Below are 60,948 nucleotides of genomic sequence, written 5' to 3' on the forward strand. Positions count from 1 at the left end.
CAACATATGTGTGGATACCATGGCCTGAGATCATTGATGCATGTGCTTCCAAAGATGACATTGTATGTCATTGGGCAATTAACTACCAGGAAGATAGTGGTAATGGTAGCTGTGTAAGGGCCTATACCAATGGTGAAAGGTAAGTGTATGCTCCCTATAGGTTGCACGATATCACCGGAGAAGCTTATCAGAGGAGAAATCGAGCAATCGAGCAAGTGTTCAGCTACATTAAGTGCCCTGAAAGCTTCAACAAACATGATATTGACTGAAGCCAGGATTCGTCTTACTTCAAAGTTGGCTATGTGAGCCTTCACGATCAGTGGGTCGTTGTGAGGGTAAATGATACCTCTTTCTTCCTCAGGGTAGAAACATATTGGATCCCAGTTAGGCTTTTGATAATTGCCTCCCCTGATGTCTTCCACGTGAAACACTTGATGGCCAGGCCTTAAAGCTCGTTCGCTGTTTTTCATGGCCCTATTGGAAGATTCAGATATGGGTGTGCCGCCGCTTATGGAATATATCACATTCACTTGGCGTTAGTTACGGTTATCCCTTGAAGGGTGAATGAGGAATCGATCAATTTTTCCTTCACCTGCCAAAGCTTCAATATGATCACGAAAGGTGATACACTTCTCGCCATCATTACCGTTATGTTCGTGGTAGTAGCAAAACGTGCCCGTGTTCTTCGTGGGCTTGTAACCCGACTGCCTCAGCATTGGCTTCGGTATCAGGTGTGCTATGCTGGGGTAAATGGCCACGCATGTAGCGTTCAAATACATGTATGTCTTATACCTCGGGGTTGACACGTGCTTGGCCCACTATGTTGACTGCCTGATGGTGGGCATTATCGTGGCGATACCCTTGGTTATCGCGATAGTGTTCCTTACTCCTTTTACTAAAATGGAACTGATGAGGATGGAAATCTTTCCTTTTGCCCTGAGATTGATATGTATGTTGACTTGGCGAAGTATTAAGTAAGGCAGGAGGAGGCACCCCTACCGTTTGGAAGGTTGAGGTCTTCTCATTTGGGTGGGTCTGACTTCCACTTCCCACTTGTTGTTGAGGGTTTCTCTTGGTATGTCCTTGCCTCAGCAGAGGCATGGTTATAAGCATGCGTCATCACCTCAGAGTAAGTCTTCCAAGTGTTAGCATTGATCATGTACTTAAAGAAACAGTCACGTAGGCCTGCCGTGAAAGCTTTGAGGGCAGTTTTGTCATCTGCCTCGGCACAATGAGAATACTCATGGCTGAAGCGGTACATACGTAATGACTCGTCTGGCTTCTGGTGAATAGTGTACAAGTCATCCGCAGAGTGCAAGCGATCGGTCTGAAAAATATGTTGAGAAACAAACAGTTTCCTCAATTCCTCAAATGAGTCTACCGTCTCAGGTGGAAGACGGCAATACCAATTTAGAGCTCCGCCAGAAAGGGTGGAAGGGAAGAGAAAACATCGCTCTTCGTCGGTGTGCATCCGGTATGCCATGGTGGACTCAAAGAGGTTAAGGTGTTCAATCGGGTTCTCATTTCCAGTATAGAGCTGCAAGCCAAGCTTCTGCTTTGTCTTTGCTTGGAGAGGGTGTTGAGGACCCTCCTTGTATGAGGACCAGGCTTAGGTTGGTTCCAATCAGGTATCTCAGCTTATCGTTGGGCCTTCAACTTGTTTACTTCCTTAAGGAGCTGTAGGACAAGAGGGTCCTGAGTAGAGTCATGTACCACTGGAGCTTTCTTTCGTAAATCTCCATCTCCTCTTGGAAGTAGGAAGGTTTCATCAAGAGCATGTGATTTTTCCCTAGACTCGCCGTACTGACTTCCAAGGTATGTCTGTCGGAACATTTATGAGTCCCCTATACCTTCGTGTTTCTTTAAGACTTATTGCCCCTTCCCCAAATTGGTAGCCAACCTGGGACATGAGAGGGGACCGAGTCTTTCAAAGACCCTTGGGTCATTGATCTTCGAGCTTACATGGATGGGATTGTCTCGACGTTCCTTTAGGAAGTCTCAACAGTCGCGAAAGACGACTTTCGATCCTTCTACTCCTTCTATAAGGAGATGCATTCATCCACTCCTCCGGCTTCGGGTTGAAGCAGCTGGGTTGAAAGAAGTCTCATGTTGGTCGCCATTTCGATGAGTAGCTCGCTCCTCAACAGGAATACCCATGTCGAGGGCAAATAACCTTCCGTGTTGGGGGGCACCCAGTTGATGGTTGACTTCCACAGGGGTGATGAGCTCGTGTGTTTTAGTATATCTAGCCTCGTGGAGCATCTCAAAGACCTTCTCATACTACTCTTAGAGGATCTCATTCTTCATCGCTATCTGTTGTTCTGAGCCTACAGCTCATCGACTTTAGCCTAAAAATCAAACTTATTTTGTTCCTTCTTTCGTTGCTTCGCACCAGGTGCAAGAGGGGTGTCATTCTGTGTGCTGTGACTTCTTTCACTCCCCATGTTGGAAAGGGATGTCTGGTCAAAAGAGAGTGTATGAATGGTGGAAACCAGCTTAACAAAGTTGAAGAAAGTGAGAATAAGTGTCGTTCCCACAGACGGCGCCAAATGTTGATGCACAAAATCAGTGAGGACTTTGGTACAACAAAAAGTGTCAAGTTTGTGACCTTCGCTAGATTGCTCCGGTCACTAGTGTGGATAAGTATGTAAATGGATAGAGACAGGGAAGCAAACACAAGATGTACGTTGTTCACCCAGATTGGCTACGTCCACGGAGCAGAGGAGTTCTCATTAATTGTGAAGGGTTTACACAAGTACATAGGTTCAAGCTCTCCTTTAGTGAGTACTAGTGAATTTTAGTACAAATGACATTAAGAAATATTGTGGGAGAATGATCTCTTTTTATAGAAAAGTTTCTAGCTTTGTTCTGACATTGACACATGTCGTGTTGTGATTGGCTTCTGATGTTGACACGTGTTGCGCTGTGATTGGCTTCTGATGTCGACACGTGTCGCACTGTGATTGGCCTCCTAGTTTGAGGGAAACTCTTCTAGGTCCTTGACGGTATAACGTTGACCAGTGCTCAGTAGTTTCGGGATTGGTCAAGTATGGTACAAACATAATTATTAATAAATTCTCTACGTGATTGCCATGATTTAAATTCACGTTTATAAGAAATGCCTTATTGTTCGGAAATGATGAATCAATTCCATGAGATGCACAGGTAAGTTTATTATTAAGGGGATGCCTTAATTATATTTATGGTCATGAATAGTATTATAATGACTAGACTTGTTGAATTGCTATGGCATGATTATATTTAAGTTATTTGCTCATCATTGTTGCACTAGTGTTAGTACTCGCTCGGGCTAGGGCCAGGCTTCATGTGTATGTTCACATCGCACCGCACGCTCATCTTGGATCCATTGTAGGTGCCAGTCCTGCCATACAGGTTGCACCACACGCTTACCTTCGCCCTTCCAGGTTTTAGTAGCTAAGCTTTCGTATCGACGAGGATTCTTGGCAAATCTCAATATAGGTGGCTACCTTTAAGGGTATAATATTTATCCTATCTTACTATACTTTACTTATGCTCTAACATCACATGTGAAATGGGTTCATTCTCACTCACCAGCGCACTTTTATATTTAAGCACTTTTAGGTTTAAATTTACTTTCATTTTCCACATCATTACACTTTATGGCTTCGTCACCTTCTAGGTGTTAGCCAGCACAACTCGATTCGAAGTCCAAGTGGACATTCTGGGTTAAGGTATGTCACCGTCCCCCCACAAGAAATCCCAAAAAGTTGCCTGATCTAACTCTAAAAGCACATTTCTTATGATTCATTTTCAACTTATGCATCCTCATTCTGGTCAAGGCTTTTCTGAGGTCTTCTAAGTGTTGCTCTTCAGTTTTAGATTTCACCACAATGTCATCAATGTACACTTCCATGCTATGGTCGATTAAGTCATGAAAAATGCCATTCATTGCTTTTTGATAGGTTGCACCAACATTTTTTAGCCTGAATGGCATGACTACATATTCATATGCTCCTATATGTCCTGGGCACCTAAAATTTGTCTTATGTATATCTTCTTTAGCCATTTTTATCTGATTATAACTAGCATTCCCATATATAAAAGATAGAACTTTGTGTTTTGCAACTACATCTATGGACAAGTTAGTCATTGGCATGGGATATTCATCTTCAGGTGTGGCTTCATTAATGTTTCTATAGTCAACACAACATTGAACTACATTAGTTACAACTTTTAATACGAGTACAATGTTGGCCAACCACCCGATGTACTTAGCAGGCCTAATAAACCCAGCTTTTACCAGCCTCTTGATTTCTTCTTTGACCTTTTCTTCTATCTCCTTTGACATTCTTTTGGGAGCTTGCTTCACAGGTTTATAATCCTCCTTAATAGGCATTTTGTGTTCTACTAAGGTGGAATCTAAACCTAGTATCTCACTGTAATGCCAAGCAAAATAATCTTTAAACTCATGCAAAAGGCTCACTATCTTTGCCCGATCACCAGCTTCTAACAAGCCACTAAGTTGTATGGACCTCAGATCCTAGGCTCTGATACCACTTGAAGGAAATATTTGTGAAAACAAGTTCATTTGAGCAACATCTACAACATGCAATTAACAATTAAAGGTGGAATCATGCTTGTATGCACTCAAAAACAAAATTTTACCTATGAAATTCAAGGCCTAGTGAGTGTGGTGAACCAAGACTCAACTCAAAACCAAAGTGAGTTGAGAAATCTTGTACCTTTGTTGATTCCTATTTGCATAAGCAAAGGCTAATCACCCTTTCATTCCTTACTTCTTAGCTCCATGGATTTCTTGGATGAGGATGGTAGAATGGATTCTCCAAGTTCCCAAAATAGAGAACCTCTAAGTTTCCACACCAAGGAGAGCATTAATGAAGAGATGAGTGACCTAGGAAGATTTAGATGCTAGTAAAACCTTCCTAGGGTGGCCAGCCTCTTAGAGAGAAAAGGGAGCTTGTGTTCTCATGTTTTCTCCAAAAGCAACGCTAATGATGAAATGGCTATAAAGTTGCCTTTATACCACCTCACAATGGAGTGGCAAACTTGCAATTAAGGCAAGTTCACTACCCTTCTCTATATGGCCGGCCTTAAGGGTTTATTGGGCTTTCAAGCCCTTTGTGTTTTCAAGTTGTCATACAACTTGAGTTAATGGGCTTGACGTTCAAATCCCATTGGGCCTTGCGGCCCAAAACTAACCTAAGACCTATAATGAACATATTTGTTTGATTAATTAACATATTTAATTAATCATAGGCTTAAATAATTAAACCATTTAATTATTCTTACTCATTTCTGTTGTTTCTTTAATCTATACCTTACACAGTGTATGATCCATTAGGTTCCTTTTAGAGAGGCAGTGGGCGATTAGAACTCTTTAAATCGATTGTGAATTAAAACTTAATTTCAATTCTCCTTTTAGTGATTACTCACCTTTAGGGCTTCCACAAACCATGAGTGACACCTAGCAGTATATCATGGCTACCCAAGCTAATCAGAAGAGGTGGAGAACCTATTCAGTTTAGGATTACAATACAATACGGTATTTCTCTAATACAATACTCTTGATCACTTTGTTTGGTATGATAGTTTATTCATGTCTACTATCCAATGTGATTCTCTAACTTATATGATTACCTTGAATGTGACTTGGAACGACTTCCTAAATCTCATTCATACTCTGGCCAGAGATTCTTAATCATATCATAGAGTATTCTCCCTCAAACGATTTGAAGGTTAGAGATCCCTTGTTGCACATTCACTTGCCTCCATAGCTAAGTGGCTTAACCCCAACTACGTTGTGGACACCCTCTGATGAAGTAACTTTGACATGGTCAAAGATCAATGACCTAAACATAAGACAACTATAGTGCCTCAGGTCAAATGACTACTTTGCATTATCCCAACCTTAAGTTCTCATGTGATATGAGTATGAGAACTCCTCGTTGATCGTATTTAGTGGACTCATTCTCTATTGAGCACCTACATGCTTGTCTTGGTGTCAGTCACACCAATGACTCGAGACTAGTCACTCCCTAAAAAAGACATAGCACATATTGATCTTAATGGACTGTCAATGCCTAATTGGTAATCCTATGATTAGCAACGTTTAGGATATGTATACGAAAGAGAATGGTCTCATGAATCTAACTTCTTTATATCATATTCTCCAGATTGCATATTCCTTGGACTTATTGTTTAAGCATATAACATTTATATGAGATAGCTTAAAACAATAATCTTTGCCCTTTATATTAAACTGGATTAGTTTAACATGTGAAATGTCTGTAAAGTATCATCATATGATTGGTTTTAGGGCACATTTCCAACATGGATCAGATAAGTATCCTACATCGGCATAACCAATAAGGCGAGAATCGACTCGAGATAAGGGGGTGCGGCATCACTCGAGGATCCGTAGGGATAAAACAAGCCCAAATCTGTAATACCCTTAAGGTAACAGAAGATGTCTATAACACTAGTCCAGTGTATGCGTGTTGGTGCATTATTGTATCTTGCCAAAAGATTAACAGCGAATGAGATATTGGGTCTAGTTCATTGAGCTAAGTACAATAAAGTTAAGGAACTTCAAGCTTCAAAATCTCTTCATCATCCTTCTTTGACGGAAGGGATCTCGTTTTGCATTTAGCAATTGAACGACCATAGGAGTACTCGAAGGCTTTGCTTTATCCTCATTAAAGCAGTGCAACACATTCTGGGTGTAATTTGATTAATGTACTAAGATTCCATCTGAACAGTGCTCTATCTTAAGGCTGAGACAATATCGAGTATTTCCTAGATCTTTCATCTCAAATTCTGACTTAAGGTGCGCAGCATTTCTCTTGAGCTCTTAAAGAGTTTCGCTGAGGTTTATGTCGTTGACATAAACTACAACAATCGCAAAACCAGAATATGACTTCTTAATGAACACACAAGGGCATAGTTCGTTGTTCACATATCATTGACTAGTCAAATACTCACTCAGATGGTTATACCACATTCTTCCAGATTGCTTCAAACCATAGAGTGAATGCCTCAGCCAGATTGAAAGCGTGTTCCGAGGTTTAGAAATATTTGATCCAATCAATGTAAGTTCTTCGGGAACTTTCATACTGTATCAATATCCCCATAAAGATACACAATTACTATGTCCATCAACTGCGTACTCAGTTTTTCAAAAACTACCAAACTAATAAAGTAGCAAAAAGTAATCACATCCATAACGGGTGAATAAGTTTCGTCATAGTCAATCCAGGTGCGTTGTGAGAATCCTTGTGCAACAAGACGATCTTTGTAACACATAATTTCATTCTTCTCATTACGCTTCCAAAAAAAAAACCCAATTGTTGCCAACGGGCTTCACATGTGGAGGACTAGGAGTTATAGGTCCAAACACCTTACGTTTCACAAGCGAATCAAGTTCGACTTGGATTGCTTGTTTCTAGTTTGACCAATCAATTCTACATTAACATTCATCAACGGAATGGGGTTCATCGCTCAACATGACTTCAGTAGCTACTACATATGCTAATGCATCATTGATGATCATCTCATTTCTACACCAAACATCATCCAAGCTAGCATAATGGACCAAAATCTCTTGATTCTCGGGAGGTGGATTCCTCTCTTCAAGGACGCTTCAGTAATCTAGAATTTCCTCATGAGTTGGACAAAATGAGTAGGCAATAGTCGGACTCATGGTAGGCTTAAAAAGAGCCTGTGCCGTGGATTTCCTCTTCCGGGGTGTGAATCCTTTAAACTAAGTGGTCTGTCATGCAATCGTGTAGAGGCAGATGATTAGCTAGCCGCTAATGTACGTGGATCGGCCAAAGTGGCATCTCGAGCTTCCAAGAGCGAAATCCTTCGTACATTTAGTACATCCATCTTTGTAGGCACATTCGCAACTAGAATATGTGATATTGTCACTCACACTAGATCAGTAAAAGCATCTGACATGCTTTGAGCTACGCTCTGAAGATCTAATATGCGTTGTACTTCAATTTCATTTTGAGCGGTACGGGGATATAAATGAGAAAAAGTGGGAACTGTCCACGATAATTCGCATCGTTCTTCAAGAACGGTGACATTCTTATCTCCTTCTAACGACGGAAAGATTGTCTCATAGAAGTGATAATTCACGAAACAAGCGATAAACAGATCACCTATCAAAGGTTCTAAGTAACGAATGATCGAAGGAGAATCATATCCAACATAAATTCTCATCCTTTGCTGAGGCCCTATTTCTGTATGTAAGGGCGACGAAATCGACAAATAGACAGCACAATCAAAAACATGCATATGCGATATGTCGGGTTTGTATCTGGTAACCAACTAAAGGCCATTATATGGTTGGGTCACAACAGGCCTTAGGCAGACCAACATGGCTACATGCAATATTACATGGCCCCAAGCAGTGATCGAGAGCTTGGTACGTATGACCAACGATCGAGCAATCATTTATAAGTGCTTAATGAATACCTCTGCCAGGCTGTTCTGGGTGTCAACATGAGGTACTAGATGTTCAACTTCAACTGCAACTAACATGTAATAGTCATCAAAAGCTTTAGATGTGAATTCTCTAACATTATCCAATCGAATAGATTTGATCGGATAATCAAGGTAGTGAAATCTGAGCTTGATAACCTGAGCCAACAATTTGGAGAATGCAGCGTTCCTTATGGACAACAAGAACACGTGTGACCAACGTGTGGAAGCATCAACCAAAACCATAAAATATCTAAATGGTCCGCATGAAGGGTGAATTGGTCCACAAATGTCCCCCTAAATCCTTTGTAGAAAAATAGGAGAATTTGAACAAATCTTTTCATAAGAAGGCTTAATAATAAGTTTTCCCATTGAGCAGGTTTGGCATGTGATTCCTTGAATCGAACATAAACTTCAAGTTAGTGGATGCCTGTGTGATGATTTAAGATACGGTGCATCGCTTCATCCAGGGTGTCCTAAACAATCATGCCAAAGTGTAATTTCGTGTGCGGTCCTACTAGTAGGGTTGGTCATTTAGTGGCATTCTATAAGGCGTATGGTTGTAGTATACAAACCAATCGAGGTACGCTCGATCTTCTCTAGAATGCACTTATGGCCATATTCGTAAGAAGTTATGCACATAAATTCAACTTCATTTTTTACATAGGTTTCAGCGTGGTAATTATTATCTCTAATGTCCTTGAAACTCAATAACGTTTTTCTAGAATGTGGAGAATAAAGTGCCTCATCAATGGTCAATATTGTACTATTGGACAACATTATACGTGCTTTATCGTATCTTTCGATCAAGTTGGATAGGTCTGGGAGGGTTGTCAGAGGTGCATTCTTAAGTATGAAGCTAGTGAAACAAATGTGTTCATGCAAAATGGTGTGCGTGGTTGCACGATCTGCTAGATAACTAACTTTCCCACTAGTCATACCTAGAAATAAAAATTAATTTGAATTGGTCACATGCATAAAAGTTCTAAAAACAAATATCCATTCAAAATAATTTAAGTATTCAAGGATGGTAATTAAAAAAACACTTAATATCCAAAAAAAAAAATTCACCAACAAATAATCCAAATATAAAGGAAAATTGTGTAAAATTAAACAAAAAACACGTTCATCCACTAGGTGGAATTCGGCCCCATTGTTCCAAATTTCAACTAAAAATAGTTTATGTCTAAAATTCTAATCTTCCATAAGGGTGGTATCCTTCTCAAAGTCAAAAACCTCCATCTTGGTACTCTCCGGTTCATCCACTTGCATAAAGTATGATTCAAACTTCTTACGACGAGAATGATATTCAACTACAACCTTCTGGGGAGCATGGCAAACAAGAGACCAATGGTCCTTTGAATCACAACGATAGCACATGTCCACATCCATGGTTTTAGGTGCTTTACCTTTATTCTTGAAGTTTGGGGCCTTGGGAGTGAGGTTAGGGCACTTCTGGGCTCGGTTTCCTCCCTTAGATGGCCTTGACTCTGTTGACCTTGACGGGGTGGCTTCTAGCCGCCCTGTTGGTTTATGCTATAATGTGCTTCAAGCAAAATTTACATTCAAAGAAGCAAGAATAAAGCTTGTAACAATTACAACATTCAAATCATAGACTATGAATTACAAAACCTAAAAGGATTCACCAACTACTAAACCTAGGCTCTAATACCACTTGAAGGAAATATTTGTAAAAACTAGTTTATTTGAGCAACATATATGCATGAAATTAACAATTAAAAGGTAGAATCATGCTTGTATGCACTCAAAACAAAACTTTACCCAAGAAATTCAAAGCCTAGTAGTTATGGTGAACCAAGTCTCAACTCAAAAACAAAGTGAGTTGATAAATCTTATACCTTTGTTGAATCCTCTTTGCATAAGCAAAGGCTAATCACCCAAGAAAGAGGGTCTTCATTGCTTTCTTCTTAGCTCTATGGATTTCTTGGAGGAGGATGGATGAATGGATTCTCCAAGTTCCCAAAATAGAGAACCTCTAAGTCTCCACACCAAAGAAAGCATTGATGAAGAAATGAGTGACCTAGGAAGAGATAGATGCTAGTAATCTCTTCCAAGAGTCAAGAGAGCTTTGTGTTCTCATATTTTCTCTAAAGAAAACCCTAAGGATGAAATGTCTATAAAGTTGCCTTTATACCACCTCACAATGGAGTGGCAAACTTGCAATTAAGCCAAATTCACTACCCCTCACTCTTATGGCCGGCCATATTGGGTTCTTTGGGCTTTGAGGCCCTTTGTGTTTAAAGTTGTCATACAACTTGAGTTATTGGACTTGACATTCAAATCCCATTGGGCCTTGCGGCCCAAAACTAACCCGAGGTCTATAACAAACTTATTCATTTGATTAATTAACACTAGCATATGGGCAAATACAAAGTGTGTGAGAAAAAATTTTATTTTTGTTTTTGAAATAGAAGGAGAGAGGAAGAGAGTGATAGAGAATGTCGGAGTAGGAAGTTTTTTTTTTTTTAATTAGAGATATCTTAGGATTACATGTAGGTGAGGCTTTGAAAAAACAAAATTTGGTTGTGTGAAATTACATTTCTACCCTATATTTCTTATTCATGTTCTGTTTTAATTAGAGGGTTAAACTGGTAATTTCATAAGATTTTGGTTGACAATGAGTGTTTTATTAATTAGTAGAGATATTAATTAATCCTAGCCATAAATAATCAAACCATTTACTTATCCTTACTCATCTCCGTTGTTTCTTCAATCTCTACCTCACATGGTGTACAATCTATTAGGTTCTTTTTTAGAGAGGCAATGGGCAATTAGAACTCTTCAAATCGATTGTGAATTGAAACATACTTTCAATTCTCCCTTTTGTGATTATACACCTTTAGGGCTTCCACAAACCATGAGTGACACCTGGCAGTATGTCATGGCTACCCAAGCTAATCAAAAGAGGTGGAGAACCTATTCAGTTTAGGATTACAATGCAATACAGTCTTTCTCTAATACAATACTCTTGACCACATTGTTTGGTTTGATAGTTTATTCATGTCTACTATCCAATGTGATTCTTTTACTTATATGATTACCTTGAATGTGATTTGGAACGACTTCCTAAATCTCATTCATACTCTGGCCAAAGATTCTTAATCATATCATAGAGTATTCTCCCTCAAATGGTTTGAAGGTTAGAGATCCCTTGTTGTGCATTCAGTTGCCTCCATGGCTAAATGGCGTAACCCCAACTATGCAGTGGACACCCTTTGATAGAGTGACTTTGACAAAGTCAAAGATCAAGGATCTAACCAGAAGACAACTATGATGCCTCAGGTCAAAGGACTATTTTGCATTATCCCAACCATGAGTTCTCATGTGACATAAGTATGAGAACTCCTTGTTGATCATGTTCAATGGACTCATTTTCTATTAAGCACTTACATGCTTGTCTTGGTGTCAGTCACACCAATGACTCGAGACCAATCACTCTCTCTAAGAGAAGACATAGCACATACTGATCTTAACGGACTGTCAATGCCCAATTGGCAATCCTATGATCAAGAACGTTTAGGATATGTATACGAAAAAGAATGGTCTCATGAATCTAACTTCTTTAGATCACATTCTCCCAATTACACATTCCTTGGACTTATCATTTAAGCATATAACATTTATATGAGACAGCTTTAACAATAATCTTTGCCCTTTATATATATATATATATATATATATATATATATATATATATATTTATTTAACATGTGAAATGTCCATAAAGTATCATCATATGATTGGCTTTTAGAGCACATTTCCAACAATCTCCTACTTGCACTAGAGCCAATCAGCTTTGTCATCTGTGATGATACCTCTTCTGAATTCATTTCAAAAATGGCTGAGTAGTAGGCCTAGACAATGGACATCTATATGTTATCCATAGAAGCAACCTTGAGAATAATGACGTCACCATTATACATGATTCTCAATCATGTGGTTCAATCTCTCATTTGAGTTTGGATCTTGATGAGAGCTTGTTTCCCTGACTTAAGTTATCGCTCCATTAGTGTCATAGTGTCGGTACACTAAAGACACTTTCTAGTTGAAACCGAATGGTGAGTTCATAAATGAACTTTCCCATCGAAACAACATTGTTGTAAGCTTCTATATGGCGATATATTTTGTATGCATGATGGAACACACTTAAGTCATTACTTATAACGTTTCCACCCAAATATCTCTTTAGTCATAATAAAGAGATATCTTATTATCTTTTCATTCATAATGTAGACATCCAATGATGGATATGATATTAGATTCATAATCCAATACATTTACGCTTCCATTGCGTTACTCTAATTCTTCCTCATTCTTGAGGAATCTATCCTTTAGTATTTCTTAAATACTTAATGACTCACTTGACAATTGTCATGGTTCTGATCTTAGGCTTGCACTAATATTGTCTTCTACCGTTCTTGGTACAACTTATATCAACGTTTTTCATACAATATGAAATATGTAAATCACCTTTCTGCGTATGCATAAAGGATTCTATTTACACATTATGCTTCTTTGCGAGTCAAAGGGGTACATTCCCTTTTAGAAAAGCAATTTCCCAGTCTGACTGGAATTGTCCTTTCATTTGAAGCTTATCATTCGAGAAACTTCCTACATCTATCGTCTATCAATAAGGATTGAGATAATCCAATTATATCTTGAAATCTATCATTATAGATTTTCATCCCATGTATATAGACTATGTCTCCCATATACATTATATCATTATAGAACGTTTAAAGTCATATCTTTAACGAAGAAGAATTCCTAAAATTAATATATCATATATATATGTTCAAATTTAGGAATATGATTAACTCCCTCTAATCTTTTGTAAACCTAGTAAACAAAAGATTCATTTACATCTTATGAGGAATCAAACGATTTGATCTTTCTCTCATAAGACACTTATAGCTCCCACTAGCTTGCAAAGATTCATGATGGATAGATCTCTACAACTTACAAGTCTTGTGATTCCTAGTATTAGACATATATTATCAAGACTATCTTGATAATGGTTTTGGAAACTCATATTATGTCCAAACATTGAATCACAATTTAATTGTAGTTAGCAACCTTTGAATTAACAGAAACCAAGACTACGTCAAAGATGGTTTCTTCCAAGTCAACCAATCTCTTTTATTGTAGTCACCTTAAGCTACCAATTAGCTACAAAGGTTTCACTATATCGGGTCAAATGGTACTATACCATTTCCTTGAGTATATGTCGTATATACACTCAATGTAGTCATACGGATTTTCATTCTTATTTCTTTCGAATTAAGAGGTGTAACTCTATGACATATTCATAAAGTTCAAACCAATCAACTGAGACGGTTTATAGATCATTCTTGACTACCTTGGAGCTAGTGGTGTAGGAACTGGTTTGTTATATTTGTTGATTATCATCTTGTCTCTCAAAGAACCCATTCTTTGAAGTCTATCTCTCGTTCATTTGCTTTATCTTAGGCAAATCCCATTGTAGGATTACAATGAACTACCCAACAAATAACATTTGTTAGTTGGATTATAGAAGTGATATCCAAAGGTTGATTTAAGGATATCCCACAAGATTGTTCTCAAACCAATATTGCGTATTAGCACACAACCCCAAATCTTAACACGATTAAGACTTGTCCTTCTTTCTAACTACATCCTATGGAGTCATGAAAATTTTGGAAGATCTTCTAATTGACAATCATATTGTCTTAGAAGTATACATCCTATATATGGGTAATTGATAACATCCAACGAACTGCATCTTATTCGAGTTCATTCTTCTCCCAATGGAGAAATCCATTATCTTATGATACTTCTTTCCTTGGTATCTTTCAAGGAAACTCATCTAAAGTGTCAGTTTTCCTTGGATCAAATCTAAGGAGGTAAATACTTTAGACGTCTTACTCATCAACTTACATTCTTGAATTCTTTGAAACCTTTTGCAAAGTTTTCGGACTTGTGTTTATTCAAAATAAACGATAGTCCAACCGAGAGCGATCTTCGGTGAATGTCTATAACATGAGTAGTATTATGTTGTGGACAAGTGCCACTAACATCTAAGTGAATTAACCTCAACAATTTTGTGATTCTTTCTTCTTTTCAAAAGAACAAAGATTTGAACATTTCGCCTCTATACAATTTTAACAAGAAGGCATTGGATCCGGATCAAACAATCGAAAGTATCCATCTATGACTAACTTGTAATTTATGTTTTAGAAGGAGTCACAACTCAGTGGGATTAGTCACTCCCTTGCAACCTTTTGGGTTTTAAGCGTCGTTATATTCTAAACAGTTAACACTACCGCATCATCTCTACTATAGAGACAATCAATTAGATTACAATAATCCAATCATTCATTAATAAAGAACAATGTTTTGTCAAACAAAACATTCATCCATCTCTTATAATAACGGAATTAAGTTCCTTTATTCAAATTGAAATGTAAAGACAATCTTTGTTTTCCATTTTCATTGGTAGTTCATATGAGGAAGTAAGTACTATCTGCTTTCACAGAGATTTATATTTGATTCACATTCCGAATGTGAAGTACTTTCTCTTCTCTCATTAATCTTCTACTTCTTATTAGCCACACTTTTACAACGATTGTAAAACATAGTTACTAATATGGAATCAAACATTCAAGTAGAAAAACCAATTGTTTTGAACTATTCAAGAACATTTTACAATACCTTAGAAAGGTGTGTTCTTGACACTTGCAAGACATTTCTTGCAAATACCCCTTTCAATGTCCATCCTTTCATAAAGAAAGTTTGTTCCCTTGGAGTTTTTCGCCATCTTCATTTGACTTCTCCATTGACTACAATAGTCATGGTCCCTAAACTCCCACTATCTCTCTTGAAATGAACATAGAAAACACGTAGAGATAGTTTTACAAGAATTTATCAAGAATGAAATTGTAATTAGTAAAAATAAAATAGCATTAGAAAAGCAAGATATAGAATTTTTAGGAATGTATATTAAGTCAGACACAATACAATTACAAGATCATATAGCCAAGAAAGTTTTAGAATTTCCAAATAAGTTAGAAGATACAAAAAACAGTTATAAAGTAGTTTTAGGATAGTTAAATTATGCAAGAAATTTTATACCTAATTGAGGAAGAAAAATAGCAGTATAACATAGTAAAACTAGTGAAATAGGACAAAAGTATTTTAATGGTGAAGTTATTAAATTAGTTCAAAATATAAAGGAAGAAATTGCTAAACTTAAGCCATTAACATTACCATTAGATGATTGTTACAACATAGTTGAATCAAATGCATCATCATTAGGATGGGTAGGAATACCATATCAGAAAAAGCATAAGGACTCACCAAAGTCTAATGAACAAGTTTGTAGATACTCATCTGAAAAATTTAGTGATGTACAGTCAAGATTACCAGCAACAGATTTAGAAATTTTAGGAATCATTAACTCACTTGAAGCATGTTCTTTATTTTTACACAATGAAGTATATACAATAAGAACAAACTGTCAAAATATAGTTTCTCAATAAAATAAGATACATACTAATAAATAGGTTGCTGATGATGGACCAATTTTATAGATTCAATTATAAGAAATGGTTTTAAACCAATTTTTGAACATATTAAAGGTAGTGATAATACATTACATGATATCTTATCAAGACTTATTCATTAAACAGGAATGGAATATCATGGACTATCATCCTCAAATAGCACAAAATCACAAGGCAGAATAACACATTTCAATACTATAATGATGCATTATGGACCTCCACCATTCAGAGGATTCCAAAATAGCATAAGTAAACCAGCATCACCACCAGTACCCACCTTTAACTTTAATGTCACTATAGTTGAAGGAATCAGAAATCCAATTTTGAGGTATAGGCTAAGGGTACCAAGACTAGCTATTAGGCTGCATGTTCTCTTAGATAATTTTTGGAATGTTCAAATTAAAAAGCCAAGAATGAGATAGGTCATGAAAAATTAATTAGAGCCTTAGAACAAGAGTTTGATAATTTAAATTTTAATTTCCACCAAAGTCAGCATTATACTCATTCTATATAACATAACCTCTAAGCCCTTTCTAGAGACCATGAATCATTGATTAACTAGTTCACCAAAATGAACCAAGAATTTCAATCTCTTAGAATGCAACAGAAGACAAGTAATACCCTGAAAAAGAGAATTGAAAATAGGCTTAGAAATTGATTAGCATAAGAATAAAGAAAAATAGGTTATTGAACCCATAAAACAAGAGGCTAATGAGCCCATAAAAAAGAGAGAGAGAGAGAGAGAGAGAGAGAGAGATTAAGATTGAGCTCTTAGAAGAAGTTGTTGAAATGCAGTAGCATCAGCATCTGTCAGACAAAGAAAAACAAGAAAGATATTAAAGATTTCTTAGGAATCTTCCATTAGAGTTAATAATAGATGATATCTTATTAAAAGAAATTTCAAAAACAAAATTAAGAATAATGCCACCAGTTAAGCGAAATGAGATCCTGAGCAAGCATCACAGTTCAAAAAAGAGTTACAATTACAATTACTTCTATCAGTTCATCTTTGATTCAAAACCAGGGATGGATATATCCACCAAGCCTTTTTGATAGTACAGAGAGTTGTATTTATAAACCAGAGATTTCAGACCATGACATTTTAGTTATGAACATCAAAAGACGCATAATGTAGTAGAGGTTACCCTAGCCTAACTATCAGAGTTTGGCTATCTTGATAAAATATTCATTAACCATAGTGCTCAATTAGAATCATTTCTTGAAAAGCTTATAAAAGTAATAGAAGATTGTCTAGAAGAGTGGAAAGAAATTTGTATAAGTTTTATTAGTAGTCCTTTATATTGGTATATACATATGCATAAGGAGAAAGCTAGGCATATAGCCATCATTAATAAAGAGTCCCTTTAGACTATCTTCTATCTCCCCACACAGATGAACTCCTTCGTACAAAAATATTCTGAGATTTTGAGGGATCCAAATGTTAGCCTTAGACGAGTTTGAAGATTTTAGATATGATATGATATTAGTAGTAAAAGAACAAGAAATGTATATTTCCAGCAAGTCAAAATTGTGTCATCAACCTACTAGAAGCATCAGAGTTTCAAAGGAGAAACATCTAATATGTATTACAAAGTATTAAAAAAAGTATAGAGAAAAAGAGGCAGAACTAATAGAAGGAGATGAACAGTACTGGAATAATTTGACAGAAGATAAGCTACACAACATTTGTGGGAGATGACTCATTGCAGTGCTTCTTTACTGGCAATTGCAAGATCATCAGAGGTGGTGCAGTCTTTTTCTCGTGATGCTATTATGTTGGTCCTACAACTTGCAAGATTGTTATCTTTCTTGTTGTTTAGATGGTTAGATATGGATCTTCGTGGTGGTTGGGGAATTGTATTGTATTCATGATGAGTCTGTAATTATGAAAGTTTTTTTATGTGTGTGACATGTCTGTCCTAGGTACATTCTTGATGATTTCTTAATAAATTCTTATTGCCTAAAACAAAAAAAATATCTGCGAGATTTTATTTTTCACACGTCACTCTCAATCAAGATATTATAATAGTATTCATTTATGTATTTTTGTAATTTTTATTTTATGTTATTTATCATTAACTGATTTGAAAAATCAACATTTAACTATTGTATACAATTTGTACTACTAGCCTGACACATCCTGATCCGGAATGTCCTCCTGGACTTCAAATCGATTTGTGCTAGCCAACACCAGAAGGTGACGAAGCCATAAAGTGTAGTGATGTGGAAAATTTAAATAAATTTAAATCTAAAAGTGTCATAAAGTGTAGCCATTTCACACGTGATGTCAGAATATAAGTATAGTACAAAAAGGTAGGATAAGATTTATACAATCGTGAGTATTTCCATAACAAAGCTTTGCCAGAAAGTCCTCGTCGACACGAAAGCTCTGCTACTAAAACCTAGAGGGGCGAAAAACAAGGGTAAGTGGGCCGAAAAATAAAGCTTTGTAAAAATCTTTTTGAAAACATAATAACCCTTCGCTGTAAAACAAGTATAGTTTCCAAAATATACATACTACGTATAGTATGAAAATACTTCATGTAGCCTGCAATATCTCAAGAATTTAGTACATCACAATATTTCGTAAATAAACACCTAACATCCGGTTGCATAACAAATATATCATATCGAGTGCTCATTGACATATGTTGGCACACAAGTTCATGTAGAGATATTCTGACATGAACATGACTGGGTGTAAATAAATGATTTACGCTCTAGTACTACAATCACGTGAAGACTGGCACATCATATACGAGTCCTAATTGCCTATAGCAATCTAGGACAGGACTGGCACCTACAATAGATCCAAGGTGAGTGTGCAGTGAGATGTGAACATACACGTGAAGCCTGCCCCTGGCTTGGGCGAGTACAAACACCAGTGTACCATATGATGAGCAGATAATGTAAATATAATTGTGCATGGTAATTCGATAATTCTAGTTGACATAAAACTATTCATAACTATAAATCTAATTAAGGCATCCCCTTATAGTAAGCTTACATGTGCATCCCGTATGATTATTTCATAATTTCCCAACAGTACGGCATTTCTTATAAACGTTAATTTAATTATGGCAATCACGTAGGAACTTCATTATTAATTGTATATATGGAAACTAAACAAGTATATATATACAATATAAAAGAAAAGACTCACTCATAGATAGTTGTGAAGTCGTAACAATTCAAAAGAAGGAAAGCCAGAGTCTCCGATAGTAATCACACCTAAGCATAATATTGGGACCCGTTAGTAAAATCCAACTAAAAAGATTAAATTTAGGAAAACGGAGTGTGGATTTGGAATCAGAGAATTAAAATATGCTAAGAAGGCTCCCGGGCAATTTTTTGTAAAAATCAACAAAAAGTCAACAGAGATGCCAAGTCGGTCAACTATGTTAAAACTTCGAAATTTCACTAAATAGATGTCAAAAATAGACCCGGGGTGTCGAAATTAGCCAATGAGGGTTTCCAAGAAAATTTCAAAAAAGTCAACACAAGGAATACTCCAGAGAATATTCTAGATCCATTTCAAAATTGGGCCGGATCAGGTTAATAGGCTAAAGGTTTGGGCCAGCCCATGGATCTAGTTTTTGGGCCTCTTCTCTCTTTTTTTTCTTTTTTTCATTTTTTAAATTGGGTCGGATCTTATCCGATTGGGCTCGCGGGTCGTCAGACCTAAAGAATAAGAAGGCTGGAATTTTGGCCGGGAAAGCTTCCTGATCTCTATTCGAGCTCGAAACTCCACTATTTTCAGCAATCTATATATCAAATTGAAAGCTAAGGGAAAAGAGAATAAGGTTTTATCGACACGAAGCCTAGCCGTGGCCAAAAAGTGATCGGAAAAAACCTGCAATTCCGTGGACTTCGTCGGAAACTGGGTTTTAGTTCTAGGGGTGTTTCCTGCACTAATCATCACCATATTTCCTATGTAAGCTCAAAATCGAGCTAGAGATCGAAAGCTAAAACAATAAGGAAGAGTACGAGTCCTTACCGAATTGAGAAATGGAAGGAATCGTCAGGTTTTACTCCGGTGTTCATGTGCAGCGAACACAGAGGGAGAGAGAGTGTGACGAGGGTTTGCAAAGAGGGGAAGGGGGAGGTGCAAGGTCGATGGTGATGGCCGGTGGTGGAAGAGTTCGCTAGAGCGCCGAAGGCATGATAGCATTGATGTTGTTGTGTTTTTGTAAAGAGCAAAGATACTGGAGAAAGGTGAGGGAAGGTGAGGGAGGAGAAAGATCTAATTATTTTGGGGATAGGTGACACATGGCAAGAGTAGAAATGAGAGTTTGGTATTGTTGTCGGCCTCATAGGCCAAAAAATTATTAAAATATTAAAAATATCCTGTCAAAAAATAATAAAATACTCAAAATTCAAATTTCATAAAACACCCTCAAGTTTCGTAGTTCTATAAAATCTTCATCGTAGCTCCAAATTCGATTCTGCTTGCATCTACGTGTTCGTATCGTCAAGTCCTTTAAGGATACGATAAAATAATAGCTCATACACGTCCCAAAATGACAGTCAACAAAAGTCAACAATATTGTAAAATTAGGAACGGGTTGTTACATAACCAGTGTTTGAAATTTCTTCAATATGGTCGATAATTATGTGGAATGAAAAAATCAAAGAACAAAATGAAAAAGGAGTGAAATATATAGAAACTCAAGAATATAGAGAAAGTTTGTTGTACTGAATATTCCTCTTCATTTCATTACGCCATAATTACAATGTATCATTGGTATATATAGTTTTGTATCAATCATGACAATTGCATAAAAGCCCCTAACTGATATAACAAACTACAAGATTACTCAAACAAACTATATTAACAACTACATAATATAACTAACTAACTTTAGTCTCTTTACACCCTGTCAAGCTGAACTTGATAGCATCAAATGGTCCAAGAGATAGCTTGGATTGAAAATACAGAAACCTATTTTTAGTGAGGGGTTTTGTTTGAATATCTACTAACCGATCTTCACTGCACACATATTGGACTTTAATGAGACTGGCAAGTACTAGTTCTTGGATGTAGTTATAATCTATTTCCATATGCTTAGTTCGAGCATGAAAAATAGTATTAGAAGCAAGGAAAATAGCAGAGATGTTATCACACCAAAGTTTAAGAATTGTATACTGAAACCAATATCTTTGAACATTTTGCAGATCCAAGTAATTTCTGCTGCAGTATGAGCCAAGGAATGATAATTTGCCTCTGTTGAAGATCGAGTAACAATTGGTTGCTTCTTGGCCCTCCAACTAATTAGATTAGAACCAAGAAAGATATAATAGCCACTTGTAGATCTCCTGTTATAGGTACATCCTGCCCAGTCTGTATTAGAATATGTAGTAAGATCAATAGCACCTTTCTTGAACCACAAACCATGTGTGACTGACCATTTAAGAAACCTGAGTATACATTTAGCAGCTTAAAGGTGAGGTTCTCTAGTAGTGTACATAAATTGGCATACTTGATTGACAGCAAATGAGATATCTGGTCTTGTTCGAGTTAGGTATTGTAAGGCTCCCACAATTGACCTATATTCAATGACATTGGTATAAGTGGACATGTGTTATCAAGCTTTTGTGTACTTAAAGGAGTGGAACAGGGTTTAGTACCCTCCATGTTAATCTTTTGAAGCAAGTTAAGTAAATACTTGCTTTGATGAAGAAAAATGCCTTCTGAAGACCTTTGAACTTCAAGACCCAAGAAATAGTGCAAAGGGCCTAACTCTTTGACAGGAAAGACTACACTTAACTTTTGAATGAAATGTTGACAGAGAGAAGGATTAGGTCCTATTACCATTATGTTATCTACATATACCAAAACAATGACTGGAATAGATGCCTTGAGAATAAAAAGTAATGCATCAGATGAGGATTGTGTGAAGCCAAATGGCTACAGAGCTTGAAAAAGCTTAGGAAACCAAGCCTTGGGAGCTTGCTTTACCCTATAGACTGACTTTCTGAGCTTGTAAACATGAGTGGGTAAATTTGAATCACAAAAACCCGATGGTTGATGCATAAAGACCTCCTTTTTAAAGTCTCCATGGAGAAATGCATTGCTGATATCTAATTGGTTGAGAAACCAAATGTAAAACTGCTAATGATAATAAAATTCTGATGGTTACTAGCTTGGCAACTGGATTGAAGGTTTCCTTAAAATCAAGACCTTCATGTTAATGAAAACCCTTGGCTACAAGCCGAGCCATATACTTATCAATAGAACCATCAGAATTTTTCTTGATCATAAACACCTATTTACAACCAACTATGTTTTGATTAGGAGTGAAATGGACTAATGTCCAAGTGCCTGTAGATTGCAGAGCATTAAACTCTGCTTGCATTGCAAGTCTCCAGTGTGCATGCTTTGGAGCTTGAAGGTAGGTTGTAGGAACAAAATCCATAGAATTTGGAAGTTGATGCTTAGTAGTTGAGTAATCTTTAGGCTTAACTCGTTTCCCCCTTCTTTGGTTGGTCACCTTCTCCTCTATCCTCTCCTCATTCGTCCACCCTCTCTCTTTCTCTCCTTTCCGATTGGGCAGTACCCCCCCCCCCCCTTTTTTTTTTCTTCTCTCTCATTCCCCCATTCTTGTTTCTCGTCTTTTTCCTCTTTTAAAAATAATTAAATGATAAATAAATATCAACATTATACAAATATATAAAAATATATAAATAGTGACTAAAACAAAAGTACTTCTCGAGTTTACAGTTCCGTAAAATTTTAACTGTAACCCCAAATCCTCTTCTGCTTACGCCTACGAGTCCATAAGGTCGAGTACTTCAGGGAAATGCAAAAGGATTCATTCATACACCTCACTATACGCTGATCAACGAAAGTCAATACTCCTGCCTCTAGAGGCATTTTTGTAAAATCATGCTTTTAAAATTAATAAAAATGTAAAATTTTGGGACAGGTTGTCACAATGATACACGTCATCATCATGGATCGAAACACCTCTACCTCAAATAATCTAGCAGCACCTCTGACAATCGCCCAACGAGCTTGTAAGATACCAAAACAACGCTCCCCATCCTTCTTACACCCCTCTTGACATCTTGCAAAGTGTTTTTCCTTTTCACTTGTGGACGTGGTTTTGACAAATGATGTCCACCTTGGGTAAATGCCATTTGCTAGGTAGTATGCTCTGTCGTACATAGTTCCATTGACCCATTATGTGACTTTCAGCACTTTTCCTTGTAGCACCTCGTCGAACACTAAAGATTGGGCAAGGAATTTAAGGTCATTTTGAGCTTCTGGAACACCAAAAAAAGCATGTCAAATCCATGTATCAAATGATGCCACCGCTTCCAAAATGATACTTTTGGCTCATTTTCTATCGCCATAAGCTCCTTGCCATGCACTTGGGCGGTTTTCCAAGTCCAGTGCATACAGTCAATGCTTCCAATCATGCCAGGAATGCCTCGCATCTCACCCTTCTTCAAAAGTCTTCGCAAGTCCATTGTTGTGGGTTTCTAGAGGTACTCATTAGTGTAAATAGCTTCTATTGCGGAACAAAACCTCATCAAGGACTTTAGAACAGTTGATTTTCCCATCCTTGTAATCTTATCCAGTTGATCTACAGATGCTCCATATGCAAGCATTTGCAAGCAGCAATAAATTTTTTGTTCAGGACGGAGACCTATAACATGAAAAGTATCATTTTTTTTGCACAAAGTATGCATCATGGTTGCAAACGCATGACACGACGGGAATGTGAGGCTCTATGCCTTCTAAGTTCATCATCCTCTTCCTCTTCCATTACGAACGCCTCATCTATACCATCCTCGAGATTGAACAATTCTTCGTGTTCCTCAAATAATTTTTTCTCTTGCTCATCGATTTTATACAATCCCTTTAAAGAAGACATTGTAAAAAATTTATAAACTATGAAAAAGGATTTTGAGCTAGTTTGAGTTTGGTGTATGAATTAGGATGGATAAGGTTTATATGGACCCAAAAAATAAAAGGAATGGTGAGGTTGTAGATAATGCCACTTGGCACTACGTAATTGGTTGAAAATCTTATCGAAATCCATTATAAATGATTCTAAACAGATAGTGACACGTGGCGTGATAGGATTGGTTCAAAATCTTATTCAAAATCTATCCATAAAATTCTTACAGAATCATGACATGTGGCACTGTGAAATTGGTTAGAATTCTACATTGAAATCTATCCACAAAAAATTGTACTTTCGGATAATGATATGTGGCATGACAAGATTAGTTAAAAATCCTATCCGAAATTAAAAATAAAATTATTTTTTATTAATTTAAAAAATAATAAAAATTTTATACGAATTGACTAGGCAATTCAGTATAGGAGTGGAGATACGCTTGGACAGTTACTATTCATTGCACTCAATAACTATTTATTTGGGTGGATTGAATTGACTATTGACTATGGGGTTTTTAGGGATGGAGTTGCTCTTAGAGAAGTGAAAAATGTAGGGTTAATTACACTAACACACCCTGAGGTTTTTCGTGTTTGTACAAAAACCTCTCACGTTTGAGAAATATCACTAACACCCCCTGATGTTTTAATTCACTTTCACATAACCTCTTTAAAAACAGATATACCCTAGTAATTAATTACTTAAAATAAAAAATCTTTATAAATAAATAAATAAGTCTAAAAAATTGTTAAATTAAATAAAATTACGTCAAAGCCTGAGCAGCACGCTTACTTCGGAGGGGACACCATTAAATAAAACAAAAGAAACCCTATGAAGCCATCTACTTATGAGATGCTTCAAGATCGGCATTCTTTTCAAAGAATCTAGTCCCCATACTTAAATCATCACCACAAATGGATCGCAAGAACATTCCAAAAACCCAACAACGATGCTGCACAGACCGGTTGCAACCTAACACATTTGCACGACAGTCAGCCAGATTATCCATTGTTCCTTAGCCACGATCGGATCAGAATCACCCTCGTTTAGTGAAGAAAACCCGCAGACCCAATGCACAGACCATTTTTATATTAATACACCCTTCAACCTGTTGTTTGATAGGAGCATATTTATGCGACTTAGTATGTTTGTTTTCGTGCATTTATGTTCTTAGTTCTTAGTTATGTTAGTAGTTTAAGCCATTTTCGTGTGTTTATAGGTTCTATGGGCCAAGGATGCAAGAAGATGCATTTTGGAGCATTTTGGAGCATTTTTGGGCCAAGATTGGATGGTGCAAACATGGAGACATGAGGATTGACGAATTTGAATATTAGAAGGCTAGGAAATCAGCATTTGTGTGTGCAAGTGTGTTGGCCTACAACTACAAACATCATAGCTGCCATGTGATGGCAGAAAATGTGTTTATTGCTAGCTAAATGGATGAAGAGCATGTATGTGCAAGTATAAACACCACATGGGCAGCAAGAAGGAAAGAAAACAGCAACACACACACCACATGGGCAGCAAGGAATCAGAAATTAAAGCATGGAAGAGTGGGAAGTGATGAGGACAACACACACACACACACACACGGCAATGGCAGATTTCTACAACAAGGGGAGTGAATGGACAGCAGAAAAGCAAGGAAATTGGACCACTATGAAGTGGATTTCTTGTTGATCTCCCACTTATAGCTTTGGGTGGCTTTGGAATGATTATTTCTAGGTGGAAAGAGCACAAAAACAGCACACACACATGCAAAACAAAGTTGGCGGCATCCTTTCTTCCCTTTGCCGTGAGTTGTCATGTCCATTACCTTGCATTTCTTTTCATTTTCAACCTCTATATAAACACCATTCAGCCTTCAAGGAAGACACACAGAAATTCATACACATTTACATTAGTTCCAAGGCTTGCAAAGAAGGAGGGGTGCTTGGAGTTGTGCTAGCCATTCCATTGGAGTTGTTGGAGCATTCTAGGTGTATTCTACTTTGTTTTTCTATGTCTAATATCAATTGTTTTTGTTTAATTGCAAGTATGAGGAACTAAACCCCCCTTGGCTAGGGGGGGATTCAAAACCATGTTTATGCTTGCTATATGATTTGATTACTTCCAATTGCGTTTCTTGAATTGTGAATTCAATTTACTTATCCGTTCGTATAAAAACTAATTTGTGTATGTTGGTTGAGAGTGCACGCTTAATTTTCATGCATGAATTTGACGCTAGAATATAAGGGAGTTTCACCTAATCATTATGAACTTATATTCACAAGTAGTGAAGGTTGCTAGTCACAATCACGTTAAGTAAATTCTTGGCATAAGTTTCATGCAAATCATAGTAACGAGTGCCTCGTCAATGCTTATGTTTTTCATAGAACTTAATGATTCTTGCTTGTATCTCTATTATGCAATTCATGTAGGGAACTTGTAGGGAATGTTTTGGGTTGTCGTATGCAATCATCCAATCTAATAACTTGTTGAAAAACTGAGAGTTAATTAGTGCAATTCACGGTTAATTTGGGACGTTGAGTATTCATAACTTATCAAAAAGCAATTGGAAATCATTTTGTATGCAAGTGTGACATGTGTGAAGAAGAACCTCCTAGCTAGCCTTCCATCCATAAGTTTTAAACCAAAGTCGTTTTAAAACCTGTTTTGTTTTACAAAGTTCTTATTTTATTTTAAATTCGTCAAAACCAATTCCCCCTGTAGTTTCAAGTGTCATTTTAGTTAGAAATCAATTTAGTTTGTGTTTCTAAGTGTATTGAGTCAAGTTATAACATATTTTCGTTCAATTTCTTCCTTAGTATTCAAAACTGCCCAGATTGTGTTTTTATGGCAGTTTTGAGTGTTAGGTGCTGTTTTGAGTCTTTTGGTTTGTTTTAGTGTTTTAAAGTATAGTTTTGCATTCTTTGAGTCTAGTTTAGTGTTTTAAATTTTGTTTTTATGTTTTTAAGTCAGTTTTCAAGTGTTTAGCAATCTCTCCTAATCCCCGGCCTAGAACGATCCCTACTTACATACTTTACTACATTTGACAAAAAGAGGGTTTAATTTGTGTGTCAAGTAATTCTCACATCATTGTTCTTTATCGTGCAAGGTTTCCCTCGCCAACCACTGCAACTACTTCTTCAACACCGCCGCTTTGGCCACTACCGTCGTATCAGAGTGGAAAACACCCGTCTTTGCCATTCCGATTGTTTTTTGTTCTGTATTTTGGTGGATTTTTTAATTTCTGATAATTAAAAATGATCAAATGAAATCTTTGTTTCCGGTAAATTATAAACATTATTAGGAGAATTTTTCGTTGTCATAGTATATGTTCTTCTTCCTTCTACTTCCATTCTCGCAAAGAGAGTGTGAATCAGACCAAAAACATATAAAGAAAAATAATTATGAAACTTGAAAATATTGAAGGAAGCCACCAATAGTCAAATACCAAAACCAAAAACCCAATACACACGCATCCCAGAATTCAAAGCCAAGAAGAATTCTACAATTTGGCCATTTTTAATGTTTAATGTGATTATTTTTAATTTCATTTCTTTTTCTATTTATTTATAAAGATTTTTTATTTTAAGTAATTAGCTACAAGGGTATAGACGTTTTTAGAAGGGTTAGGTGAAAGTGAATTAAAATCTCAAGGGGTATTAGTGATATTTATCAATCATAAGGGTTTTTGTGAAACACACAAAAAACCTCATGGGGTGTTAATGTAATTAACCCAAAAAAGATAATTAGACCTAGCATATTGAAGCTTTAGCACAAAACGGCACGAACCACGGTCGTTTGAATACACTTTAGACCATCTCCAAATGAGATATCAAGTTATAAGAGTCAAATTATAATTGATGGCTAATGTGGCAATCTGAAGCCTTATGTCAATTTTTGTACTTCTTCAACTGAATTGTCAAATATTATTTTATTATTTAAATAGAGTTTTAAATGATTTGTAATTATTAAAAAAAAATTAAACAAAATTTTTAGTAGTTGAAATGTTAGTAGAATAAAGACCCACCATTAAAATGAATTAAAAATAAATTTGACATTGATGTCAAATTTATCTCCAAGTCACAAAACCTTCAAATCTAGTCAACAAATAACATTTTGGTTGGAGAGACTTTTGATGTCAAATATACACAATGGCATTCCATTTTGACATCTCCCAAATTTGACTCCAAATCACAAAGTCTAAACTACTGTGCATATTTGATATCAAAAGTTTCTCCAACCGAAGTGTTATTTGCTGATTGGATATGAAGGCTTTGTAATTTGGAGTTAAATTTAACATCAATGTCAAATTTATTTTTAATTCATTTTAATGGTGAGTTCCTTATTTCACTAACATTTTAACCAATAAAAACTTTATTCCAACATTTTTTTTAATAATTACAAATCATTTAAAATTCTATTTAAATAATAAAAAATATTTGATAATTCAGTTAAAAAAGTATAAAATTTAAGAGATGTGATATCCACACACACTCCATTTTACTTTTTACACACATTTTTAATTTTTGGTCGTCGGATCGGATGAATTGAAGAAGATCAACGGACAAAAATTATCAAGGGTATGTAAGAAGTAAAATAAGATATGTGGATAGCACATCCCAAATTTAATATAAAACTTCACATCACTCGTCATTTACAAAAAATTTAGTAGAATAAAGACCCACCATTAAAATGAATTAAAAATAAATTTGGTATTGATGTCAAATTTGACTCCAAATCACAAAACCTTCAAATCTAGTCAACAAATAACATTTTGGTTGGAGAGACTTTTGATGTCAAATATACACAATGGCATTCCATTTTGACATCTCCCAAATTTGACTCCAAATCACAAAGTCTAAATTACTGTGCATATTTGATATCAAAAGTCTCTCCAACCGAAGTGTTATTTGTTTATTGGATTTGAAGGCTTTGTAATTTGGAGTTAAATTTAACATCAATGTCAAATTTATTTTTAATTCATTTTGACGATGAGTTCCTTATTTCACCAACATTTTAACTAATAAAAACTTTATTCCAACATTTTTTTTAATAATTACAAACCATTTAAATTTCTATTTAAATAATAAAAAAATTATTTGATAATTCAGTTTAAAAAGCATAAAATTTAATACAAAACTTCACATCACTTATTATTTATAATTTAACTTTTATAATTTGACATTTATAAATGGTTTAGACGCTTTACGCGGACACTGGAAATAAGTAGATAAACGACCTGAGCCAAGAGGCAGAAGGCGCCGCCTTTTTTATTCATCGGTGTTTGAGCTGGAAGCGGTGCGATTCTGCGACCTTTAAAACGGCACCGGTTGGCGGAAAACATTCCCATCCCATATTCTTCGCACCGACAGAAAAATGGCTTTCGCTTCCGCGCTCGACACGCCCAAGGGGCTTCACTTTCTACCGTTACCGTCTTCATCCCGCCACGAACGGTCACCCACCAATCTTGTTCTGCCACGGCACTTCCCGACTCGGTTCTCGTCCACCATCGCCTTGGCTCGCCGCCGGAACCACCGCGCCGAAGTGGCGCCCTCCAGAACGAAGATAAAGAAGGTAAGAACTAAGAAATGAGCTTGTTCAAAAAGTTCCCTTTTTTTTGCTGAAATTGTGCTTTTGAATTGCGGTGAAATGTAGAGAAGTTTGGGGAATAAGGAAGTGAAGGAGGTGGAGGAGGAGGATGTGGATGAGGATGCGATTGATGCGCTGTTTAGGTTGCTGGAGGAGGATCTCAAGAATGACGACGCGTCATTTGACGACGAGGATTTAACGGAAGAAGAGCTTGCTAAGCTCGAGCAGGAAGTGGCAGAGGCACTGGGAGTTGACGGTGATGATGATGACGATGAGGAAGAGGAGGAGGAGGATGAAGACGATGACGGTGTTGTTGAGAGCTATGCCGAAGAAGATGAGGAGGTGGAGGAGGAAGAGGAAGAGGAAACTCCGGTGAAGCTGAAGACTTGGCAGATGCGGAGATTGGCTGCTGCTTTGAAAGTTGGCCGGCGCAAAACAAGCGTAAGTGTTTCGGTTTCTCTTTGAATTTGGGTTTTGTATTGATGAATCTTTGAAAACATTTACTGTCCTGGAGACGAAATTGAAGATATTGGATGCTTCATATCCTGATTGATTGTGATTCTTTGATTCGAAATAAGTTTTCGATTTCTAAGGAGGCCGGGGAAATGTGGAGATTATATGTGTAGTCCTATTAATGTAAACTCCTGTTTAGTGTTGGTGAAAATGTGCTTCCCGTTATTTGGGGGGTTTTTCGTTATGCTGGCAAGTATACTAGTACAATCAATTTCAATTTTCGCTTCTTCTCTTTGTTGCAGATAAAAACTCTTGCAGCTGAGCTTTGTCTTGACAGGGCTGTTGTTCTCGAATTGCTTCGTGAGCCCCCTCCAAGTCTTTTGATCATGTGTGCTGCTTTGCCTGATGAACCTGCGACAGTGGTATCCGTGTCCCAACCAAATTCTGTAGAAACTGTTGTGGATACAACTGGAGAAACCGTGGTTGACACGACTAAAGATTCTGTAGAGCTTGAAAGTGCAGCGAAGGTGCCCGTTCATGCCAGACAACAAAAGTTTTCTGCTCAGAAGAGGCTGAAGAAAGCACAGGTTGAAACCCTTTAAGGCGTTTATAGAAAAACAAAGCGGCCCACTGTAAGTGAATAATTTTTGCTGAATGATTTCTAGATCTTGTTCAGGATTTCCTCATGCTCTGTGTGCATTGATATGTGATACAGAATGCGATGGTCAGCAGCATAGTGCACGTGACAAACCTGCCCCGCAAAAGAGTTGTGAAATGGTTTGAAGACAAACGTTCGGAGGATGGCGTTCCTGACTCTCGGCAACCATATCAGCGGCCTATCCCCATTACTGTCTTGTGAACCAACGTGTAAATCAGGTACTTCAATGTTGTTTATAATGACATCTGATAGGGTTTAGTCCCACCTCCTTTTTGTTTTTGTGGCATCTGTGTTAGCCTCGGCTAGCTCGGTGAAGAAGGGGTGGCGAAAGAATTTGGATTAGGATCAGATTAGCTCGGTTTGTGGTTTCGATCACATCCGATGTACCCAAAAGGAATATGAGTTGAATGAATTATTATTGCCCTCGTTCGAAATGATTTTATTTCAGAAATATTTGACTTCTCATCTTCTTTTGCCTAGAGTGAGGTAAGAGAGAGGGAGAGAACTTTGATCTTACGCTAAAAAGACAGAAACAGAATTTGTTTACACCCATACAGTATAAGCAACAACTTTAAGCATAAAATTAGACTAACCGAAAGCGCGTTATTCTCTTAAGCCATCTTAGGCCATCTCCAACTGGGCTGGCCAAAGGGTTATAAGTAGAAATATAGCTCGTTTTGACACAAAACTCATTTCTAATGAAAGTCTGGGTCAAAAATATTTGGGACCCATAGGGCTAAAATCCAACCAAATGGCCACCGAGCTAGGCAAACATAGGTAGCCAACCCGTGTAAGGGGCCCAAGCTGTCAGCAACCCACTTGCTAACTGACGTTAGCTAGCTGTTGGATTGTGATTTTTTTTATAAGACTAAATTTGAAAAAAATAATTAAAAATTCTAATTTTTTTTTTTTTTCAAATACTTAAGCTATTCATATACTATTTTTCACATCATTTTCACCTTTTATACTATATTACTTCATTTTATTTCAATTCTTCACATTCTATTCACAACAAACACTCTTTTAATATTTAAGGTGTTGTATTTCAAAATATGTTTAGAAATCTTATTTTAATATGATAGTTTAATTCAATTAACAAATCAAATTAAAGAACAAATTTAAATAATAAATTATTGAGGGAGAAAAAAAAAACCTCATTCTGTTGGAGATTGTATATAATATGACCTAGTGCCGTTCATTAAAAAATAATTTTTCGCAGGGGTATAATCTAGACAAGGTTAAACATAGCCCTTTCAGTTTGAGATGGCCCTACTTGTCCCTTTGAATCTTCTCGTCCTCTCTTATATAAAACAGCCTAATCATCTAGATTGGTATTATCACAATTGCTGCACACACCAAAACCCAAAAATCATCACAACTTGTCGACTGATTGAGAGAGGCCATGGCAACATCAGCAAGGTCGGCCTCCACATTTAGGAGGCAAGGCTCGTCAGGGTTGATATGGTACGATAAGCCCCCGTAGCCATTCTGTCCCAACCAAGAACCCACATTCTTCCAAAAGCAAATTCTTGCCCGCAGCCATACTATTGCTCGTGCTCTTTTCAGGAAATCGACAACCCCTGCTTGTGGTGAGGACATGGTGGTATAAGCCCATCTCCATTTGCTCATGATTTGAAAGAAAAAGACGAAGTATTTAGCCGAAAAAGGGTCTAAAGCCCGTCTCTCCATTTCTGATATGTGTTGATAAATTGCAAGAGACCATTCGTTCATGTCATGAAGGATTTTGTACAAGGTTTGGTATAGTTTCTTTGGGTCCACCTCAAATATCGGTCTACCTACGAGTGATAGCATCTATTCGTAGAGTTCTCGTATACATCAATGTTTACGACGATACGTCGATACGTCTATGTATAGTATACATGAATTAGATCTATTCGTTTATTTTAGTTGGATTCTTCAATGCATATTAAACTGTCAAATTCAATAATATGTCATTTATATATACGTATTTTACAATTTGCACTATTGTTAGAGTAATCCATGGATAAAGTTAATTTTGAATACAACGAGATATAAACAAAGAGGTAGGAGATTTTAGATAACCGCAAAGTTAGCTAGTCATAATAATTTGGTGGGAGTCTGACTAAAAATTCTTTGACAACACTTTGTTTTTTTTAAGTCTTTGACAACACTTTGTTTTTTTTTTCTCAAAAAGAGACTTGTAGACAAATTTCTTTATTATTAAGGACACAGAGAACAATCTAGTCATATTATTTAATTTGGTAACAAATTTGACATCCATAAGACTTTTCACTTACAGGTGAATAAAAGAAGTACTAGATTGTAGTACCTAAACCGCATTTTCTTTGTCTTTGTTCCTTATAGTTGTGATCCAACGGTTGCATCTAAGACCCCAAAAAATGAAGTTACATTGTTGTAAATTAGGAAGGCAACTTGGGACCTAACATCTCAAGTTGGTATCTTCAAAGGGGATATTTAGAGATTTCTAATGTCTTTTCTATGACGGTAGATTTATGTTCTAAAATCAAAAGGAAAACTCGTGGTTCAAAAATCATGAATTTGTGGAGTTGTCAATCCTAACTGTTATTGGGCCATCTTCGAGTCCTTTCCCTCCACAACTTTCAAAAGATCTTGATCGTAATTCGTACGTGCTTGACAAGGAATATTCTACCATTCATCCAAAGAAATAAGGTAGCTTTGTATTCTACGACTCGATAATACGTACACGAATCATATCGACCATCTTTTTTCAGTATACAAGTTGTTCGAGCCCATGGATATTACTTGTTTGTGCTCAACGTGCTCGTTAGCCCACTTTATTAGCACTGGTCTGATAGTGGCCATTTATTTCTTTTGAGGCGGTTTCACTCTTCTATATGTATTCAACGACTCAATAATATGCACATACATCGTAACAACTATCTTAATCCAGTATACATGTTGCTAGAGCACATATGTATATAATTTGTCCCTACAAACTGATTTGTAAGAAAAGATGTTAAACTCTGATGTGAAATCAAACTCTAGTAATAATTTTGAAACTACTGTTGGACTAATACTTGGCAGTCTATATCCAAAATTTATGCAGTTAGGCAATAGTCACATTAACAAAATTATAAGGTCAATAGAGATTTTTTTTTTTTTTTTTTTTTTTTTTGAAAAAGGAATAACTTGTATCAAACTGCTGTTATCCTTCTCTTTCAGGCCCACAGAGATTATGAAAAAGTGTTCATCATGCTAGTGACCATAATCAAACAAACTCATCAACTTAAAGCATCGAAAGTCGATAAAAATTAGCAAGTTATAGACATCATCATAAGTACTAGTTTGGTAAGTGCTTTTATAAAAAGTGGATATCAAAAGAGATTGAGCTCAAAAAGGTGTTTGGTGAACACTTAAAAACAACTTATTTTCACAGTTTTTTATTAAAAAAAAAAAAAACCTTAAAACGTGAAATAACAAAAATAAGTTTTTTCTCACATCACAACAAAAAACAATTTTTTTCAAAACACATTAATATCAAATCAACCCTAAAAGTGGGAGTGGTACAAAATTCCATGGCAAACGAACCCTCTGGATGCTTCCCCGTAACCAAGAAATACATGCATTTTCCATCCAGCACACAATGTGGTCCCACACTGTCCCAGTTCACTGCACCTCCCTCGCAACCCTCCACAAAACCCGTCCGATCAAACCCCAATCCAACGGTCTTTAAACCTCCACGCTACCTCCCTCCAAACCTTTGATTACTGCCACCCCTCATGGCTCAAAACCCTCCACGCTCACACTCCCACAACCCTCAGATCTGCACAGCCTTTGACGGCTGCTAATCCTCTCCCCTCTGTTACTTACTCGCTCAAACACTAATGTCCCGCTCTTTTAATTTTGTTCTGGCACAAAATTCGGTTTTATTTCTCTCTCTCCGTTTGATTGGATTTAGCAGGTAGAAATGCAAGAGCAGGCGACGAGCTCCCTCGCTGCGAGCTCTCTGCCTTCCAGTAGCGAAAGGTCTTCGAGCTCTGCATTCCATCTTGAAGTTAAAGAAGGTTTGACTTTGATTTTTCAACTTGTTTTGTAGTTTTTTCAAGTTTCTTTTCCAGAAAGTATAGCTTTGTTTGTTTAAATTTGTGTACTTGTTTTTTAATCAGAAGAATTTCGAGATTTCCCACCTGGGTCTTGTAAAATCCAGGATTTTCTCAGCTGGGTTGTTGTTATTTCCCGGGAAAATGCTCTTTTTGGATGAAAAGTCTTCTATTTTTACATTGTCTCAGATAAAAAGGAGAAAGCTTTGTTCAATAAGTACAGCTTATTTTGTTCGTGGTCGACTGTTTATCTTTGCAAATTGGAAGAACTTCGAATTTTCTCATCTGGTTTTGTAGAATCGACAATTTTCTCAACAGGGTCGTTGTTTGTTTCCCGGGAAATGGATTTTTTATCCGGGAAAACTCTGTCCTGTTGCATTGTATAAGACAAAAAGGAGCTGACCTTGTGTATTTGTTTATGCTTTTGTTCTTTTATTGGGTTCAAAAATTATATTTTGATTTGTCTAAATTTTAGGCATGGAAAGCGACGAGGAGATCGGAAGAGTGCCGGAAATCGGCGGCGAATCGGCAGGAGCGTCGGCTTCCGCCCGGGAAAACGGCTTGTTGGCCGGTCCAGACCAGGTCCAAACGGCTGGTGAGAGTCAGAGAAAGAGAGGAAGAAATCCAGCAGACAAGGAAAGCAAGCGGCTGAAGAGGTGGGTTCAGATGCACTGCTTTCTGGATGATTTTACTGTTCTGCCCTTTTTATTGTGTGACGGGGTCATTGGTATTTTGGTGAATTTGTGTAATTTTGTGGGTGCAAAAATAACAGGTTGTTGAGGAACAGAGTTTCAGCACAGCAAGCAAGGGAGAGGAAGAAGGCATATTTGAATGATTTGGAAGTGAGAGTCAAAGAATTGGAGCAGAAGAATTCTGAGCTTGATGAGAGGCTTTCCACTTTGCAGAATGAGAATCAGATGCTTAGACATGTATGTTATATCATTCCCCATATATCGTTATGATATCGGTGTTTTATGGCATGTTTACTAATCCGTAATCGGGTGAGGAGGAATCCAATTTCACAAAACCAGGAATTAGTGTACTACCCCCATCCAATAATCCAATTCCTTCAAAACTAGCGAGACTCGCTACCATACTTAAGTACTTAATACTATCACAATCTGACGGCCAGATATGCTCTTTGGACAACATATCTTATCGTTAGATGGTAATTGTACTAGTACTTGTAAGTATTGTAGCCAACTCCAAGAATTTGATTCCATTGCTTAAAGCTAGTGATGCTAGCCTAGGTGCATACAAATCTCTGTTTCCAATCAACATAGAATCATTAGTGAGAATTTGTTAATATGTGACAGATGAAAGATTTGGGTTTAGGGGTATTTTGGGAAAGATGATTTGATGGGATAAATGTACAATTCTGTTGAGGAGGGGCCTTCTTGGTTTCATCTTATCACTTCATATCAAAAGTGGAAAGTGTAGTGAATTGGTTATTAGGGTAGGGGCTGTGGTGTCAACTCCACCAAATCCATTACTTCTTTGCTTGATAATCAAAAAAGTTGCAGTAAGTGTGGGTACTTTATATAATAGAATTATAAATGTGATGGTGTCCACTGATTAGTGGCTTGAAAATTATCCCAGTTAACGTGTTTTGAGTAGGTTACAATGGTAATTCATAGTTAATATGTGATTTTACTTGCAGTAAAAGATATCAGAAATTCGTTTTTTTGCACATCATACCATGTTGGGACGGGAGTAATGTTCCCGTGCTTAGAGCCAAATGGTACTCTTTTTGTTATCCAAAGTTGTGATGTAGTTTATTGCCCGTGACATTCTTGTCGCATGTCAAACCAATGCATAAGCTATACACATGCCGATTTTCAAAGTTTAGGCTGCTTGAACATCAGTATGAGTCCCAGATTTTGCGCCTAATCATTGTTTGAATTGGAAAATACTGAGTAATACCTAACTTCTTTGCATGATTGGAAAGTATTCATCCTTCGTAAACCTAGACAGAGTTCGGAAACAATTCTAGAACTGCCACTAGGCTTATGCTTTTACTGAAAGTCTATATGCTAACATTTTTATATTCCATTTTATGTAATTCACGTCGAGTTTGGTGTAATGTGGCATTTACTTACCGGTATTTGTTGCAGATATTGAAGAACACAACGGCAAGCCGGAGAGGAGCAGATGGTGGTGCAAATGCGGATTGATCCTTGTAGGACATGGCGTGAGATCGGAGTGTTCATAAGACGTTGCGAGTGCAAAAGTGGAGGCGATACAACTTGAAAGAACTTTAGGCATGCTTAATCTTAGATTGGATTTCCTATAAGTAATCTTCACTAGTACTTCTTGTTCTTTTCTGTCAGCGATATGGAGCAGGTTTTGAGCCAATTGCGTCGACAGCGGTGGGTATGGTGGGTAGCAGAGGTGTAAGGACTGTAAGCCCAAGAAAGGTGTTTCATATGATGGATAAGTACACAGAGCTAATGGAAATGGTTGTGGTTTTAGCCTTTGTGAAAATGTAATGGGGTTGTTAGTGGAGTTGTCTCTAATTATTTTTTTGTCCAAATGTAGTTAAGTTTTATGGGAGGTCATATGCCCATCTTCAAATGGAATGGGAAACATAAAGAAAAATTTCTTATAAAAAAAATAAAAATAAAAATATGAGCAACGGATATATTTATATTAAGGTTTTTTAGCTAAAATGATCTTGAGATTTGTATAACTGCTCATTTTGGTTTTTAATATTTGAAATCAATAGAATTGGTTCTTGAGTTTGTTCATAATCAATTATTTTGGTCATTTCGTGAAAAATTTCTATAAAACAAGGATGAAATGACAAAAATGCTCTCAATTTTTGTCAAAATATTTTAGCCTATTGTTTATGAAATTAGGGTAATTTTGTCATTTTGAATCTTATTTAACATATTTTTTCACTGAAAGACCAAAATGATTGATGGTGGACAATCTCAGGGATTACTTTTATTGATTTCAAATCTTATGGGCTAAAGTGAAGTGTCACGTCCCGATCTCGATATACGTTTAGAATCGACACATGACGTCATCAAATACTCGTATATCTCACATACCCCATCTTTGGGATATGGCAAATCACAACTCGAGAATCAAATTGCAAAGTAATTTTTCGTTTACTTTATGGTTGCATCTAACCTCCTCATTAGACTGCCTACGTACCCTCAATAGGAATCAAGTCATTCGTAGTTCATTATCACAAAAATTAGACGTTTATTCCACTAAGCTCAAGCAGAAAAGCATAACATTCCTCAATCATTTATTATAACCTGAATGCATGAAATTCCTGGACTCATGCTACATAACAAACCCCCATAAAAACATGATTTCTCTCCCATCCAACATATAAATCATTATGTCTCATCATGATATCGCAATTCACAACATACATCATATTTAAGAACCGACAAAACACAAAATCATTCTCTAGCCACATTAATTAATTAATTAATTTGATCAAAGTAATAACAATCATTCTCATATCTTCTAAATTCATACCGTATGAAATCATAATCGAATTGTAGCAAATCCCGAATGAGTTAACCAGACTTCCAACATCTTTTCTAACTCAATTCACAAGATTCTCAAGACCATTTTCACAAATATATATAAAACTAAGACTGGATTGACACAATTAGGTCAAGCCTACTTCTCCAAATAATGGGATTTTAGACCACTCCACGAAATCCAACAACCTAGGGTTCCTAACCACTCAACGGAACCAAACTAAATATGATCGATTATCAAATGTACCAAGTACAACTAATCATCATCACCTCTAGAATGCATATGGTCCTCCATTGTGGATATACCAAGCAGAATCATAGGCATAATCTCATCGTACAGGCAGTGATCACCCATCGCGAATATACCAAGCATGATTACCTTTGAATACATATGGTCCCTCATCGCAGATATACCAAGTAGGACCACATCCTAGCTCTAGGTAGTGACCACCCATTGCGAATATACCAAGCATGATCACTCCTAGCATGCGTATGGTTCCCCGTCGCGAATATACCAAGCAGAACCGTATGCATAGTCTAATATTGTAGGCAATGATCACCCATCGCGGATATAACAAGCATAATCACCCCTAGCAGTCCCCCATCGCGGATATACCAAGCAGGACTGTATCATATAGCTCTCAGTAGTGATCACCCAACGCAGATATACCAAGCATAATCACTCCTAGCATGCATATGGTCCCCCATCGAGAATATACCAAGCAGGACCATCCATGTACCACTACTACACGGTGCAGTCTCATCATCACACATTATACATAATTATATGCATACACGCTATCGATTTCACATATCAACCAGCATCTAGTCATATGGAGCACAACACAAAGAATTCCTTTAATCACTATTTTTCCTAAAGATCTAATAAAGTACCTAACTCATCTCCTGACTTTCATCTCCATCTCATGCTAGGTAGTAAAGCCAAGTTCAAATAGGTATTCAGTTGGCAATCATATCCAAATATTTATCAAACAATATGTCAATCCCATAATTGCCATAACATTCATCATAATTATCATTCACATTATTAAAAAGATAATTAAACACATATATATCACAAACATCATCAGTACACAAGCCAAATCATATTTAATAAGCATATGTTTATGGCTAAACATATAAAAAATCACATTTCAATAGAAATCATATTTATAAGACCAATTCATATTCACAATGTCATTAATATAAGAAATTAAGATAATAATCATATCTCATTTATTCAAGTCACTATCTAACCAATATAGGCCCATTAGACTTCAATTAGTCATGTAGTACTAATTCTAGTATCTAGAACATTTCGAGACATGTTGACCAAAAGTTAACTCTCGGTCAACTGTAGGGTCCACAACTCTACGTAATTCGATCCGAAAGATCTGCCCATCGGATTTTGGATCCGTAACTTCCTAATGTCCTCATTATACTCATAGAACATCATACTAAAGTCTCACCACAATCCAACGGTCAGATATCTACCAATCACAATTTCCAGTGGCGGTCAACGTTTTATTTTACGAACTTACAAACCCAATTCGGGAAGATCCGAACGTTGGATTCCCAATCCATAACTTCCTAGTGTCCTCAAATATTATGTATTATAACGTATTAAAATTTGGTGACGATCCAACGGTCAGATCATCGATTCACTTAAGGTCCAAGGGGCGGTCTTTATCCAAACTATAGTCATACGATGAGATTCCGTCAATCAAACTTCACATATGGAATCATGATATCCAAATTAGTCTAGAAAGGGCAGGTGGGGGTCTCGGTCCATGCGCAGCCGCACGTGGCGGCTGGCCGCCCCGACTCGCAAGAAAATTCCAACTATTTCTAAAAATTACCAAATTTTATAGGGAACTAGATCTCAGTGAGGGGAGCAATTTTCATACCTGGGCCGAAGTCCAATTCGGCCAAGAAACACCTGAAATGGGCCCACGAATCACTGGAACCTATAATTGGGTGTGCTCCGATTCGACCTCAAAACATGCTCTGACGCCCCAACCACTAATTAGGCTTTGTTCCTGAGGTGGAGGGATGTATTTTGGTGGTGATAATCGATGGAGTGAGCTTTAGAAATGGCGGATCACCACCTAGACGCCATTGCACCCATCGGTGCATTTCTTGCGAATCCAAGGCCAAATTGCATGAATTTTGGGATGGAATTGGTAGAGGGTAGGCTAGGAAGTTTTTTCCAAGTGGTGATTTGGCTCGATTTTCCGTGAAAAGCCATGAATGGCGTCGGGAAGCATGGTGTGCCGCCGGTCGAGTCAAACCAAAACAGGTTAGGGATCCGATCTCGTGCGTCCCCTCTCCCTCCTTTCCCTCTTTTCTTTCTTCCCTGATTCGTTCTCCTTCTTCCTCTCTCCTCTTCTGATCTGTCCCCCTCCCTCATTGTTCCTCATGTTCCTCCCCTTTTCCCCCCTTCTCGCTGCCATCAGGCAACCTCTCTTTTATTCTTTTTTCTTTTTCCTTCCCCCATAAATTAATTTATCCACTACCATATAAAGAAAGAAATTATAGATTTATGCATGGTTGCCAACTATATATAAAATTCTTTAAAAATAAATCTTGAAATTAATAATACTAAAATATGTAACTTAAATAGTGAAATTCGGGAACAGGATTTCACATGAAGAGTTAGACAAATCTCAAAGATTATTTTAGCTAAAAAACCTTATATTAAATAGTGAGGGAATAAAATTGATATTAAACTCGTCTTCTACGAGATTTGAAGTAACGTGTGCTTCTTTCATAAGAAATGTAAAAATTCGTCAAACAAAAAGAATACGTATGAGAGGATGGTACATTGTATGGTAGTGGCCTTATCAAAACTTTGTTAGGGCTTTTAACCCTTAATTAAAGGAAAATTATTAATGCCCCCTAAGACCAACTCCAACCATGACTTGTAACCTAAAATTCCCCTCCCCCCCCCCCCCAAAAACCCACTCCAACCCATAACCTAAACTAAACCTAAAACCTAAAACCCAAATGAAGGTCAAATTCCGGCCCAATTTTAGGCCACAAAGTAAAATGGGCCCCACGGTCTGAGACTGAAACTAGGGTTGTGAAGCCCACTTGCCCTCTGCCACGCCCAGGGTTCAAACTGCATTCAACCGAGGTGGACCCCACCCACGTGGGTGTGTCCCCCGGTTTGTCAGCCTTGTCATGTAGCCAACGGCTAATTTTCTTCATCGTGTGGTTGTGGTAATTGGGCCGTTGGTGAATCCAACGGTCTAGGTTCAATTTTTTGTTTTTTTTTATATTTATATATTTATTGAATCCAACGGCTTACATCAAATATAATCAAATATAACGGTAAAATACATATGGATTTGTTCAAACATCCACACAAAACTCATTTTTCTCCTACAATTCTTCCAATTTTTCTTTCTACCATTTCTTCTCATTTCCAAAATTTTCAAGATGACAAAAGAGCATGTTAGAGGTCGTAATGGACCTTTGACGAATATATTGCTTTATGTTTGGCATGGATTTTTGTTAGTGAAGATGGTGTCGTCGGCACCAATCAAAATAGAAAGGATTTGTGGGGTAAAATCATTGATAAGTTCCATGAAAACTCCAATGCCGGTCGAAGGGAAGTTTGTGGTGTTTATGATCGGTGGAAGATTATCAACAAAGCGTGCACTTTGTGAAAGGGAAGCTTGGAGAGAGTCATGGTTGATATGCCTAGTGGAAGGGGTGCTTCAGAAATTGTGAGTTTCTTTGTTGATATTTTACTTGTCATGTACATAATAGTATTTTGCAACTAATTATTTTTATGTATTTGTTGCATAAGGTGACAAAGAAATGACAATTTACAAGACAAGAACTACACCAAAAAATCAAGCTTTTAAGTTGCATCATGCTTGGAACATCCTCAAGGATTGTCCGAGGTATGCAAATCAACAATGTGGAAGATTATTTCATAATGAAGCCCCACCCCTAAATGATGTCAATGAAGGTGTGAATTTTGCCGACAATGAAGGTATCGACCAAATGAGCCCAACTACTTCTTTGCCAAGGCCCTCGGGTAGAGATAAGCAAAAAGAAGCAAAGAGAAAAGGGAGTCCCAAGATCCGATACGTGCACAATTTGCTAGCGAAATGGCAAGAATGAACGAAAACTAGTGTCGTCGGCAAAAAGAATCGGCCCAAAATGTTTTTGGCCATGAAGCAAGAAGGGGATAGGGAGCAAGAAAGGTACGAAACTAATTTGCTAATGGAGGACCTCGACAAATACACTCCAGAGAGGAAGAGATACTTACGTGGTACGCAAAAAGAAATTTTACGAAGGAATGCCACAATGAGTATATTTCAAGATGATGATTCATCTCAAGACTATCACCCAAGTCCACCACCAAGTCAAGATGGTGGATATCATTATTAAGTTTATGTAGTCTATGAGTTTTCGATTGTATTAAGTTTATGTGGTTTATTAATTGTCTTTTTTTTTTTTTAAGTTTATGTGGTTTATCATGATTTTCATGTATTGATTTAGTGATTTTTCAAATTTATCGGAATTTAAATATTTTTAGGTTAAAATGTTCATAAAATTAATTTAGGATAGTCTACATAATTTTTTTTTAAAGTTAATTTAAAAAAAAATTAGCCTTAATTCATTTTTTGATAATCTGGGGCTAAAATTTTAGGCCAAAAGGGTTGGAGTAGAAAAATTATTTCTGGGTTAAAACCTAAATTTTTTGGGGTAAATATTTTTAGGTTTTAGGTCAGGGTTGGATATGGTTGATAGAAGCATATTTATGCGACTGAGTTAGCTTGTTCTCATGCATTTATTTTGTTATTTCTTAGTTAATTATGTATTTTAAGTTATTTTCATGTGTTTATAGGTCCATAGGCCTTATAAAGCAATAAGGTGCATTTTGGAGCAGTTTTTGGCTTGGAATGGATAGCACATGCATGGAGCAAGGTGGATAGACGAAATTGAAGACTAAAGAGGCTAGGAATGTGTTAAAGAGAAAGAAGAATTAATTTAAAAAGGACAAAGAGCTCAGCAACCAAAGAAGAAACATGAGTCAAGATTACCTTATTTTGATTTAACATTTCTTAATCCTAATCCAACTAAAATCCAGCCACAAGGAGGGTTCCCCAAAGAAATTAGGACACTAAATAAAGGATTCTAGAAGCCTTAATCTCAGCCACAAAGGGGTGTCACTCCACCTTTCACCTTCCATGCCGTGCCATCATCATTGTCCCCTCCATGTTCCCTCCTTGCACTCATTTGATGCACCATTCCACTTCCTTTCCTTTGTCCACCATATGCACAATATTCTTGTCCACTCATTTGCACTCATTGATGCACCACTCCTTCACCTTTCCACCCATGTCGTGCATCATCATCATTGTCCCCTTCATGCACTCATTTCATGCACCATTCCATGCACTCATTGCTGCACTATTCCTTGTTCCCTCCATCATATCAGATTTCATGCATCATTTCATCACCTTAACCTCCACTCCATGCACTCATTCTGCACCATCACTCTATTTTAACTCCCCATGCCGTGCATCATTCATGTCCCCTTCAATGAATCATTTCTGCACCACTTCATTGAATCATTGCTGCACCATCCCTCACCTTTCACCCTCCATGCTGTGCATCATTAACCTCCCATCCTTGCACTCATTGCTGCACACACCACTCCATTTTCTTTCCCTAGCTGTGCACTCCTTCTATAAAAGGAAGTGTGTGTAACAGCCATAAGTGTTCAGATTTTGATCCATCCTCCACCATCATTCAACACAACCAAAAACACATCAAACCATCCCTTGCTGCATCTAACCTTCATCCATACATATCCATTCATCTTCTCAGCCATTCTTCCATACAAATCACCACCCAAACCTTACACCAAACCTTGTGACGTGAGTAAAGAAAGAAGGGAGTACTCTTGGATATTCAAACTTGATTGTTGAAGCATTCAAGGTGTAATTCGTTCTATATTTACAATGTTTAAATTATTTTTCTTTTGTTTTGCTGTAAACATAAGTGGCTAAACCCCTCTTGGCTAGGGGTGATTTCAAAGCCATGATTATGTGTGCAATATGATTTGATAAATTCCAGTTATGAATTATTGAATCATGAATGCAATTGGCTTAACTGTTTAATTGATAACTTATTTGTATTTGTTAATTGAGGGTCGACACTTAATTGGCATGCATAAATCTGATGCTATAGTATAAGGAAGTTTCACATAATCGTTACAAACTTATATTCATATGTAGTGAAGGTTGTTGATCACGATCGCGTTAAGTTTAATTCCTAGCATGAGTGACATGATGTCATAGTTGCAAGTGCTTTGTCAATGCTTATGATTTTCATTGAACGTAATGATCTTTGATCGTATCTCTATTATGATGTCATGTAGGGAACTTTTGAAGAATACTTTGGGTTGTCGAATGATGTCATCCAATCTAAAAAGAAAGGAAAATCTGAGGGTTAACTAGTGATGTCACGATTAATTTGGAGCATTGTCGTTCATAATTCAATGAAGTAGTAACTGGAAATCAAGTTGTTTGCATACATGTCTTGTGTGGAGGAAAAGCCTCTAGTTATCCCATCATCCATCTAATTTCCTAAAATTGTTTTCAAACCTGTTTTTAAGTGACAACATGTTTTGTTATTTTAAGTTCGTCCAAAACAAAACCTTCCCCCCTTTACTTTCTTGTTTCAAATTGTTTTAAACTTGTTTTGTTTGTGTTCTAAGTGTTTTGAGTCAAGCCCAAACCTTACTTTCGTCCAAAATTGTGTTTAGTGTCAGAAACTGCCTAGTTGGTGTTTTTAGGCAGTTTTGAGTGTTTTTATCTTATTTTGAGTCTTGTGAACTAGTTTTGAGTCTTTTGAATCTATCCTATCGTTTTTAAGTTTGTTTTTGTGTCTTTAAGTCAGTTTAGAATCAATTAGCAATCCATCCTAATCCCTGGCCTAGAACGATCCCTACTTATACATATACTACAATTGTCAAAAGAGGGTTTAATTGTGTGTTAAGTATAATTTTCACATCAATGGTCTGAGACCATCTCCAACCATGGGCTAAATGCCAAATTTTCCTCCTATTCCCCCCCCAAACCCAACCCAACCCAAGCCAAAATCTTTGGGCTAAAAGCTAAAAGCCAAACCTAAGCCAAATTCCCCTCAAAATTTAGCCCAAGATTCAGTGTGGGCCTCACCGAAATGAGTGAAACCTGGCATTTGTGCGCCAATCCCCCCCCCACCCACTTGCCTGACGCGCATGATGCGCAACCCTTCGACAGATAAGGCCCCACCCATGTGGGCCTGTCGGCCACCTTTCCCAGGCGCCCCAATGGCTACTTTGATCCGACGATTGCGATCAAAAGGGCGTTGGTTGATCCAACAACCTAGATTCAAATTTATATATATTTTTTTATATTTATATATTTATTGAATCTAACGGCTGAGATTGAATATAATCAAATCTAATGGTAAAAAAAAGATCTAACGGCCCAAATTTAAATCCAACGACTAAAATAATTAAAAAAATTATTTAACTCAAAATTTATCAAAAAACTCTGTAGATACCTATGTATTTGTTCAAACATCCACATAAAACTCACTTTTCTCATACAATTATGCTCTGACATTGTGAAAGGGGTTCATTCCCGCTCACATGCACACTTTTGCATTTAGTCACTTTTATGTTTAAATTTATTCATATTTTCCACATCACTACACTATTGGTTTCGTCACATTTTTGGTGTTAGTCAACACAGTTCGATTCGGAATCCAGGTGGACATTCTGGGTAGGGGTGTGTCATAGAATATTTTGTACAATGAGCAGTTCAACATTGCTCTAAACTTGCTAAACATTCTAAACCCCGCCCTTGGACACCTATTTTGTTCCTTATTGTAAGTGGGATTGTAAATAGATTTCCACATGTATGTAAATAGTATTGTCTATCGTATACATATTTAGAACTTTCTACATATTTTATATGATTTTAAAACTCACAGCATAGCGGGGGAATTGCTAGGTTCATCTAAGAATTAAAATTTAGTAAATTGTTACACAAATGATATTGAGGAAGAGAGATTCGAAAGAGAATCCTGGGTGCATGGTAAACAATTTTAACCATTTAAATTACAAGTTTTGTGCAAAGTTTAGTATCTTTGAAAAAGATCTTGTGTTGTTAAAAATTGAAAATCTAGTCAGTGGTTACATACTGCTGAAGAATACAAGAATCTCAAGCTGAAAAGGTGAAAGGATTAAAATACAATATATAATGATTGATTTCATTCATAACAGACATGTTTTTTTGTAGGCAGTAAAATGTGCTTTGGAAGCGATATCAGTATGTTGTAATAAATAGTTGACATGATTCTCTGAAATCTTGGCATGATATTTGAGCATGTTGATTTACTGCTTTGTATTGCTTATGCACTTGAATGATCTGTGGCCAACTAGGCCACTATATACTAGTCCCACATGAATAAGCATGTTGAAGAATATATAAATTCTACATTGGAAAATTGATTGCATAAAATACAATATATGATCAGTAACACTAGTTTTACACCGTTGTCGTGTGTGATAAAGCTCTTACACGGATTTTTCGGTTTCTCCCATGTCCTATTGAGCTTCGGCCTTGAGCCGTTTGATGTAAGGGCTTCCAGTTCTCGTTGAAGAAGATTTACTTTGACTCCGGCGAGGGGTAAGATTGCAAAAAAAATCCGACGTCGGAGGCGAACGAGCCACCGTACAAAGGGGGAGGAATTAAGCCACCGACAGCCAGCCACTTGTACTCCTCCTCCCACTACAGCCTGGTACCAGCAAATAATAAATTACAGAAAATTAAGACTAAAAATACACAACAAACGTTGATAGAGACCACCCAACCGGTAGCGTACACGTGCCCCTGTTCAATTGGGCGTAACATTTTGAAGTCAACAAAGCAGCTCAATTTGGAATTTTTATAAACAACTGCATGCTTGCTGTTACGTTGCATTATTACAATCACATCATTTTTAAATAAATAAAAATAATTAGGAATGCTGTTATAACTAGGCGCATCTCTTCATGTAATAATCTTATTATTTCTCAACCACCATCCAAATTAACCAGGTTTTGTGAAATTGTTTGTGTAAATAGTAATGACCTTTTCGCCAAAAGAAACCACAATACAATTATTCAAAAGCGAATTCGATCAGGAATAGATTCACCTTAGTTCAAGGTGGGTCAGCTTACTCCTCTCAAACTCAGATATCTTTCATGGAAGAGTTGGGTGTTGTATTTTGAAAATCTTAGATTCTCTTGAAAGTCGTCCTCTAACTTCTTGACGAATTGCCACTATGGTCACTGGGCAAGGTAGTTGATAGCCTCATGCCTTTGTAAGCAGCATCTGCCCATAAGGCTCACTTGGAATATGTTGGCATCTGCCAACATACTCACTCTATTGACATCAGTCGACATACTCGCTCGAAAGTTGTTGGCATCTATCAACATGCTTGCAATATGAAATGACAAATGGCCTCAAGCCTACCAATTAAGGCTTGATGAAATGCCAATTTGCATGATACTCCGCCCAAAAAAATTTGTGCGATGTGCGAGTTATTCTTACTGACCTCTATAATCTTTCTTGAATCCGCCATTGTATACTATTATACACCTATTTACTATGATCGTAATGACTATTGATGATGGAGTTACTGTCATTGTATTGGTGTTACATAGAAGGGGAAAAAAAGAAGAGATAGTCCATGTTTATTTTGTCATGCTTTTAGATAATCTAAGATTTTATTTACTAGTTTTTAGTATGATGAGGATTTAATAGAATTCAATTCATGGTAATTACCCTCTAACTAAAAGCATTGAACTGAATGCCAACAAAAATATTGAGAATCTACATGAAACTTATATAATTTCTTTTGTACAAGCAATAGTGAAGGGATGAAAGCTGAAATTTTCAAACGTTAAAACTACATAAACATGTGTATAATATATGTGATTTTTAAATAAAGTACCACAACATGGAATTCATGTATTATACATGTTTTTTTTTCTTTGGTACAAGGGCTAATTTTATTACCAACCAAAACAAAATTCATATGGTAGATGCCCCAAAGAAATACACAAAGAAAACGCGGGCGTGCAAAACAAAACACCAAGAGCCCAACCAAAAGATTAGGCTCACAAATAGAAACAAACTAAAAGAAAAAGAAAATCCTATCCTTCAACAACAACCACCACAACACCTTTCGATCAGCACGAGCCATCGACCCCAACGACCACCATAAAGCAGGCTAAACAATGCCTCAGAGATGGAAGGAAGGAAAACTCCATCATCCAACAAAGAAATCTTGTCCGATTGCAGCCACCAAGTAGATAAAATAAAAAAGCAAGTAGTAAACCCACATGAATTTACTAATTACAAACAAAAAAAATGCATAAATGTATAAAGATAAACCAAAAATAAAAATACATTTTGATATTAATACGATTGATACGATAAAACTAAATACAATATCAAAATAATAAAATGTGAAATACTTCATTATTAAATTGTCAATTTGAATCACTAACTTCGAAATTGAATTATAACATAGTGGAAAATAAAAAAACATATGACGTAAGACTAAAATGCTATGTCAAATGGTAGGTGCAAAAATATCATTTATATTTAACTCCCCCCATAAAAATAAAATAAAAAAATAAAAAAAATCTCCCAACAGAGGATAAAAAACAAGAAGAAATAATTCCACTCAAATAATAAATAAATAAATAAAAAAACACGTGAATTCAAGAAAAATGGGATCAGCAAGCTGGGTGTTGTGTTATGACAGCGGCAACCGGTCGATCCGGTAAAAATAAATAAATAAAAAAATACAGAAAATATAGTGATAAAAGGACACACGCAAAGAGAAAGGAAAGCTTGTCATGAGTAGAGAGAGAGATCAGAGATGTCGTAGTGAACGGGCGACGAATTTCACAGCTTCTTTTGCCTACACAGATCTCCCTCCTTTCTGATATCCCCAGACCACTGAATCGAAATCCCAACAAAGCTTAAGCATTGAGCGCGGCAGCTGCCATGGAAGCCAATGCAGGACTGGTGGCCGGCTCTTACAAGAGGAACGAGCTCGTTCGGATTCGCCACGATTCTGATAGCTCGGTAATTTGTGTTTATGGAGTTACCCATTTCGATATTTTTTATTATTTATGTTGTTTGGAATGTGGGTTTTGGCTTTTGTGTATTGTGTGGATCTGGTGGGACTTAGATTTCAGTGAATTTTTGTGGGTTTTTTTTACTGAATCGGAAGTGGGTAGGTTTCGGAATTGGATTTTGAGTGATTGAGACCAGGGGGAGGGAATATTGCAGTCAAAGTTGGGGATTTGAGTTTGGATTGGTCGAAGCTTTGATTTTTTGTTGAAATTTGTTTGCTTTCTGAATAATTAGGGAATGGTAAATGTAATTTCAGTCAGATCTTAGAACTGTTTGATCTTTGATGTTTGTAGCTGGATTTTCCGACACTTGTTGACAATCCAATCTAATTACTATTAGCTTTGTAAGGATTGTTTTGTAGTTTGATGGTTATCTTATTTTTCGACAGTCAATCTAAGATTATGATGCTTCAACCTCTATTCTCAGTGATCGCAAAATCGCAGTTGAATTAAGCTCAAATCCACTAAACAAAACTCCCCCAATGAAATATCAGCTTGATAACACGTCATCCCCGAGATCTGTTTTCATAACTCAACTGAGCTTTGAGCTGAACTGCTTGTTGTGCTTCGTGGTTTACGTTACAATGTCAGTTTAACTTATATTAATTTAACATTTCTTGAAATGAAATTCTGTATTATTGATGGTTTAGACTTTCATCATGGTAATTGTGTGCATTCTTGAGTTTCATTATTTCAACATATTGCTTTTAAAACAGAACCTCTTAATTTGCTAAAAGCCTGAAATATCCGCAGAAGTATCAGATTCCTTGCTACTTTTAATGAATTGCCTTTTAACGACTTTGTACTTTGTCATATGTAATGCAGTCCAAACCCGTAAAGAATCTGAACGGGCAGATATGTCAGATCTGTGGTGATACTGTTGGTCTTACAGCCACTGGTGATGTCTTTGTTGCCTGCAATGAGTGTGCCTTTCCAGTCTGTCGACCTTGTTATGAGTATGAGAGGAAAGATGGAAACCAGGCTTGCCCACAGTGCAAGACTAGATATAAAAGGCACAAAGGTTCACTTGCTTTTCTCATTATGTGAATAGAATTCCTACTGTTTTGACTTATAGATATAATTCTTGCAATGAATTTAACAAAAACTGATGTCCTTTAGGGAGTCCTCGAGTGGATGGAGATGACGATGAGGATGACATTGATGATCTGGAGAATGAGTTCAATTATACACAAGGAACTAGCAATGCCAGGCGCCAGTGGCAAGGAGAAGATGCTGATCTCTCATCTTCCTCGAGACATGAATCTCAACAGCCGATTCCCCTTTTAACCAATGGGCAGTCGGTAAGTGATTAGCAATGGAACTTCTTCATATCTCTCATTTATCACTAAAAGATTAAAAATAAAAAATTCAAAACTCTCATGTTCATGGAGATGAGCTGATTGATTCTCTAGCTCTTCTTTTAATTTGATACTACAAGTAAATCTGTGAACGGAAGTGTTCCTAGCTCCTCTATATCACTTGGGGTATTTCTATCTTTAGCTGAAATTACTGCTTGTAACTACAGCTATTATTGCAAGTCTTGTATGGTTGTGCATCTTGTTAATCTTTGTTTTGCACTTATGCTCATAATTTCATTAGGTGTCTGGTGAGATTCCTTGTGCCACACCGGACAACCAGTCTGTGCGAACTACATCAGGTCCTTTGGATCCACGACAGCCAGGTACAAATTAATTACATTCATACAAATTTCCTCTGACAAATGGTTTGTTTGAATAGTTATTTAATTCTGCAATTTATTTTTACAGTTCCAGTGAGAATAGTGGACCCGTCAAAGGACTTGAATTCTTATGGGCTAGGAAATGTTGACTGGAAAGAAAGGGTTGAAGGCTGGAAACTCAAACAGGACAAAAGTATGATGCAGATGACTAGTAGATACGCTGAAGGAAAGGGGGACATGGAAGGCACTGGTTCAAATGGTGAAGAACTCCAAATGTGAGCTTCTGGAGTAAAACTTTACTTAGAAAGCATTTTGCCTTTGCATTATAGAGAATGGGAATTAGAATTGTTTCATATGATGTACATTTCCTTGATAACGACATTGTCCTTTTTCTTTTGTCTTCATCTCAGGGCTGATGATGCTAGACAACCTTTGAGTCGCATTGTGCCTATTTCTTCATCCCATTTGACACCTTACCGTGTTGTGATCATACTCCGGCTAATTATTCTGGGTTTCTTCTTGCAATACCGTGCAACTCACCCAGTGAAAGATGCATATCCATTATGGTTAACATCAGTCATCTGTGAGATTTGGTTTGCTTTATCCTGGCTTCTGGATCAGTTTCCGAAATGGTTTCCCATTAACCGTGAGACCTATCTTGATAGGCTCACACTGAGGTTGGCCAACTTCACACAATCTATAGTTGTTGAGGTTTTAAAATTTGTTTCATTATCATTTTTATTTGCCTTAACATAGTTTCCACCATGCAGGTATGATCGTGATGGGGAGCCATCCCAGTTAGCCCCCATAGATGTGTTCGTCAGTACAGTGGATCCCATGAAAGAGCCTCCTCTGGTTACGGCTAACACTGTTTTGTCCATACTTTCTGTGGATTACCCAGTGGACAAAGTCTCTTGCTATGTGTCTGATGATGGGTCCGCAATGCTAACATTTGAATCCCTTTCTGAAACTGCGGAGTTTGCTAGGAAGTGGGTACCTTTTTGCAAGAAACACAACATTGAACCTAGAGCCCCTGAGTTTTATTTTGCCCAAAAGATTGATTACTTAAAGGACAAGATACAGCCTTCTTTCGTAAAAGAGCGTAGAGCAATGAAGGTGAGTGAATGCAAGTCCAATATGTTGCATGGGTTTCTAAAAAGAAGTTAATAAATGATTATTTCTTCTATGACCATTTCAAATAGGAGGATTATTTCAATTTTTTGCAAATCTTGCCTGCTTTAAATAACATAATTCATCCTTTTAGTGGTGCCTTACTTTTAAAGCAATATAAATCCCTATCTGGTTTTCGGCTTTAAAACATCAATTGATCACCTCTATAGTTTGCATTATTTATCATTCAAACAAGACGATTACTTCAATTTTTTGATAGGTAGACTCCGGATTATCAATTTCTTTGTTATCAAAACTTGAGTTTGACGCAAGTGCGCAAAAGGAAAATGAAAAACGGTGTTATGCCTTGGTAGTTATTTCTGTAATCTGTTCAAATAGTTTAAAATTTGAAATCGTAAGACTGATTATACCTAGGAGAGTTAAGGGATGTTTAGAGAGCAGATTGTGGTAAACTTACATACATATGTAGCACTATGAAGAGAGTCTAAATGCATATTGGTTTTGCCCACAGAGAGAGTATGAAGAATTCAAGGTTCGGATCAATGCCCTAGTTGCCAAGGCACAGAAGATGCCTGAAGAAGGTTGGACAATGCAGGATGGGACTCCATGGCCTGGGAACAACCCTAGAGACCATCCAGGAATGATCCAGGTACTTGCATTTTTATCTAGTGCTTTTGGGTTTCTACCTCCTCTTCTGTCTTTCATGCTAATTTAGTTTTCCATCATGTGGAAGAACAGGTCTTCTTAGGCCACAGTGGTGGCCTTGATACTGATGGCAATGAACTGCCTCGACTTGTTTATGTTTCTCGTGAGAAGCGACCTGGATTCCAGCATCACAAGAAAGCTGGAGCAATGAATGCATTGGTTTGTTTCCCCTCAAATTGATTAAAATATAATTGTTTTTTTTTTCTTAGCAGTAATGTTCAGTGGTTTGACTTGTTTGGAACTATATTTTGTCAACATTTCTGCTAAAGCTGGACAAATTCTAAATTGACCAGTTAGAACCCTCAATATTTCTTTGACCAAGTAAGGTCCTCAATGTTTTCTTTGCCAATTAGGATCCACAAAATTTCCTTGACCAGTTAGAACCCTCAATATTTCTTTGGCCAAGTAAGATCCTCAATATTTTTCTTTGCTAATTAGGATCCTCAAAATTTCCTTGACCAGTTAGAACTCTCAATGTTTCCTTAGCCTAGTAAGATCCTCATTATTTTCTTTGCCATTTAGGATCCTCAAAATTTCCTTGACAAGTTAGAACCCTCAATGTTTCCTTGGCTAACTACACCATGACACATTTTATGGTACAAAATGTCATTGTCTCTTAAACAAGTGTTGTAAGATAAGATTGTTCCCTGATGAATTGAAGTCGGTACCAAAACCATTTTGATTTTCTAACTTGGTTCACCATATGCCATGTAGATTCGAGTTTCAGCCGTTCTGACAAACGGTGCATATCTTTTAAACGTCGATTGTGATCACTACTTCAATAACAGTAAAGCTCTTAAGGAAGCCATGTGTTTCATGATGGACCCAGCTTATGGGAAGAAGACCTGCTATGTCCAGTTCCCTCAGCGATTTGATGGCATTGATTTGCACGATAGATATGCCAATCGGAACATTGTCTTCTTTGATGTATGTGCTACTTGATTTATAACCACCAATTAGTCAATTACTAATATCATTCTATGTGACAGTGTGGATACACTCTGGAAAATATATTCTTATTTCGTCTTACTTGCAGATCAACTTGAAAGGGCTGGATGGCATCCAGGGTCCAGTCTATGTGGGAACTGGTTGCTGTTTCAACAGACAAGCTCTGTATGGGTATGATCCGGTTTTGACCGAGGAAGATTTGCAGCCAAACATTATTGTCAAGAGTTGTTGTGGTTCAAGAAAGAAGAACAAGACTAGCAATAAGAAGTATATTGACAAGAAGAGGGCGGTCAAAAGAACAGAATCCACCATTCCCATTTTCAATATGGAAGACATTGAGGAGGGTGTTGAAGGTAGATTCTTATATTATCTTTTTTTCAAGTTCTTTTCTCCAAATATCTTGCCACGTACATTAATGTTGTAAGTTATTCATGAAAGTGCTTCCATCGCATGATCGCATCACATGTAACAAGGAAACTTTTAACAAGTTTGCTCATTTGACAAACCTTAAAAAGAAAAAGAAAAAAAAAAATCATTCAGAGTGTTATTGACCAAAATTAACAGAAAACCAAAATGATGTTTGATACATCCATGCTTTGCAAATTTGACTGAGATAACTTAATCTTCTGCAGGTTATGATGATGAGAGGACTCTTCTTATGTCTCAGAAGAGCTTAGAGAAGCGTTTTGGTCAATCACCAGTTTTTATTGCAGCCACATTCATGGAACAAGGAGGCATTCCACCTACAACCAATCCTGCAACTCTTTTGAAGGAAGCCATACATGTTATTAGCTGTGGATATGAAGACAAGAGTGAATGGGGAAAAGAGGTCAGTATAGCAATATAGGTCCTAGCCTCCCTTATTCCGAAAATACTTAATGAATGAATTTGTGATTTTAAATTCACAATAATTGACATTTTATTTTATCACCAGATTGGATGGATCTATGGCTCTGTGACTGAAGATATTTTAACTGGGTTTAAGATGCATGCTCGTGGTTGGATATCAGTCTATTGCATGCCTCCCCGCCCAGCATTTAAGGGTTCTGCTCCCATCAATCTTTCTGATCGTTTGAACCAAGTGCTTCGATGGGCCTTGGGTTCCATTGAAATTCTGCTCAGCAGGCATTGTCCCATATGGTATGGCTACAATGGGAAGTTGAAGCTTTTGGAGAGACTTGCATACATCAATACCATCGTTTACCCTCTCACATCCATACCACTGATTGCCTACTGTTTGCTTCCTGCCTTTTGCCTGCTCACAGAAAAGTTTATCATTCCTGAGGTAAGTACTGGTTCTGCGTTGTTCTTACTCAAAACAAACAAAAAAATACACGAGTTCTGCAACTTTTGAAAGAATTCATTAACATGATTCCTTGAAGTGTGCAAGGTTCGTCCCATCAATGTGGGATTCATTCTCAACAGCACTGTCATGGGACCTTTCTTTAGGCTTTTCACACTCTAGATTATCATTCTGGGCAGTCACTAAATTTGTTGAATGTTTAATTGTTTATGCAGATAAGTAACTTTGCTAGCATGTGGTTCATTCTGCTCTTTGTTTCCATTATTGCAACCGGTATTCTTGAGCTAAGGTGGAGTGGAGTCAGTATTGATGACTGGTGGAGAAATGAACAGTTCTGGATCATTGGTGGAACATCAGCTCATCTCTTCGCTGTCTTCCAAGGTCTCCTGAAAGTTCTTGCTGGGATTGATACCAACTTCACTGTCACGTCAAAGTCATCTGATGAGGATGGGGATTTTGCTGAGCTCTACGTGTTCAAATGGACATCACTGCTCATCCCTCCAACCACGGTTCTTCTTGTGAACATAGTAGGTATTGTGGCCGGTGTTTCATATGCCATAAATAGCGGTTACCAATCTTGGGGTCCACTTTTTGGCAAACTGTTTTTCGCCTTATGGGTCGTAGCACATCTGTATCCATTCTTGAAGGGTCTGTTGGGTCGGCAAAATCGTACCCCTACAATTGTCATCGTGTGGTCTATCCTTCTTGCTTCAATATTTTCCTTGTTATGGGTGCGCATCGACCCATTCACTTCAGACAAAACAAAAGCTGCAACAAACGGTCAATGTGGCATCAACTGTTAGTTCGTTTCAAGGACTAATTTTTTGGAACTGGCATCTCTCTCCACGCCATCTGTGTGTATATACTATATACAAGAAATCAGGTAAATTCGTCTACTGAACTTCTACGTATGGTCTCCACGTTCAGAAGGGAGTCGGGTGGAAGAACAATGAGAGAACGCCTTGTGTATCGGTTATGTTGCCCCGTTGTCAAGTATTTATTGTTTGCTATTGAAATGTGTTTTCTTGAACTTTAATGATCTTGTTCATTGATGTGCAGAATTATTGTTATGGTTGTTGTCAAGAGGGAGGATACAAAAAGCTATTTATTTCATTGCTTGGCCTGTATTTTTAGGACAAACTTTGTTTTGGTCGATGTATGCAAGCATTGTTACTACAATTGAAATACAGATTCTTTCATTAAACAAACAGCCTCTGTTACTAAGTTTATTTATTGAGCACATTTTCTATAATCTTACATCTACACTTATTTGGAGCCCATTTTTTATGCAATATGTTCACATGAATGATAATATGATGAAGCATGGGGAAAAACTTTGGTAGTACGACCTGACCAGTTGGACGAACGGATCCAAGCGAGTACTACGCAATACAACGTAACAACTTCCATTGCACATGAATTCACTGCTTGTTGAGAATGATTTCACTAGCTGATTGATTGGGTTGCCTTACTCTAGTTTTTCTCGATCATACCATATTACCATCATTAAAATAGCTAGAAAAAAAAAATTGATATGATTCTTTTCCATGGATAAATGTAGTTCACGAAAATGCATTGTGTCATGAACATCCTAATCGATCAGTTTCAATTTTCTTCACCTAAATTGGATTCAGTTTTACTTGATTGCAGTAAATTCGACTGTGTTGAATAAATTCCGATCTAAATATGATCTTCTTATGCATCCAAGTTTGAATGTTTCGTTGTGCAAGGGGTATGATATCCACATACTTTTTTAATTTTCGGTCGAATCATATAAATGAAAGAAGAATAAAAGACAAAAATTAAGCAGGAGTGTTTGAGAAGTAAAAATTGATGCGTGGATAACACACCCCATTGTGCAATTAGATTAACAATTAGTTCAAAGTTGAAAATCGCTTTTATTATTAAAACTTAAAAAGTAAGAAATTGGGAGGATAAAAATGTTATTTCAGCAAGATGAGTTTACATGTCCCACTTCAAACCAATTATGTATAATACGACAGCGTATTGACTTGCAGAAGCCACCAGAGAGAATTCGGAGGCACCGTTGAGACCAAATTAGGGTTTTGTCTTCTCTCTCAGCAGGACCAACCAAGAAGGAAGAAACAATGGAGGGTCTCGCAGAAGGAGTGAACAACTTGCGAATTACAGACGCATCATACAACAAGAAGAAGAATCGCATCCAAGTCTCCAACACCAAAAAGCCCCTCTTCTTCTACGTCAATCTCGCCAAGGTAACAAAAACCAAATGTCCACCTTTCTCCTTTTGAGAAACCCCATTATTTACAAAACCAAAAGCAACTGAGTTTTGAGTGATTCAGTGGTTTTATATCTGGATTTGCAGAGGTACATGCAGCACAACAATGAGGTGGAGCTCTCCGCTCTTGGAATGGGTATTGTTTTCTTCACCTTAGCCCGGTATTTTTTCTGGTTCGAGTGATTATTGGGTTGCAGATACTTTTGTCTTCGTTTTGCCTACTCTTTCTCCTCTCGCGAGTGTGGTTATGGATTAGAATCCTACTGCGGCCTAGGCATTGGCTTGTCCACAATTCTTTCTCGGCTATGTCAATTGTTGAATATGTTCGGTGTAATTGAGGTGAAGGCTTTGTATCTTTTTTGTACTAACTACTATGGCTTCCCAATTTGTTGTATATCTACAGCTATTGCCACAGTTGTTACCATTGCTGAGATTCTGAAGAACAATGGATTGGCTTTGGAGAAGAGTATGATTCTCGCGCCTTCTCGATACTCTTTTTTTTCTTTTCTTTTTGTTACATATTTATTTTGTGGTAATTGTTACTCATGTATGTTTTAACTTGCTGTTGTTATATACAGGAATCATGACTTCTACAATTGACATGAGGGAAGATGCAGGAGGGCGGCCCATTCAAAAGGCAAAGGTACATTTTAATCATGTATTAGCTTTGAAACTTTCTGGTATCTGCATTGGCATTTCATTAACCTAAGTCGGCAGAATGGGGACGTAATGCGCCAAAATTCAGGGTCCTTGAAACATTATTTGATGTTAACAACAAATCTTTCTTAGATGTTAGCAAGGTCTATGGGAACGTACTTCATCATTGTTTAACTGAAAATGGGGTTCATATTAGTCAAAAAGTGCTCATTGACGAAAATGAGGCACGTGCTTTTCAAAGTCTGCTTGTTTCTATATCTATACAATTACTTGTGTCTGCATGATGGTCGGCCCATTCTTTGCGGGTCATGGTGTTTGAGTAATTTATAGGTGCTTCTATACTTGAACACTTAAGTGCCGGCGCCAAATAATCGGACTGTCCAGATAGCTTATTCAATTTAGTTGAATTGTTAGACCTTGAAAGCAAAATGTGGGTTTAGTTTTGTTGGACCATAAGTATTTGTTTTGGTTGTCTTTTTGTTCAAGTGCTTGTTTAACCAGGGTTGATTCTACAGGGTTGTTTTTCAATTTAGTTATAAGTTTCAGGGCTGGTTTGCTCACTCTACGCTTTCATTTTCTCATAACTTGGATGATGTAACGATTTATTTTGGACATCACAATGCATTACATTACTTTAGTTAAGTAATTTATTACTGTACCTTTGTCTTGGAGATTGATGATGGTATCATATGATTTTCTTTGTTATTTAGATTGAAATACTGCTTGGAAAGTCAGAGAAGTTCGACGAGATAATGGCTGCTGATGCTGATGCAGCTGCTGCGGCCGAGGAAGGCATTGAGTATGAGTAGAGTTGAAATGTGTTGTTTCTGATATCTAGCTTGGTGCACGCACTAGTAGGTTTCTTTAAAACCAGTGGATGTCTTGACTTTTGTTACTAGATTCGTCTCTCTAGTGGCATTTTGTTTAGCTGCGATAAAATTTCTTTTAGGGATTGTTGTAGAAAAGCGTTATCTCTGCTACCAAAAGATTAAAATTTATTCCTAGGTTAATTATCTAAGCTAACATGTGTGTTAGGATGTTATGAATTTATTGCTTCTTTCTGCAGGAGTAAGGAATTAATTTAGCTTTCGCGATTTCAATGTAATGCACTGATGATAACACACTATTGGTCGGGAACTAAATCAAATGATATAATCAATTTACGTGTTATAATACAAGTGGATGACGGGCTTATGCTTCAAGGTATTTTTGTACCACACAATAATTTCTTCTCTGACAATAGGTAATAAAATATTAGTATTTTATTTATTTATAATAAAATCCAAAAAGACAATTATTGGTGATGGATTTTCGATAAGATTTTTAATTGTTATTGTTGCGTCACATGTCATTATTCGAAAAGTTATAAAATAATACAAAATAATTTTATTTGTAATTTCGGATAAGATTTTTAATCGTTCTTGTTGCGTCACGTGTCATAAAATCAGAAAAGACAATTATTGGTGATGGATTTCCGATAAGATTTTTAATCGTACTTGTTGCGACATGTGTTATTATCTGAAAATACAATTATTGGTGATGGATTTCTGATAATATTATTAACCAATTACGTTGCGTCACGTGTCATAATCTTTTAGAATAGATTTTCAGGCGCAACGTGTCATAATCTTTTAGAATAGATTTCCATTAGATTTTTAACGAATGACGGCATGCCACGTAGCATTATCTACAACCTAATCATTTCTGAATCCTCCATATAATCCACCATCTATCCTAACAAATATCACACCAATTTTCTCAAGATCTTTATTATTATTCATAGTTTCTGCTTCCTTTTTCACCAAAATCTCTATCATTATTCATAGTTTCTGCTTCATTTTTACAATGTTTTCTTCTTCAAGGATGATGTGGGAAATCGATTAGCAAGTGGAACAATTGTTTAACCAATCATAAGGAATGTTCAATCTCCAGATGGCCCAAAATGACAGGGAAGAGGATGAGGAGCATAGAAGGAGAGATGACGAAGCAAGAATGGGTAGAGCCTCATATTCCCGTCAAATCATCCAAGTTGTGGGTCAGATCTACAGGCCTTGCCATTCCGGAAATCTTGATAGAAGCAGGCAACGACGAGGTACGGAACTCTTGGATGATTATTTTGTTCATAAGTGCATTCCTTGATACGTACTTTATACGTCGTTTTAGAATGGAACGACATTTGTGCTCATGACGCCACCGAAAAACTAGTGCAACATGAGTCATTAGAAAGGGATGGACGTTATAATGAATTGATCATTCAACGATATACTGCACTTCAAAGGTCATATATGCACAATGCCCCGCAAATTGATCTGATACAGTGGGAATTGATACAATAAATTGGTGTGTTTTTTTTAGTTCATTTAGTGAGTTTTTTATTATTTGGTATGTTTATGTAATTTTATTTGGTGTGTTTCAATGTCTTTTGAATAAACATTCCCACCGGTTGAATGATTAATTTTTACTTTTGGTTTTGGCACCATACCAAGCTTGTGCTTGAAGTTGCTACACTATACGGGATAAGAAATAATTATAATGAAAGTAGGTAATAAATAAATAATACAAACAAATAATTATAACGAAAGTAGGTAACAAATAAATTGTAACATCTCACATCGCCCAGGGGAGTGATCCTTAAATGTATGTTCACATCCCTACCTAGCACGAGGCCCCTTGAGAGCTCACTGGCTTCGAGTTCCGTAGGAACTCCGAAGTTAAGCGAGAAGGATGCCAGAGCACTCCTAGGATGGGTGACCTACTGGGAAGTTGCTCGTGAGTTCCCAAAAATAAAACCGTGAGGGAATGGTAAACCCAAAGCGGACAATATCGTGCTACGGTGGTGGAGCGGACCC

The 60,948-nt window shown here is 37.0% G+C and overlaps 4 protein-coding genes across 4 annotated transcripts; all 4 read left to right on the forward strand.

Moving 5' to 3' along the window:
- Positions 1–29,150: 29,150 nt before the first annotated feature.
- LOC126633326 (protein OVEREXPRESSOR OF CATIONIC PEROXIDASE 3-like) lies at positions 29,151–31,078 on the forward strand. The gene is made up of 4 exons (XM_050303907.1): positions 29,151–29,518; positions 29,600–29,974; positions 30,289–30,618; positions 30,702–31,078. Exons 1-3 carry the CDS (start codon positions 29,321–29,323, stop codon positions 30,586–30,588), a joined length of 873 nt encoding a protein of 290 aa, XP_050159864.1. The 5' UTR covers positions 29,151–29,320; the 3' UTR covers positions 30,589–30,618; positions 30,702–31,078.
- A 3,347-nt stretch (positions 31,079–34,425) lies between these two features.
- On the forward strand, positions 34,426–37,377 carry LOC126633510 (transcription factor HY5-like). Its single transcript, XM_050304119.1, has 4 exons — positions 34,426–34,672; positions 35,184–35,364; positions 35,481–35,637; positions 36,823–37,377. The coding sequence occupies exons 1-4, from the start codon at positions 34,576–34,578 to the stop codon at positions 36,880–36,882; spliced, it is 495 nt and encodes a 164-aa protein (XP_050160076.1). The 5' UTR covers positions 34,426–34,575; the 3' UTR covers positions 36,883–37,377.
- Positions 37,378–49,097: 11,720 nt separating this feature from the next.
- On the forward strand, positions 49,098–56,393 carry LOC126632003 (cellulose synthase A catalytic subunit 1 [UDP-forming]-like). The gene is made up of 14 exons (XM_050302214.1): positions 49,098–49,370; positions 50,246–50,441; positions 50,540–50,721; positions 51,020–51,101; positions 51,187–51,373; positions 51,509–51,775; positions 51,869–52,214; positions 52,741–52,878; positions 52,968–53,093; positions 53,649–53,861; positions 53,971–54,235; positions 54,515–54,711; positions 54,817–55,167; positions 55,401–56,393. Exons 1-14 carry the CDS (start codon positions 49,290–49,292, stop codon positions 55,986–55,988), a joined length of 3,219 nt encoding a protein of 1,072 aa, XP_050158171.1. The 5' UTR covers positions 49,098–49,289; the 3' UTR covers positions 55,989–56,393.
- Positions 56,394–57,182: 789 nt separating this feature from the next.
- On the forward strand, positions 57,183–59,277 carry LOC126633576 (uncharacterized protein At2g34160-like). Its single transcript, XM_050304240.1, has 5 exons — positions 57,183–57,419; positions 57,530–57,578; positions 57,846–57,908; positions 58,021–58,085; positions 58,810–59,277. Exons 1-5 carry the CDS (start codon positions 57,294–57,296, stop codon positions 58,906–58,908), a joined length of 402 nt encoding a protein of 133 aa, XP_050160197.1. The 5' UTR covers positions 57,183–57,293; the 3' UTR covers positions 58,909–59,277.
- Positions 59,278–60,948: the final 1,671 nt, after the last annotated feature.

This window comes from Malus sylvestris, chromosome 8 (assembly GCF_916048215.2).
Source record: "Malus sylvestris chromosome 8, drMalSylv7.2, whole genome shotgun sequence".
Classification (NCBI taxonomy): domain Eukaryota; kingdom Viridiplantae; phylum Streptophyta; class Magnoliopsida; order Rosales; family Rosaceae; genus Malus; species Malus sylvestris.

Excerpts from the sequence above, each read along its gene's own strand:
- LOC126633326 (XM_050303907.1), top strand. The coding sequence starts at position 29,321 with ATGGCTTTCGCTTCCGCGCTCGACACGCCCAAGGGGCTTCACTTTCTA. Across the intron at positions 29,519-29,599 it reads CCAGAACGAAGATAAAGAAG|AGAAGTTTGGGGAATAAGGA; the intron begins GTAAGAACTAAG and ends GGTGAAATGTAG. Across the intron at positions 29,975-30,288 it reads TTGGCCGGCGCAAAACAAGC|ATAAAAACTCTTGCAGCTGA; the intron begins GTAAGTGTTTCG and ends TCTTTGTTGCAG.
- LOC126633510 (XM_050304119.1), top strand. The coding sequence starts at position 34,576 with ATGCAAGAGCAGGCGACGAGCTCCCTCGCTGCGAGCTCTCTGCCTTCC. Across the intron at positions 34,673-35,183 it reads CCATCTTGAAGTTAAAGAAG|GCATGGAAAGCGACGAGGAG; the intron begins GTTTGACTTTGA and ends TCTAAATTTTAG. Across the intron at positions 35,638-36,822 it reads AGAATCAGATGCTTAGACAT|ATATTGAAGAACACAACGGC; the intron begins GTATGTTATATC and ends TATTTGTTGCAG.
- LOC126632003 (XM_050302214.1), top strand. The coding sequence starts at position 49,290 with ATGGAAGCCAATGCAGGACTGGTGGCCGGCTCTTACAAGAGGAACGAG. Across the intron at positions 52,215-52,740 it reads AAGAGCGTAGAGCAATGAAG|AGAGAGTATGAAGAATTCAA; the intron begins GTGAGTGAATGC and ends TTTTGCCCACAG. Across the intron at positions 52,879-52,967 it reads ACCATCCAGGAATGATCCAG|GTCTTCTTAGGCCACAGTGG; the intron begins GTACTTGCATTT and ends GTGGAAGAACAG.
- LOC126633576 (XM_050304240.1), top strand. The coding sequence starts at position 57,294 with ATGGAGGGTCTCGCAGAAGGAGTGAACAACTTGCGAATTACAGACGCA. Across the intron at positions 57,420-57,529 it reads TCTACGTCAATCTCGCCAAG|AGGTACATGCAGCACAACAA; the intron begins GTAACAAAAACC and ends CTGGATTTGCAG. Across the intron at positions 57,909-58,020 it reads TGGATTGGCTTTGGAGAAGA|GAATCATGACTTCTACAATT; the intron begins GTATGATTCTCG and ends TGTTATATACAG.